General features: G+C 47.8%; 2 protein-coding genes across 7 annotated transcripts in view; one reads left to right on the top strand and one right to left on the bottom strand.

Moving 5' to 3' along the window:
* The window catches only part of tnfrsf21 (tumor necrosis factor receptor superfamily, member 21), a 31,458-nt gene extending 5,026 nt beyond the window's left edge, over window positions 1-26,432 (bottom strand). Inside the window, exons 1-4 of the mRNA XM_040160548.2 lie at window positions 26,003-26,432; window positions 18,336-19,029; window positions 12,757-13,320; window positions 4,385-4,650 (exon numbers count right to left, since the gene is read on the bottom strand). Of these exons, the coding sequence (XP_040016482.2) occupies window positions 4,385-4,650; window positions 12,757-13,320; window positions 18,336-19,029; window positions 26,003-26,029 (1,551 nt within the window). The 5' untranslated portion in view covers window positions 26,030-26,432. The remainder of the gene's footprint in view (window positions 1-4,384; window positions 4,651-12,756; window positions 13,321-18,335; window positions 19,030-26,002) is intronic.
* Window positions 26,433-30,692: 4,260 nt separating this feature from the next.
* On the top strand, window positions 30,693-59,593 carry cd2ap (CD2-associated protein). Of its 6 annotated transcripts, none has more exons than XM_078093892.1 (19): window positions 30,693-31,060; window positions 37,990-38,147; window positions 39,658-39,826; window positions 40,581-40,681; window positions 41,307-41,433; window positions 42,465-42,646; window positions 44,082-44,169; window positions 44,395-44,489; window positions 44,899-44,997; window positions 45,758-45,811; window positions 46,380-46,416; window positions 48,159-48,221; window positions 52,833-52,983; window positions 53,061-53,164; window positions 54,465-54,586; window positions 55,275-55,361; window positions 56,218-56,399; window positions 56,839-56,902; window positions 57,719-59,593. In XM_078093892.1, exons 2-19 carry the CDS (start codon window positions 38,094-38,096, stop codon window positions 57,758-57,760), a joined length of 1,821 nt encoding a protein of 606 aa, XP_077950018.1. In that variant the 5' UTR covers window positions 30,693-31,060; window positions 37,990-38,093; the 3' UTR covers window positions 57,761-59,593. The 6 variants fall into 6 exon arrangements, with proteins under 6 accessions (XP_077950018.1, XP_077950013.1, XP_077950012.1 ...); XM_078093887.1 differs by lacking the exon at window positions 30,693-31,060 and adding an exon at window positions 33,360-33,816; XM_078093886.1 differs by lacking the exon at window positions 30,693-31,060 and adding an exon at window positions 33,360-33,816 and having other exon boundaries at window positions 46,377-46,416.
* Window positions 59,594-72,089: the final 12,496 nt, after the last annotated feature.

Raw genomic sequence — 72,089 nt, 5'->3', positions numbered from 1 at the left:
TATTTGTTGATAACAGGAAAAAAGCATATGTGAGATATAGAGATTAAATCTATAAGGACCCCTAAACGAGAGATGGAGCAGGGACCCCCTATTCTTGTCAGGTGTGGAGGCAGAGGCAGGACCCAAACGCAGACCTGACAACAAAAAGACTAATAGTCAAAATCAAAAAATGCCAAAAACGCAGACGGGGACCAGGAACTCACTCGACCTCCAGGGACGACACGCAAACATTCAATGACGCGACAAAAGACACACACTGGGACGGTGCAGGTGATTGGACACACGTGGAACCTATGCGAGACACAGCAGACAATCACAGGGGACGACAGGACAAGGCGGGAAGTGAAGTGTCACAAGGACACAAGACGCATGAAACTACAAAATAAAACAGGAAACAAACCCAAACCGTGACAATTCTACGGAGTTTGGTCCGCCATCTTTTACTTTTGAGCTTGGCGCTCTTTAGACGTGAGCATGGACGGATCTGATTGGCTGGTGCCGGTGACGTCGTATCAGCGTGATGAGTGAACCGGTGTCCAGCTTGAGACAACGTCTCCTCAATTTATCCGTTTGCTACAACATATTGGATGCATGTTAATGTGTATTTAAAGACAATAAATACAATTCTGATTCTGAAGACATTTCAATTTGTGGGAGAAAATTGGTTGAAAAAATAAATACCCCAAAAAATGTTTGCAACCCCCCCTGCAGTACCTCCGCGGACCCCCTATTGAAGACCTCTGCTAAAGATGATTAGAAAACCCCAAAAAGGAACAATTAATAGCCATATTGATCCCAGACAGTGTGCTTACACCTTTTTAGCTGCACTTTTCACACTCGAATAACTCTGGTGTCTCTTGACTAAACCACAGCTGACCTCCACCAGTGGCTGTATCAAACCAAAAGACCAGTTTAGACGAAGTGGACATTAAATTGATGGGTTGACTGAGCTAAAAGCAAACATCTTGTCATGTGAAGGTCTCATATTGTTTGGTGCTGGGATCATTTCTTTCTAACCCGTAACAATAAAGTCTCTGTTGGCGTGTGAATGACACAATGTGTAATTGATTCAGCCGGCAATAACAGCGGCGTTCTTACACACTAGAAGGGAGGACGGAGGTAGAGCGCAGGAGGGTCTGTTCCAGAAAGATCCAGAGAGCTGCCTGCCCCCCCGTGTGGCAAAGAAAAAAGGATCAGGATGAGCAGCTGACTGCTGCTGTCAGTGCAACACAACAGACACACAAGGCGTAGAACACAACACTTATACGGACGGAGCCAGCACACACACACACACACACACACACACACACACACAGATATGTGTTGATTAATGACAATCCCCCCAGAAAGAATCGCACTCAGTTGTAATTACGCTGAACACAGGAGCTATTAAGTAGACGTAGTGTAGCAGGAACGTGTCCCAACACAGCATCAACCCCACTGGTAGAGAAGCTATGACGTCGTGCTGCACACAGCGTTTACCACTTCATTTATCTGAGACAGTTTAAGTACATGTTCACACAAACGCTCCCTGTAAGGGACTGAAAGACATCTAACAGGACCTGAGTCACAAACCCCCAATAATGTGAGAGAGACATAGAAGGAGGAGGACACAGGTACAGGTGTTCCTGTGTACCTGTGTGGCCTGCGACTAATGTGCTGATTAAAAACCAAACTCACCTGTTAGCTTCACCGTCTCGCATCACTTTACACTTTAAACGGTTACAATTAACATTCACAAACTTAAAACACAATGTAAAAGTTCTAAAACTCAACTCACTGTCCATATAACGGCGTGGTAGTAACCTGTCTGTCACACTGTAGCCCCGCCCTAAACAATACCTGCTTTATGGTCTATTTGAGTCTAAATGGAGACTGAGACCATAAACTTTTACTGAAGTAATAAGAAATAATAAAGAATTAGAATTGATGTCAGAAAAGCAACTAGGCAGCAATCAAACACCAGTAGTGAACGTCCGCAGAGGCCTCGGTTCCCTGTGAGGGGAAAAGACACGAGAGCGAAGAGAAACGGAGCCACATTTCTTGCTCTGCAGCAGTTGAGATAAAAATAGAAACATCAACCAGCTGATGCTTGTTGTTCCAAAGGGAATCACCAAACATACAGTGAATGCTTCTTTTCACTGTTACCAAAGACGAGTTAGCATACCAGGCTAACGTTGACGAGGAGCTGCTGCTTGGCGTTCAAACAAACGATGGCAGCGAGTATTACCCAATCAGAGGCAGAAGAGTCTTCACAGAATCCAGGTGGGATCATTTGCATGGGATGCTGCATTGACCCCGAACCCCGATTCAAACCGGGACGGGCTACTTTATTCTCAAATACGGGACGATTCCGTATGTTAAGGGATGGGTGGCAACCGTAGGTGGGGGTTTTGGAACTGGTTCGCCGACTACTTCCTGTTTGGTTATTCCGGGGATCCCTGCATACAGTCACACGCATAACCTCCTCATAACGCCACGTTAGCCTCACGTGGGTTTTCTGATGACTCCTGTGTCCAAGGTGTTTCCCTCTGTCATTAAAAACCATCAGATCTTATCACAGCCACAGACTTTTCCATCAGATGCTTGGTGACGCTCTCAGTCCCGGTTACAGTTTATTCCAACTGTGTTCGATGGGGTTGAGGTCAACAGGGAAAACCATTTCCTTAATGGAGTTTGTTTGCTGCTTGAGGTCATTGTGACAAACACAAGCTTATGAAAACAACCCTAGATCCCACAAGACGGTGCACTCGGGACACCATGATGTCAGGTTCGTTAAGCATGAACATTGTTGCAACGCAACTCCTCCAACTTCCTGTCTGCCTTTTTTAACAAACTGGATTCTGTGGCTCCCTCACAAACATGTTCATGATCTGCTACCTCGTCCAAAGACCAAACTCTGCTCCTTATTGAGCTGTGATGAAAGGACAAATCACACGGTTTTCTTAAAACAAGGCTGTGACTGTCGCTGACCTCGGACATGCAGGCAAGGGCACCATGATACCAATCGCTGGAAAGTTAATGGTGATGAAGGACGCGGTGCACGTTTATGGCTTTCTATGTCTGTGTGTGTGAATGTGTGTGTTTGTCCTGAGGACATTACAGTGCAAAGCTCATGACTTGGAAATGGGAGTTATTTAATCAATAGCAGTCATCCTGCTACACGCATGCACCACGGAAACCTGTGTGTGCGCGCGTGTGTGTGTGTGTGTGTGTGTGTGTGTGTGTGTGTGTGTGTGTGTGTGTGTGTGTGTGTGTGTGTGTGCATGTGTGTGTGCGTGTGCGCAGGTTTAAGAGGAATCAGATTTGTGAAACTAGCCTTTTGAAACAATTCAAACTGGATTAAACTGGAAGCGGAGGAACTACTGTAATCAGAGGAGCAAAGTCAGTGTTCAGTTTGTAGGAGTAACTGGAGATAAATGAAGGATTTCTTTGAGTGGTAAACTATTACTGATTAACCTTTACTTTTTATTTTAGATGGATATAAAATGAAAGTAAAACAGCTGTCAGAGCTACGGCGGCATTACGTGTGCTACTGCAAAGAAGTGTGTGTGTAAACTGACTTCAGGTGATGGCGGTTGGTTTGGTGCACGATCTGCGTTGTCTGAACACTGAGATGTCAGTCAAATACAAAGCAATGCATTCCAATTGGAATCAAGCGCTCCCACCGTGGAAACAGAGGAGCATTCGATCGTTTGTGTGTATGTGTGCGTGTGTGTTTGTGTCTGTGAATGTCCGTAGAATGTGTGAAAAAAAAACCCCGATAAAAATATTAAGCAATTTGACGCCGAGATGAGAAAAGAAAGAAAGGATAATATTTCGGGTGGCCAGTTAAGGCTGAATCCTCACGATGCTTTCGTGGTTGCAGCAAATCGCATTTCCTAGTTGCTGACTCGTCACTCGTTACACTTAACGGTGGAGGCCGCTTGTGATAGAACAGCAGATTGCAGATGCCGATCCCCACCTGTAGTTCTGGTGGGTTTGGGCAGTACACATGTTCTGGAGAACCGGACGGACGCACGGCCAGAAAATGTAATACAAAGTAGTACAAATCTAACTGTGATTCAATAGACAAACTAATAACAGAAAACATTTAGTTCCTCACTCCAACAAGCCTTTTCCAACAAGATGTGCAGAGAGTCGCTGCAACACTCGTGCAATCAATCATTGTCCCAAAGTGAACCGTGACGAATGCTGCCAAACCACCGGCTCCAGCGGAACGCGCTGCTCCGAACGCGGCTCGGTTTCCATGGCGGGGAGATGCGAAACCACAGTGCGTGCTGCACCTTCCGCCAGCGGTGGATGTCCACGGAGAAGATGTGAACCCAAGAAAAGGTCCAAGATCTTAAAGAAAGAAGAAACCGCACACGTCCACCCGGCCTACCTGTGGGTTGTCCTCCATGACACAGCGGATCTTCTCCACCACGTCGATGCGCCGCTGTCTGTGCAGGCCGTTGATCAGCTTGGCCAGGTTGGCGTCGCCGTCTCGGATGGTCCAGTGCTGCAGCGCGGCGTACGCCCGCTCGTGGTCCGACGAGTAGCCGTTGGAGAAGGCGGCCACCTCCCTCTCCGTGGCGTTGGCCAGCGACTGATAGATGTCGACCCACTGGGTGCCCACGTGGGCCGCCACCACCTTCAGGATATCCACCCCTGAGCAGGGAAAGAACACGTAGAGATTCTGATAGAGGTCGACTACATCCCGGTTCTCTTCCAGGGTTTTCACAGAAACGCAATGAAGCAGGTTATCAAGTACAGTGAGCTGGTCCTTAAGTCTACCAAGGATGTGCTAGCACTGGCTAAGACAATGTTAGCTGTGCTAAGTATCGAAATGAGGGTTTGATAGGAACGGAGTCTGTGATATCTGCTCCCTTCAAAGTCACAGTTGCCTCAGTCGCTTAGTTTATTTTGGGCTTTTTGTGACTTTACAAATGTACAATGTGGCGTCCACTGCACAGTTTGCTTACCGAAATATACTAAGGATGGATATATATTCTATATGTAGCGGTGCTTCCTTGCGTAAGCGGCGGGTCACGTGACAAAGGTTCTCTGAAGGATGAAGCAAAACGGTATTTTGACAATATAACAGACGAACATCCAAAAATGTTTGGGAATTTGGATAAATAAGGAATTCATAAAACCTCCTTAAATAATAAACTTCCAAGTTGAAAGAAGAAGGACTTCTATTCAGTTTAAAGAGATGAGACTTGCTGGATCTCCTGGTAATTGAGGACTGTAGCTGTAAGCTGTGCTGACTCACAGGATACAGCAGCAAACAATTGCCTCATTTCTAACTAATGAAGCCCTCATGCAATGCGCAGCACAATACCCCATTGTTCTCTATCGGTCATCCACACTGAACATCCATGGGCTGTGAAGAAGAGTCTGAAAATGAGACAACCTTACATGTGTAACATGAACAGCTCTGTGCTCTGACTTTTCATCATTTACTTCACAACCAAGAGCTTTAGTCTTGTTAACTCAATACCAGGAAACATGCTGTTCAAACAGGGGACACAGAGCATGAAACACACTGGAAGAGTTGCATCTTGGAAATAGGGGAGAATGATCATTTCCAAAGCATGTGGATGATGCTCAAAGGAGGCGTAACAATGACTTTGTGTTATTTGGAGTCAATATTTTGTAAACTATTGGATGGATTGCCATTATATATGATTAAGAATCACCACCAACATCCTGGTGTTTGGATGAAATGTCTGGAACAATCCCTTTGATCCAACTGGTTGTATGCATATTTTTCAAATCATGCAAAACCACAAAACCACAAAAACGTTTGTTGCAGGAACACCTGGTAGATCAGAGTGCACCTTTCTTTTATTAATACAAGAGTTCTATATGATGGAACAAAATTTGTGCAGCACATGAGTCCAAGACCAGTTCTCTATGGAAATAACAGTAATAAATATTAATAGTAAAGTCTATCTTATACTATCCGCTAATGATTAGCATAGTCAACAGGAGCATTTTTAGGTGAAAGCACTCACAGAGCTGTTAGCATATTTGTGCTAGTAGAAGGCTACATGGTTGCTGGCTTGGCTGATACTAAAACACTGCACACCACCGAATGCCCGTACTATCATACACAAACCGGCCACTTCCAGTGGATTTTTATTCTTTAACTTCTCCAAGACAGGGAGGCAGTCCGCTGAACCGATAACAGGATCCGTACATGTCAAAGATATCACTTCAGTTTAAGGTGTAATCGCTATGACGATTATCCTGGAATGCCAACTTGCTTTAAGGGATTCTACATAAAGAGGTTGTACCGATCTGAACAATGCAGGTGAAATTGGGCATAACTGTGGTCTCGTTAATGAGATGGAAAGAAAATGCCTCTCCATAGAGAACAAGTTCTCCACAAGAGACTTCTGTTGGGAAGAGTGGTTCCTCTTCAGGGTGTCCAGCTTGGTCACTCGAGGAGCTCAAAGGACGAGTCAGTGCAACCGATCCTCCTCAGCACAAGTTCATGCAACAAGCATCAGGATCAGCTGGGGCAGTCGCTTAGTTTACGATGTAGACGCACACCGGCCGCGTGGTTGGAAGGAGCACAGTCATTCTCGAGCTGTGGAGCTTTTCTACCGTATCAACTGCATGTTTCCTTCCTGTCATATTTGGCTCATTCAGTAGCGAATGCCACTGTCTTCTGAAGAAAACCAGGCCCTCTGAACATGGACTCACATGGACTCACAAGTGTTTTTGTTGTATAACCAGTCCAGGACATTCAGTGCAGCACCGGTCGCAAACAAATACCAGACCTGTCAACACTTGCTGCTATTTATCTGGTGCTCGTACCGGTTCAGGTTACGTGAAGAAATAATAGAACATGGGGAACAACCAGGGACGACTGCCTTTGGCCACATCATGACACAGGTTTTAAGAACTAAATTGCGATATTCTGAACCTGTGGCTTGAAGGGGAGATATTTCCAGGGTTCCTACGTACACAGAACCATGTTTGGGCCCAGACTCACTTTTCCGTACGTTGCTCGATTAGTTATGAATAAAGATAAAACATATTTATGGGCTTTGGTTGAACAAAGAACACAACACCATCTATAAAAGATCAGATAGATAAAAGCTTTGTGTCAATCAGAGCTGACGGGTTGTCGTTTGTAACATCCAGCATCAGCATATCATTGATTAATGAAATCATATAACAATTACAAAATACCTTAATTACAATGGCTTTCTTTTCCTTTTTCTCCTCTGGTTATTAGCGTAGCTTATGCTCACTAACTAACTTAGCAAACTCATGAGGTGGAAATATAAATGCTGACGTGTGTGTCTGTCATGCAAACAGATACAGCGCCTTGGTTGTGTTGCGTGGCAAAGAGAAAGGCCATGGCCATACGTGTGTATCCATAATCCGAGGTTGGCCATCTTGGTTCGGGATCAGCGAGCCTTTAATCCTCCTGAATTACTGTAGCAAATGTTTTATGAATATTCCACACAACATGATTGGTTGGTGCTTTTATCCGCAGTAGCGAAAGCGCAGACAAAATCAAGTTGTTGATTTCTTTCTAGTTTGGTGAATTTACCAAAGTCTCCTGTAGCCTTCTGCATGGACCTTCCAGAGCATTGAGGGAGAATTACTGCCAAGTATCACAAGGATCCCTGATTAATGTGTTCTGGGGCAAAACATGGCTAGTGCACAAATCCAGGATGATTCAGAGAGATTAAATGGATGTTAGCCAGTGGTGGTAATTCATTGCTCGACAAACACATATCCTCATTGCCTGTACACACACAGGAACGCACACACACACACACACACACACAGGCTGAGAGAAAAGTATACATGTGAAGCCTTAACACCTGCTCAGAAGGACCAGGAGCAAGTTCTGGACAGTTACAGTCAGTTGGGGGCTAAGAAAACCCTGGAGCACCATTATAGGGGCCTAGTGTAGTGACCTGATCGTAGACTCTCTATAAGAAGTGATGCACTCTGGCATTCAGGTTGAAGGCGCAATGCATAAGACGTGGAATGTCACTGCGGACCGATGGTGTTAATGGGACCAGCCCTATTTCTTTAGGGTGGTTGGGGAACCCATTTAGAAAAGACACCAACATTCCACACAGACTACAACTTTACCACCACACATATTCACTTCCTAAAGACCCACGATCCCGCAGGAGAAATACCCCCTCACTCTGCATAACCAGGTAAGTCTCGTGATGACTTCACAGGTTATGCATAGGTTATGTCCGTCGACCTGCACATGTATTCATGTGTTTTCATGGGAATGTATCAGGGTGTATTATTGCGTCTGAAATGTCAAACTGTGTTTTATTACATTGTCACGTGAAGCTTGATACAGCTGTCTAGAGGGAAGAATCGCAAGCTGTCCCGACTTGTTGCGTTTTTGCACAAATCCCTTAAAGAACATTTATTGTGTTCGGGATCTCCAGGACAGAGCCGTGCCCTCATGAGTTGAAAATGACTCATCTTGTTTGGCAACGAAGGTGATATGGATTTGCTCAAAAGAAGGTCTGTACGGATACATAATAATAAGTCTAAAGAACTCTGATATAAAATGAAAGGCAACCAGAACGGTATAATGACACTTCATTGTACTGAAGCGGCACCTTCTGACTATGAAAGCTGCAGGTCTGCTGAGTCCCTCAGCTCCTTTAAATCCAGATTAAATACTTATATTCTATTCTAAAGTAGTGTTTCTCTTATGTTTCAACCAATGTTCCTAACCTCCTTACTTGATGTTAGGAATGGGGCTCTGCCAGTGTTCACACAGATCACAGAAGCACTTGTTTTCTTGTCTGACGTTGCAGGTACAGGCATATATCTCGTGTAGGCCTACAGTCTAAAGACATATACAGGGATGACCGGACACGGGCCGAGTGAAGAATGCAATTCACAGTTAGTTAGTTCAAATAAGATCGGGCGTCTGAGGACGGGTAGGACCAGGGGCGGACTGGCCACAGGGGATACTGGGGAAATACCCAGTGGGCCGACAGGGTCGGGCTCGTCCAATACCGGCACGCTTCCATCACCAACCGGCCCTCCCTCTTGTCCCCCCCATGTTCTTTGATTCACAGGAGATGTTGAATTAACGTCTGAAGCCTGGCAGTTATACTACTCCACATTCTGTCACGGTTTGGGTTCATGTCTGGTTTTATTTCGGAGTTTCCTTCCTCTGTTCTCCCTGGTCACGTCACTTCCTGCCTTGTCCTGTCGTCCCCTGTGATTGTCTGTCATGTCATGATTGTTCCCAGCTGTGTCCAATCACCTGCTCCTCCCCAGTGTATTTAAGCCGTGTGTGTCTGTTGTCACTTGTCGCGTCATTGTTCATTGTATGGAGGTCCAAGTCCCTGTCCCTGTCCCTGTCCACGTCCACGATCTTCTTCTCGTTACTGGTTCCTGTCTTCGTTTTTTGCCCCTTGGCCTTTTGCTTTTGAAAACCTTTTTGACAATTAAAGTCCATTTTCTTTTTGAAAACTCTGCGTCTGATCGCCATGCAGCTTCCTGACACACTCACACTCGTATATCCAGCCTGCGACTGAATATGACTGATGACATGATCACAGCGGGCCTGCTGGTCACACGCAACGCTTTGAGTGGGCAAGGCGCCGAGCGTTGCGTGGCCCGGTCTGACAGTAACTTCTGGGCCAGTTTCCTCCCCAGTCCGCCGCTCGGTAGGAGACATTGATGAGTTTCGGAAAGTCCTATCTTTGAAAATTGAGATTTCCTTTATGAGGCAACTACACCGCATTCTGAGCACTTTTTTGTAGAAGCAGCAGTGACTTATGGGTCCCGCAGCAAAGAAAAACATGATATATATGGGATTGTGGGATCATACAGTAGATGATACCTGCCACTGATGGCCACGTTATACTGAGGTTGCCAGGTCCCAACAACCAAATTAAAAAATGTAACATGAATAAAAAGCTATAGATCCAACAAGTGGTCTTGTTAGGTGTGTGTAACTTGATGTGAAGCAGGGTGCCTCGTGCGTCAGCATCCTCACAAATACCTTTCTGTTTATCACATCACATACGTTCCTTACACTTTCGGAACACACAATGTTAAATTGGTGAAATTGGCTCTGTGGGATCAAAACAAGTGCGGTATACCTCCAAGCAGGCAACACACTCACACCAAGCTGCGCTCCTCCCAATCAAACCCAGGCTGAACTCCCTCGGCCCACCCTGGTACTGCCCAACGCAGTAGATTCTAACAAGTGGCTCCCTGCTGGGCTTGGATGTGGGACATGGGATTATTAACAGGGTGGTTGTTTAACGAGGGAGGATGGTGGGCAGGTAGAATGTTGTTTTCCTCCACAGTTGGAATCGAGTTTGGCAATTTATGTTGTGAATAGTATTCCTGGAGACCACACCGAGCAACCGGCCTCCCCCTGATGTTCTCCCCAAAGGGCCTTATGGTTTTGACATGTGTACGGGTCAAACTGCAGACGCTATACGTAGCCTTAACATTTTCAGATTTTCTGTTGTATCAAAAAATGGCTACATAATAATACCGTGTGTGATAAGTGATTAATTAAATGACTGTGATGTGATTAATTAAATGTAACCGCAAGCTACAAACTTTTTGTGATCTTCTTTAATTTGACTCCTGCGACCTTTTTTGCAGATAAAACCAATAGTGTGATCAGATCCTGCAGCAGACATGTCTGGCCCGTGATCCTGGAAAAGCCCATTCGCTAAAGCAGTAGCAGTTTTCACTACTTCCTGACCTGACTCACAGCAAGCGCCAAGTATTGTATGTGTGTGATCTGTGCTTTGAAATTTCCCTTTCTTTTTCTTTTATTGCTATAGAGTTTTAACTGTTCTAATAAAGGGGCATTGCACCTTGAAGGGGAGCCAGCTACGCACCTTGGAAGGATTAAGAAGAATGTTTTGTTCTCTGCCCCAAGGAGTAAACAGGGGTGTAAAATGGCTATTTGGTTTGCATGTGCATATGCACATGCTTAAGTAAATGCATTCACATGGATCCACTCATCCGATCAGAAAAAAAGACATGAGCCCAACACACACACACACACACACATTCTAAAAGTCAGTTTAAAAACCTAAGCAGCAATGACAATTATTCTATTAGCAATACTTGAACACAATTCAGATTATTCGGTCGATCTGGCCAATCATCCCACTTCTGGTTTGCAAACTCTGATTAAATTGAATTAAATTAAATTAAACTGAATTGCATTTTCATTCAGAAGATTGGGTCCATTTCTGAGCAGCGACAACATTAAAGGAGCTATCTTGCTATGCTACCTTGTGATTTACCACCTTGTTGTCTGTGTTTTCACAGTGTCCTTGTAGATCATGAATGCAAACTGTTACTTGTATTTTGTCACGTGTAAAAAACAAGAACTTATGGCTCCAAACAGCAGGTGAGTTCATGATGAATTCCTCTTCTCTGTGGGTTAAACCATTTCAGATTGTCCTCTAGTCCACTTTTAGGAAAAAGGAAGAATAATCGCTGCAGCTTTAAGGAAAAATAGTTCTTCCTGATGAATCATTTCATTACTTATGGGGTCAAAGAGGACCAGTTACTCGTGTCTTCTTAGATCTTCAGTATGTGGGATAACAAGGGCTTTGAGGTAACGGCTGAGAAACCTCATCAAACTCACAACTCCCACTTCCAACCTAAACGCACACCACTGTTACATCATGTTTCTCGTGCTCTGCTCATTTCCGTCTGTCTCTGTGTCTCTTTGTTGTCCTGCAAGAGTCTCGCTTGACCCACTAATGGGCCTCGCCAGACAACAACCCCGATGCAGCTAAAACCAGATTATTCCTGTTCTCTGTGGCCAGGCAGCGAGGGAGCGCACACACACACACACACACACACAGTTTCACAGTGGAGAGTCGAGTGTCTCGGGCAGGAGGTGTCCCCTGGGTTTGGGTCTTTGTCTCTGATCGAAATCAGAAGCTGAGCTGAGATGAAATGTTGATAGCACGTGTGAACTGATGGGCACTGAGGAGGAGTGAAACCCAACAGCTCACACGGGGGAAGTTAAACGAGGCAAGTGGAAAATGTAAGACAGACAGAGACAGGAAGAGGTGAAAAGAAAGCTGAGTAGTGAAAAATAAGAGGAAGAAATAAAAAACTTTGAAATAAAGATCAAAACGGGAAAAAATCTGCTTGAAAATGGACAAAGGAAGACAGAAGCAACTAAGAACAAGGACTTAAAACACAAGGGGAGGAAACAGAAGACAAGACAAAATTGGAAAACTGAGAGCAGTGATGTAACCCGAGTGTGTGTGTGTGTGTGTCTGTGTGTGTGTGTGTGTCGGGGTTGGATGGTAGTGACCTCAGAGAGGCCCTACAACAGGGTCACGTCCTGATTGGTTAACTACTGCCCTCCATTTGAGACCATGTGTATGCATAATAACGGGGACACCACTGTGTTATTGACACTAGTATAAGTTCATGTGCGGGGAACAATCTTCGGCGCAGGGTTACAGGACTGTTGACATTTTTTTAATAAATTAATTCTTTATCCAGTGTTGAAAGGTGTAGAGCTGAGATATCGTATGCATGGTCTGTGGCCCTAAACGCCACACGTGATGCTCCATGTTCCGCTCTGGAAGTCATTTTTGACGAGCAGGTCTTTTCAAAATACAATTTTAAAGTTTAGCTTAGTCGGTATCAGACTCCCGGGGGCACTGACCAACCATCGGTATATGGACTGGAAGTCCAGGTGGATGGATGCAGTGTTTCCCTTACGTTCACAGGTTTACGGGGGGGGGGGCTTACCCTGTCCGTTGGAGTAGTAGATCCACTTCTCTTTGAGCTGCGTTGGAGGCGCAGCTGCTTTCTTCTGAATGGCCTTCTCGATGATGCTGCTGGGGTCCTGCACGGGGCCCTTCTTCAGCACGCGGGAGCTCCGCTTCACGCTGCAGATGACGATTACCACCAGCACCAGCAGCAGCAGCAGCACTATCATCCACGGGAGGTGCTCGTTGATGTCAAAGTGGTCGTGGGTGCTGGGCCTCGGGGATCCCCTGCGAGTGGGCCTGTAGTAGCCAGACACACCAGTCCCCCCACCGCCGCTCCCCTGGCCGGCGACCTTACTGACACCGACTCTGACTATCTCTGCTCCCTCCATACTATCTGCCGCCTTTTTGTTGGAGCCTGGCACAGGGTCAAAGATGGGTTGCCCGAGTCTGTGTTCGAGGTCCGTGTTTTGCTGTGGAACCCGCGGGGAATCGTGATTGGTTGGGGTGGGAGTGCTTAACCTGCTGAGTGGCCCCTCTGCGGGGTGGTCTCCCCCACCAAGGCTTCCCCTCAGTTGAATGGCTGCTGACTGGCTGTAGGTGCCTACGATGAGAGACAGAGGGATCGATGACAACGTGCAGAGGTAAGAGATGAGATACAAGAGACAGAAGCCGAGGAAATTGAATGCACTCACATCACAGATGTGCTCAACCAAAACAATGAAAACTGACACAAAAAATCCAAACACTTTAAAACATGCAAACAATCTCAACATTTTTAGGCCGAAATGTAAATGATGTTTACTGACAGATTGTGGTGAATTAGAAGGCAAATAAGCCCTTTTGATGGGTGGAGTAGTACTAGGAAGGTGACGCTATAGATGAGCATTAGTGACTTGAAAATGACGGGCTATGTGCACGCTAGCAGCCCTGCTGCCAAATGGATGTTACAGCGGTCCAGGCAACATGCGAGCAATGCATGTCAATGGAGTTCAGTTGCATACAGAACAGGTAACTGATGACATGCTCATTACAAGTTGGTTGGTTGTTAATAGCCAGGTCAACTGTGTCTCAGTGGAGGGTCAATCAAAGGGTTGGCGGTCCGTGTCATGTGTGTGGTGTGGTGGTTTGCACTGTCACCTCACAGCAAGAAGCTTGCATGTTCTCCCCGTGTCTGGGTTCTCGCCGGGTACCCCCGCCCCCCATAGTCCACAGACATGCCCTGGCGGTTAGGTTAATTGGTCCTGTAGCTGTGTCTACATTGTGTGAATGTTACTGCTGATGGACAGGTGGTCGTGTGTATGGTGGCTCCTGCCATCAGTGTATGAATGGGGGAAGTGGTTAGTGGTCAGAAGACTGAGGAAGCTATTTACCGTTTTACCAAACCTGGTTGTATTCTCCAGTCAGGTGCAATTTAACCACTGCAGAAGATGGTACCACACTTCCCTTAACAGTACAATGCCCCTGTACTCCTTCTAGTTAGCTTCAGCACAACTGTGCTCCACCTTGTGATCACACAGTACACAATCTCTCATTTAGCTCACCCCACAGCATGACCCTATGATGGGAATAGTTTTGTATTAAATCATAAATACGCTGCCGACTGTTTTTAGGAATATCACTTTGATGGCTGGTAATCCCTCTCATGATTTGATCAGAAAACCGGTAGAGAACCATTGTTAATCCCAAAATTAGGGCTGGCAGCAATAAATCAAATTTCTATATTTCTACATTAAGGAATTAACTGTTGGTTAACAGCTGTAATCGCTATTTAAGAGCAGCCGTGAGCGTGCTAGCTGGACACTTACAATGGCACAAGAATTGATTCTGTGAAAATATGACAGTACTCCTCATTGACAGTGCACCAGGTACAGTGAACCAGGACTTGAGAATTTTCCTTCCCTTCCCTTTTCCTTTCCTTTCCTTCCCCGATAAGGAAGTCTGCTCCGTGGTATAACCCTCAAACACGGAACCTAAAGCAAACTGTGCGGAAACTTGAACCATTATGGCGTTCCACCAAATCAGAAGGATCTAGGCTAGTTTGGCAAGACAGCCTTAAAACATATAAGAAGGCTCTCCGTAACGCAAGAGCATCTTATTACTCATCATTAATAGAGAAAAATAAAAACAACTCCAGGTTTCTCTTCAGCACTGTAGCCCGACTGACAGAGAGTCACAGCTCTGTCGAGCCGTGTATTCCTTTGGACCTCACTAGTAACGACTTCATGAACTTCTTCAATGATAAGATTCTGACTATCAAAGAGAAAATTGATGGTCTCCTGCCTTCAACCAGTGCCGACCTGTCCTCCGATGTAGGAACCTTGGATGCGGCAGTGGGCCCTGATGCCTGTTTGGATGCCTTCTCTTCCATCAAACTTGATCAACCTTCTTTAATTTCGAAGTCTAAATCTTCTAATTGTCTTATAATTATTATAATTATGTGACTTTCTACGAAACAATGCTTTGTTCGAGGATTTCCAGTCAGAATTTTGAGCGCATCACAGTACAGAAACAGCACTGGTGAAAATTAAGAATGATCTTCTACCTGCATCAGACCAAGGACTCGTCTATTTTCTTGTCTTGCTGGACCTCAGTGCCGCATTTTACACCATAGACCATTGTATCCTGTTGCAGAGACTAGAACATTTGATTGGTATCAAAGGAACTGCACTCAGCTGGTTTAAGTCCAAATTATTGGATCGATCCCAGTTTGTGTGTGAATCCTCGAAGACCACCAATTTTGGTCTCGGAGTCCCACAAGGTTCTGTACTTGGACTGATTTTATTTACCCTCTATATGCTTCCTTTGGGAGATCTTATCAGGAAACACCGCATAAACTTCCATTGTTATGCAGACGATAGAATAGAATAGAAGTACTTTATTGATCCCCGGGGGGAAATTCAAGATCCAGGTATCTCCTGACAATATACAAACATAATATACACATGCAGTTAAACTGTTAAAAAGGGTTTCTTTGACCCTTTTTAATAGTTTAACTGCATGTGTATATTATGTTTGATACTCAACTGTATCTGTCGATCAGCTTGTTGGACTTCAAGAATGTCTTGGAGACATCAAAACTTGGATGACCTGCCACTTCCTGATGCTAAACTCAGCAGTTATCTTGAAAGGCCCAGAGCGCCTTCAAAGTCAGCTGTCACGTGATACAGTTTTTATGGAGTTCTCTTCGACCAGGATATGACCTTCAACTCGCATATAAAGAAGACTTCAAGGACCGCCTATTTTCATCTACGTAACATATCAAAAATCAGGAACTTCCTGTCTAAAAGTGATGCAGAAAGATTAATTCATGCGTTTGTCACTTCCAGACTGGACTACTGTAATTCTTTGTTATCAGGCTGCTCTTGTAAATCTCTTAAGCCTCTTAAGCCTCTCCAGCTGATTCAGAATGCTGCAGCACGTGTATTAACAAGAACTAAGAAAAGGGATCATATCACTCCTGTATTAACTTCTCTGCACTGGCTCCCTGTTAAATCAAGAATAGATTTTAAGGTACTTCTCCTCACCTACAAGGCACTTGCTGGTGAGGCACCGTTGTATCTTCAAGAGCTTGTAACACCTTATTGCCCTACAAGGCAACTGCGCTCCATAGATGCTGGTTACTTGTTGTTCCTATGGTTTTAAAAAGTAGGCTGGGGGCCAGAGCCTTCAGTTATCAAGCTCCTCTTTTGTGGAACCAGGTTCCACTTTCAGTCCGGGGGGCGGATTCGGTCAGCTCTTTTAAAGTAAAACTTAAAACGTTCCTCTTTGATTGTGCCTGTAGTTAGGGCTGGCTCAGGTCAGCCCGGACCAGCCCTTAGTTAAGCTGCTATAGGCTTAGACTGCTGGGGGACTTCTTAGGACACACCGAGCTCCTCTCTCACGCTCTCGTTCTACCATAATTCACGTTTTATTAATGCACATGACTAATTCAGCTTCTCTCCGGGAGTTAGTTTGTGCTTTCTCCCCTATCAGGTCTCCGTAGATCGTGGTTCCTTCTGGACCCTGGTCCTGACACCTGCCGTGGCCCTGCTGACGCCTGCTGCTGCCATCATCATCATCATCATCATTATTATTTTAGCTCTCCTAAAGTCTTTGTGCTCTCCCTCCCCACAGGCTTCTGTGGATGGTGGTTCTACCTGATGGTGGTTCTCTCTGATGGTGGTTCTACCTGATGGTGGTTCTCTCTGATGGTGGTTCTACCTGATGGTGGTTCTCTCTGATGGTGGTTCTATGTGATGGTGGTGGTCCCTGCAGTGGTCCTGTCGTACACCTGCTTACTACTCACAATATTTGAATTATTTCTGTCGTATGAATTGAATGTGTTGTTCATCTTCTACATTGTTCATTCTGTCCTCATGACGTCATTGTAGTCGGTCCATCAGGAGACGGATCCTCTGACGTTCTCACTGAGGTTTCTTTTTTCCACATGGAAGGGGTTAATTTTTATTTTTTCCTGTGCCGATGGTGGGTTTCAGGACAGAGGATGTTGCATGTGGACAGACTTTAAAGCCCTCTGAGGCAAATTTGTAATTTGCGATTTTAGGCTGTACAAAATAAAATGAATTTTGTTTTATTGAATAAATTGAAATAGTCCATCCGTGCTGAAATCGAACCTAGCTAGAGGACAGCTAGTAACGTTAGCTGTTAGCGCTTTTTGTGATGGGCTCAAAAGTGATCTTGTGAAATAATTTTTTATGTGAGAAACTATAACAAATAGTTCTTTGCTATAATAATGCTCTAAATATCTTATATAGAGTTTACCTAAAGTCTTAAAATTATATATATTTACTGCATGTATATATTTCTGCACTTTTCATTTGACATTAAATGTATTAACATTAGAGGTGCAAAGGATCACGGATCAGAACGGATCAAGTCTTTATTTAAAGAAGATATGAACCATGAGTGTGATTACAGATCGAAGAACTCGGAGTAAAAATCTCCGTCAGTGATTACTTGCTTTAGCATCTTCTGTGAAGCACAGCGTTTAGTCGGGTCCGGCGATGGCGGGCCGGTATTCGGTCTGGGCTGCTCCAATACCATTTATTTCATTTTGTTGCAAATTGGATACGATATTTTTATGTAAAAATATGACCAACAGTTCTTTGCTTTAAGCGTTTTGAACTTCTGTACTTAATGAATAAAAAGCATGGCTATATTTAAGTCATGGTTTTCCAGGTACCAGTGCCTCCTATTACGTCCTATTCTTGGACCCAGTTGAAATATATTTAAACATTCACAGCAATGTCTCTAGAATCCACAGTTCATAGAATATTTGTGATGCAACTCTAAAACCCCTTCACATGAAGTTAATTATTTAAAGTGACATTTGCTGAATGTAGTTTGTCACTGAATGAATTTCACTTCTTCTAGGGTTCAACTCTTTGCCCCTTTTTCAACCTCTCCATTCACAGAAGACGATAGGGGGGAAATAACAGTCATGATTTAAAAGTAGCTCTTGAGCCTGAAGGGTTTGGGCACCCCGGGCTTAAGCAGACTTCCAGACACTTTTTGATGATGTATGTTGAAGCCATATCAAACGTAGTCAAAAATACACTGTTTATTCTTTGCCATTTCTAAAGAAGACCGCTTTTTGCAATTAGTAAGGTCTCTCACCTTTATGGGCAGGTCCATTCAGGGATGACGAAGGAGCGGATAAGGAAGTCATGGGTTCATGTACAAGAACAGCCTGTTCCGGCCCCAGTAGCATGGTTGTAGAGGCAGGCAAAGATGAAGAGGAAGGGGCTCCGCAGACATTATCAGTCTCTTTGGTCCCCGGGGTTATCGGCACCAGACCCTGAGCTTTGCAGTCCGTGTGAGTGCGACACTTCGTCATGCTCGACTCCACATCTGAGAAAGTCCCTTTGGGGCACGGCTTGCAGAGCGCATCCTCGGTTTCACTGCCCCGTCTTTTCACCCTGGTCCCTGGCGGGCACAGCGAGTGGGCTTTACACGCATCCCCCGACAGAAAGCTGTTGGGGGGACACGCGCAGACTCTGTCCTGGATGGGCCTGCAGATGGCTTTCTCGATGAAGCCTGCAGGGCACGCAGCTCGACAAGGATGGCATTTCTGCATCCCGTTCTCGCCACGCGTGAAGGTGCCTTCGGGGCAGCGGCTGCACTCCCTCACGGCCGCCGGGGTGCAGTGGGCCGACACGTGGGTGCCTGCCGGGCACTTGTCACAGACCAGCTGGGTGCCCGAGTCAGGGTCGGTGTGCTGATAGTGGCGGGGTGAGAGGGTCGAATGGTCAGCTGGGCCGATGGTGGTCAAAACCCGAGCTGAGATGTCGACCATCAATGAACATAAGAGCTGAGAAGAGAAGGAGTGTGGGAAAGAAAGAAAAATGCCAATGGTATTTAAATAGCACAACATCTCTATTGTTTTTATTTTAGGACACCAGCATCCTTAAAGTGACGCCAATACCAATACTCATCATGGTCAAATGCTACTTCCACATTTATTTTTACCAGTTGTCACACACGTGTAGTAAAGCCAACCTGTCAGTCTTCATGGTGGCGTGTTTGCGAGCCAAACTACAAACTCTGTCAAAAACAAAACACTTGAGTGTCACATATATCTTGTTGTTGTAGATGCCAGTGGGCCAATCACGTGTCAGATTACAACAGTTCAAACCTCACAGATGCAGCGTGCAGCCTTATGTGGGTAAAAGTGATCAAATGCAGGTGTTGTTTTATTGGGCAGGTTTCCGTAACACTTGGTACTGGGTTATTGTACGGTAGTCAATACCTTAGCGGTATTACGTACCGATACCAGCCGTGCCAAAAGGCCCAAATACAAGCAGACTAGAGAAGATGAGAATGCATCAAATATCAAGAAATGTCTCTCGGTTATCTGTGTAACATGTTACAATTCTAGCATCATTGGGGATACTCACAATAAATCATTAGCAGTAATACTTATTCATGATAACAAGCTGTGTGACGTTGGGTATTGATGCTGAGGTCACAGATTATTTTCCACAGAAGCCAATCAAACAACTATTTCCAGACTAGTGGCGAGGAGCCTTATCTACAGACGTATCATTCATGCGTTTGCTTCGAAATATCAAGGACCACACAGTCACAGTCAGACGGCGTGTTTTGGGTTACATGGATTCTGGATCATTCAAATCCCACTGCTGCCATTTAGGTTCCCAATGACTGTCTGCTTTGATGAGACAGGTAGATGAAAAAGCTGCTCAACCAGCATCACTCATGACTTCCCCCTCACCCCCCCGACATTCACTTTACAACCACAACTGAGAATAGGAACACACACACATACATGTGTGTGTGTGTGTGTGTGTGTGTGTTTCAGACTCCCCTCTCACCTCTGCTGGGAAGAGGATAATCCTCACATGTCTCAAATGAACACACACGTTCACAGACACACACACACACACACACACACACACACACTCACAGACACAAAGGTGTGAGTCATGTCAGAGCTTCAGGCGGCCTCATTTCCAATAACAGAGCTGCTTCTCTGACTCTCTGAGTCTGAGTGAACATCTGACTTCACTCCATCGGCCCAATGGTGGCCGACCCAACACATATCGGGATATATTACAACGAACGTGTCTGAAGATGAAAACACGGACGCCACAGAGGTAGTGGACCAACTGACGCCTCAGTCACACGGATGGGAAGAATCTATCAACTCAACTCATCTCCCAATAAGACGTTGTGTAGAGGACGGAACACAGGCACCCTGCTGTTACGTACCAGGAAATCCTTCACTGAAGTCAGTGTAAGCCGACAGGAAGTCGAATGTTCACCGTTTAACTTTGTTATTGTCATGGTGTCAATTTGCATTAGATATAATCTTGGCATCAGTAGTATTAATGATGCATTATAAAATGCTTTGCGCTTGTGTTGAAGTTCAACAGGTCATGACTGCCTCTCTGATTGATTTTATATTGATAGGAAAATAAATATCTGTTAAGAAGGGAATTTCACAAGATTCCATTTGAGCACATTAATAACCATTTACCTCCAGCCTCACTGATACCGAGCTGGACTGTGTCATAATGTACCTCAAGCCGACTGTCCGAAAGCATCAGAAGAGTCACATGGACCGTAACCAGGACTGGTGTCCAGGTCACCGGGAGAAGGTAGGAGTCTCTAACTGATCTGACTCAGAACCAACAGTCCTGCTGGGCCTGAAGTGATGAGGGGAAAACTCAGCTGATCAGTGGTCACGAGCACTGAACTAAAGCGTTTGCTTTGGGTCATGCCAGTAACATTGTGTTCCTTCAGAGCAGATGGGAGGCTCATAAACTGGCCACACATCAGAGGACGACAAGATAACAAGACTTTCCCCACAAACGTCATTGAGTAATACCAGGAAGACCAGCTTATTATACGGTTGCCGCTAATATGAATAAAGGGTCCATTCTCTCGCCTCCCCGGTTGCCCTTTGGCTCTTTGTGCGTGTTCCCATAGGGGTCAGAGGAGCACGTTCCCGCCACGCTGCTCATAACTCTGCAGGCCGCCGTCAATGAACACATTGATGTCAGAGACGCGACATCGGCGCGATGCTGCTGGAGACGGGGGCCGTTCTGGACCCCCGACGGGGCCCTCATTTGCACATGGGCTTTTCCTGCTGCGGCACATGGAACCTCTCGGGTGGGGCCGGGGAGGAGGATCAGCAGCCTCTACAACCTCAAGTTCAAGTCTTGTGTGATTTGTCAGACATCACTTGTCGCATATATTTCCCAGTGAACCATGAACCACGTCGTCAGCTGGGCTTTGTTTCACGCGTCACGTGTGTCCTGATTGAAATATGTTACAGTTAGAAGATTACATCACTAACGCTTAGCTTAACCCTGAGACAGGAAGCCTGCCTACGTTCAATGGGAAAAACATAAATCGGCCCCTGAAGAAGTCGGCCATTATTCTCCCTGCCAGGAGATTACAGTCTGTCCACATCTCATCTGTACCAAACAGCCGTGCAGCGTGTCTCGCCGTGGCGGATCGCTGCGGGGACCCCTCCCTTCAATCAGACACGTGTGTGTAAATACTGTTTTGTCCCTTCTGCAACACACACACACACACACACACACACACAACCGGCAGGGCCTCTACGCAGCCTCCTCCGCGTCTCTGCAGAGCACGAATCAGTCCCAGTCATTGCTGCCTGCCTCCCTCCTATTATGCCAACTTTGTCTCTGTGTCTTGCCGCACTGCCCATAAACTACATCATCTGCCCGGTGCACAGTCCCACCAGCCAATGAGAGAGCCAGACGGCAGGCGGGGGGAGGACCGGGCTGCTGTGGTGAGTCCCTGATGCGCTGCAGTCACGTAGCTGCTAACGCAGCCGCCGTCCTTCTCCGTCCCATCTTATGTGAACGTGGCAGAAGAGTCTGCATGTCTCCGCCTTTTTGACCATTACTTATTTGATATCTGCCTCTTTTCCGCGTCATGGAAGCGCATAACTGAATTTGCAGCAGTGCCCCTTAAAAGATTCAAGCCCACCCACAGATTTTTCCATTAAGTTGAATTATGATAAACAGCATTTTGAATTTAAATGTTTTGTAGTCAAATGTGCCAATCTGCTCTCACTCACTTCTGTGGTTAAACAAAAAGTCTTTTGGTGACACTAAAACTTCATATCATTCAATATATCATTTAAAATGATTTAACCCTGAACTGAAAGTGATCAGGTGCAGTATTTGGAACAAAGCAGTTACCAAGACGTCACACAATCAGTCCGGTATTTGGGCCGTCGCCATCTTGCCTGTTCGGAACCAGAAATGACACAAGAGTAAAGTCACAATCCCAAATGAGGTCCATGCGCGTGTCAATCAGACAGTGGCGAGCAAAAGTCGCTTGCAAAACCTGCTCTGTTCCTCATTCGCGCTCTCGGGTTTACCTTGAAGGTGATTCAGCGTCAAAATCCGAGAGCGTGTTTACAACGTTTACTAGGGAACAAATCAAGAGAGAAGAAGCAGAATGATTGTTCTCATAGAAGTTCTATACAACCAGAGGAGTCGCCCCCTGCTGGCCGGCAGTGAGAATGCAGCTCTGAGGCCCTTTTGCATTGGCTTCACTCTTCAGGCCCCCGAGCAACAAACCGATGACATCACTTCTGGTTAGAGGGGAACTAGACGTTTTAAATCGTTTGTGAGGATCTATGTCTCACTGTAAAAGGACGGCTGCAAATCAAAGGCCATGGTTTTGCTGCATGCCGGGGGGCCGGGGGGGTCGGGGGTTCGGGGGGTTCGGGGGACTTTGCATTCGATGCCTGTGACTCACTGACGGAGTAAAGGACAGAGATTCCAGGGTGGAGCTCTTGTTTACATCATAGAGGCACCACTGCGGAGCGGGACCCTGCACGTTAGGCACACACCCCCACAATATACACACAGACATACACAGACATTAAGAAACACCTCAACCCCCCACACACTTCTTGTGGAAAACACCCTGTAATTGTCGCCCCCCCCCACGCTGCAGCGAGAGGCCACCCAGACACACACCCGGTTTGCTGGTGGGCATCGCAGCCGGAGAACAGATCTTTGCGTCTGCACGTTGGGCCACAGCGGCACGCAGAGCTCAACCCCACTGAAGTTACTTTTATGGAGGAGTGAATTTCACAACACCAAATCTGATACCAGAGTATCAGAGTGCCGGTCTCTCGTGACAGCGGAGTGTTTCCGTGTTGAAAACATAAGCGCCGTCCCTCTGGATATCTTTCTGGGAGCTGGAGGATGACATTTTGTTGGAGCTTCATCAACAGTAGGAACAAAGAATCTGCATTTCCTTCCAGTTGGCGATTCTTTCTCTTCATCCGACTCTTGGCAAGTCTTTGTGGAAGTGCAACACTAAATGGCGGAGTAGCCAGTTGTTGGTTGGGTGCAGTCAGGCCTGGTTGATTCCCTAAAACCACATTTCCCACAAAAGCACCTCTTCTATTGCAGCAACTGATACTGACAGCAACTGTTCACTTCAACTCTTCTTGGAAAAACAACCCCAGAAGGGTTCTATCAGTCGACGCTTTTGTGATCAAAACTGCTGACTCATGACTTTTTCCTCTCTACCGTGTGCCGCTGTGTGACACTGACACCAGCAGCCAGTGGCGGCTGGCCAATAGATGGACGTGAGCCACAAAAAGAAATTACACAAATTGTCACTACGGATGTTTTTGTAACATGGAAGACACCCAGTAGAACTTATAGAACTTGATACCTGTGTGAAATACGTGCTTTTCCTGGAGGTTTCTGCCTGTCTCCACAGCGCTGGGGCCACGGAGAAGTGGCCCACAGGGGGCGGGTCTATGAAGCACTTTAGCCAATTGCTGATTCAACCCAATCCCAAACAAGACAACACAATAGAAATGGATTTCGCTCGGGTTTGGTCCTCGTCAGGGCGAGACCTTGGGAGTGCGAGCACTAGCAGCACTCCCTCGGGAACCAGTCCAACTGCTCCTAGAGCTGTTTGAGAGGAGAACTCTGTTGGAGAAACTCCAGGTAGTTGTCTTCAATGCATCATCCGGTGCAAATAATCCCACCAACCCTGTGAAGACTCGTCCTCTTCATGATGGGAATGTTGTATCTGAACACACCGAATTGCCAAATACGATTGTCAAAGTGTCAAATCCTACTGGGACGTTGTCAGAGACTGATTGGATGGTTCTACCGTCGGATAGACCGCCCGCCCCCCGAGGCGGAGCCCTCTGCCAGCGAGGCTCGCCGGGACCGGCAGCTAAACGCAATCCCTGTGACGCCAAGTGGACGCCAAGTGGACGCCAAGTGGACGCGGCTCAGCGGCGAGCTTCTTTCAGAACCGCTGCAGGACTCACTGTACACGATCGACAACAATCCAGCCCCTGTTGAGTAGCGTGTGTGTGTCCCACATGTGTTACATAAGGAGGCGTGTGCGTGTGGGTGGGATGTGAGCGTGTGTGCGTGTGCTAAAGGAACACGCCGCACACGGCATGCAGCACCTGTTGCGGCCTCGCTGTCCTCGGGCCGCTGACTCGCAGACAGACAGACAGACATCGCTGACGTGGCCGGCGGCGATTGTTTGCGTGCGGAATAGATATTTGGAGTCAGCTGCTGGGGCCCCGGAGCAGGTGGGGGGGAGGAAGTGAGCCGTGAAAGAGGAAGTCGCCGGACGTCTTGGTTTGTCCGTCTCTGACTAAAGCAAAGCCAGCTGCTCCCAGGTGGGAACTTGTTCCATGGAGGAAACGAACGAGACGTCACAGAAGTTACCTTCACGCCGTGTTACTAAAAACGTGTTACTTTGGGCGCCAGCTTTCAATTTGAAGTGAATTTTACACAATTGCCTCAAAGAATTGTGGCTTATTCACAGCAGAAACTTTGACCGTCGCTGTGGAGATGATGGCGTCGCTGCTGCATGAGCATCGGGTCTGTCAGAACCGGAGAGGATTCACTCATCCATTTATTTTCATTCATTTATAAAGCATTTTGTAAATGGTTTCACCATTAAACCACCAGGTTTCCACTCGACAAAACACACTTCCAGCACATAGTTTACTGTGATTTGAGGTTTCTTGTTGAGGACAAGCATGTGTTGGACAAACAGTCCCCCAGGCGGGTTTGGGTCGCAGATATTGTCCAAGATACAGTTACACTTGTACCACATTGGGTGTATTTTTACTCACGCCGACTCATGATATTCATCTTAAAATGTTCTTCTGTATTTTCTTTCAAGGGTTTCTTAATAAATTAAATTTGAATCTGGTAAAAAATGAAATCATCAAAAAATGATTGTCTCTCTCTCTAATTAAAAAAGTTTTTTTTGCTCCCGTTGACTGTCCCGTTCGTCTCCCGTTACCAGAACAAAAGTCCATAAGAGTTAAAGGTTCATTTGACATGTAAGAGACGAGACGAAGGCTGTGTGAGGATGAGGAGGGCTCAGTGTCCAGAACCAACCACTGTCAACACCTGGAGGACACGAGACCACAGACTCCCCCATCATCCCCTCACAGCGTCCTCACGCCCAGGTGATCTATTAAATGTCCCGCCTGCTCCAGATCGTCCCTCGTCTTCGTCGGGGGACTGACATCACCAGTTGTTAGTCCGACCCAGCGCGCTCACTGGGTGAACAATGGGCCGCTGGCTCGCTCCATCCTTCCACTGGGGGCCCTCAGTGTGGCTCAGCCACAGGGGGATGTAGACCCCCTGCTGGGAGGGACGCCTCCCTTGGAGTTTATTTAACACTGTGGACACTTTGAAGTGAGGGACATGAAACAGGCACTGCTCCTTTAATTGGAGGACCTCGGGATAAAGGCGCATAAGCAGGCACGTACTCACCACCGCGGACACACGCGGGGGCCACATGGTCCCGGGAGCTAAACACAGAGGAGGGTCGCGCAGAGGTCCAAGTTGTCTGCTGGAGAAGCACTTCTCATCCCTAGATGGTCCTCCTCCTCTTCATCATCATCGTCGTCGTCGTCGTCGTCATCGTCCTGCTGGGCTCGCGGGAGGAGAGGAGCTGTGGCGCAGCCGCCGCCTCAGCCGCGCTGCTTTATAGTCCGCGCGTCCCGGCGCAGCGGCTCCCGGCGGCGCGGGGCCGCGGCGCTGCGGCTGCTTCCCATGGCGGTGATGGAGGAGGGTCACGCGGGGGGGGGGTCGGGGGGTGTAGCCGCCTCGCCCCGTCCAGGTTCGTCAGTGTGCACAGCGCGTCTCTCTCTCCCTCCCTCTCTCCCTCCCTCTCTCTCTCCCTCAGACAGCGCTGCCGGGATGACGTAAGCACAGAGGGGCGGGGTTGGCGACGCTCCTCGGCCAATGGCGGCTGCGCATGAGCCGGGCGCGTTTGTGGTTTAACCCCGTCCTGTCGGGGAGGGGCGCTGGGACGTAGTTTGTGCAGGTGACCCCCCCTGGTTCAGTCCCAAGACATCTTGTCCTCGCTGTGGGACGTTGTTCTTTCAAGGTGTATTGTGTTGTTGTTATTGTTGTTGTTGTTTTTGTTATTGTTGCTGTCTACACACTATGTTAAAAACGTGTGCGTCACGTGACGAACGCCACCAATTTGTCACTTCACTAAAGACTCGTGAGGCGAAATGTCAACATGGACAAAAGTTGAGTGAGTGGTGACTGGCCCACTAATGATGAAGCACAGTTGTGCGAGGGACAAACAACACGGCATTAGTGGCTCAAGTGACACACACACATTTTTCACATGAGCTCTAAGGCTTCCCATGATGTGACTGCGGTGAGCTGCAGTGTGGGTTTACGTTGGCGGCCCCCCACCCGGCGCACCGCGGGGCCGATCCTCGGCTCCACCCGCTGCCTCTGGGAGGGCAAATAAGAATCGAAGGGGGGTTCATTTAAGACCCCCTCCCGTTTTACCACAGTGGGGGTCAGACCGTCTGCCCGGTCCTGGTTCTCCCTCCACCTGCCTCGCCCCCCAGCGAAGCAGTATCTGGGGATCCGGGGGCCGCTTGGGGGCCGCTTGGGGCCCGGCGTGTGAAGGAGTTCCCCTGTGAACCTGTTGATTTCATTCAATCGAGCATTCGGAGTAAATACAGACAACGTGAAACGGCTTCACAAGCGTTTCCAAGGGACTGTTCGCTTCAGCCGGTCGACGGGGGGGGGGGGCGGAGTGGAAGTGGGTCAGGGAGGCAGTGGAAGGAGGGAGGGGGGGGGGGGGGGGGGGGGCACGCCGCTGCTGCTTCCTCGCGGCGCAGAGCCGGTCACTGGGGGGCGACCAGGTCCTCAGGCCGCAGCAGTGGGGGGTCTACTGATCGAATGAACCGGCCATGGGGGGGTCTGTGTTCAGGGAGGAGAGAGACAGAGAGTGTGTGAGCACTTTTGTCTTTAATCCAGTGGTTCTCAAATGATGGGGCGCGGCCCTCTGGTGGAGCGTGGAGGTATTACAGGTGGGGCGCAAGGGGAAATGTAGCTAATAATCTTTTTTTTTAATGTAATTTATTTAATTTCAAGTCCTTTATTAATCCCACGTGGGGAAGTGATTGTGGTTTCACCCTCAGTGAGTAAGGAGCAGTGTGCCGCTGTGAAGCACTGGGCTTCAGTGCCTTGCTCAAGGACACTGAGACACAAACTGTGGAGAGAAGACGATGGAGCCGCATGTAAAACATCACAGCTCCGTTTGGTTACGTCCACTTACTTCTTCTCTTTGACTCAAAGAACTTTTAGATCTGAACGTAACTGTTCAAGTTAAAACGTACAGTGCTGCTTTGTGTTGACGTATTCTATTATTAATAGAAGCAAACATGGAGTCACAAACATTTGAATGACTTTTTCTTCCAACAACATTCCCTGACATCAGAGCTCAACGAACAAATCACACGTTGCAAATAATAGTACAATAATTACAACCCAAGCTGAACCTATTGGACGGCAGCGTTAAACCTCCGGTGCACAGACACACAAATAGGGGATCGCTTCCTTCAAACCTGATTCTGAATTAAGAGTATTTCCATATAATTAGATTCAGTGTTTTGGTGACAGGGAGAAACATCCCCACTTCATTACTCACATTGGAACCATTATGTTTTGTTTCATAGGTTTTAAATGAAGACGTTATCTTATTAAATACTTTCTGATTTTCATACATTTCAGTAATGAGCACTGGATGAAGCTTTTACTACTCGCTCCAAACGTGTTTGATGATTCAACGTGGATCTTGGCGAGTTCAGTGTTCTTCTTTTATATCTTCATTTTTATGTCTTTTGTTCCATTGAAGCAAATTTAGTGTTTACTGTTGAATTTGTCTGAATGAGAATCGCGTTTCTTTAGCGGTTGAATTGTTTATACTTTTGTTAGAAAACGTTTGATACAGATCAGGTTCCTTTGACTGAGCTGCCACCTCGTGGCCTGTAGTGCTCTCACACACACTATATATATATATATATATATATATATATATATATATATATACATACATATAGCATGATATTTTAGGATTTAATGCTTTAACCCAAATAAATAACCAGTTGCTATTGAACTGTGAACCACAACGACCTGTGATACTAATCGAATATCGCATTAAAGATGTGATGAATAAACAGCACAGCTGCATTTGATAAGCGGGGTCTCCTACTTTCACACGTCACGTTCGCTACCAGACGCACAGATTTAGTTCTTTGAGAAGAAACAAATAAATGTTTTTTGTTGTCTTGACAACAAATACCACCCCCTTATCTGTGATGACTGTTCACCTTTCTAACTACCTGTGATGGTCTGTGTGCAGCACGCTTCATTTCGTCGACAAAAACTATGACGACCTTAAAAAATAAAAAATAAATCTTAACTTTCGTTAACGAGACGAACATGTTGGTGGTTGACGAAGTCACGATACTTTTCCCCCTAAATCCGCACGCAGCTGACTGACGACAGACAGGCAAAGTACGGCGGATTAACGCGTCAGGATGACGTCATCCACCAACCCACACCGCTTACAGCGGCGGTTCTTGTGCACTACGGACCAGTGATGGGAAGTTCGGATCATTGTACCGACTCGGTTCTTTGAATCTCGTTCAGTAAAATGAACGGGGATTAAGATAAATTCCTGCATTTTAATAATGTATCATGACAGTCTGGATGATTTGAAGTGATCATTTATTTTCACACTAGCGTTCAATTATCACGGCATAACTATTATACATATACACTGAACTCTAAGTGAAGAACAAGAAAGTTAAAATAACGAAACCTGTAATTATTACTTGTGAAGGAATATCATCCACGTCTTACCAAACCGAGCCACGCGAGTGAACGAGGTAAACAAATCCTTTCTGTCTCCTCTGAGCGTGAAAAACGATCCTAAGATCCGTATCCGAAGACCCCGTCAAAATGAACGAATCGTGTCTGTTTTCTCTTTTCGTTCATGGTTCATTTTCCACGTGACCTGCATTCAACGAATCGTGTCTGTTTGCTGGGCTGAGGCGACGCAGGTCCCGATGCGCGGCCACGACCAAACGAACGAATCTTCTTTTGAGAGGACTCGTTTCTCTCGAGTCCTCGTAAGGATTCGTTCAGAATGAACGACACATTACCACTACAGGCCGAGACGACTATTTTACGCTTCGGCGAGTTTGAACGTGGCTTCGTTAGTTCAGCTCAGCGGTCTCGGTTTAGTTATAAAGTCGTTGCAGGTTCTGAAGCCTCGCGCATTTCAACCGTAGTTCACGCGCCACATCGTGAGAAGACGTTAAACCGCCTCGGCCACCGTACGCTCGTTACTAAGCAACATAGAGGCGCCGCACACGTGACAGGTGGAGAAGTGATCAGTGCAGGTGGAGGACGTGGCGGCGCAGAGCAGGTGGAGGAAAGCAATCGCTGCACGGTGGAAAGAGCCTCATCACGCGCGGGGGCCCACATGGAAAAGCCCCCCTGGGATGAGGGGGTTTATTGTCATCAGTCAGATCAGCAGCAGCAGAGTAAAAGGACATTTTGCATCTAAAACAAGACATTATATAGATATATTATTGTGATTCTTCACACAGGCTCTGCTGAAGAATTTATTCATGAGCAGTTTCGTTTCCTTCCCGGCAGTCACGTACTTTGGGGTTTGGCGTGAATATTTCAAATAGCATGTTGAGTTGTTTTTTGCCTTCGTGACGCTGCCAAAAGAATGAGGAAACTCTGCATCTTTCTCAGTCAGCTGGCGTATAACCGCCGTTCTCTTCTTTCCATTGTGCTTTTATATTACTGAACTATAAACTCTGTTACAGCGTCTCTTCCACTATTGCAAGTGATATTACAGTTGTGCTGAACTATGGATAACGTCATTGTGTTTCTGTTACGTGTATAAAGTTATGTATTAACTATCTAAAGTGTTAAGATCAACACCTACAAATGCATGACGGATAATAATTAACATAGTAGAGTCATAACAATGTAATTAAGTCAATGACAACAGGAAACTCACAGGTCACATTTATTTACACACAATCCATCCGAACTGATGCACAACGACAAGAGCAGCGCCTTTCAAATGTTATTTACATCAGAGGAAATGATGTTTACTCTCTGACAGCTGACAGAAGCCTGTGAGGCCACTGAGGGGCCACTGAGGGACCACTGAGGGACCACTGAGGGGCCACTGAGGGACCACTGAGGGGCCACTGAGGGACCACTGAGGGGCCACTGAGGGACCACTGAGGAACCACTGAGGGACCACTGAGGGGCTACTGAGGGACCACTGAGGAACCACTGAGGGGCCACTGAGGGGCCACTGAGGGGCTACTGAGGGACCACTGAGGGACCACTGAGGGGCCACTGAGGGGCCACTGAGGGGCCACTGAGGGGCCACTGAGGGACCACTGAGGAACCACTGAGGGACCACTGAGGGGCTACTGAGGGACCACTGAGGGCCCACTGAGGGGCCACTGAGGGGCCACTGAGGTAAATGGACTGTACTTGTATAGCACTTGTCTTCTGACCACTCAAAGCGCTTTCACACTACATGACATCATTGACCCCCTGATGACAGGAGAACCACACACAGTGACACCTGTCCATCAGTCACTACCATCCACACGCTGTAGTCACAGCTACAGGAGCATGTTGGGTGTGGATGGTTGTTTGTGACCCGGTGTTGTCTGGGTCTCACTGCAGGGCTGCTGTGTTTGTAGCTTTGTGAGTCCGTTACCACCACTGAGCTTCATTCAGGTCACCCTTTAACTACATCCACACTTTAACTACATCCACACTTTAACTACATCCACACTTTAACTACATCCACCCTTTAACTACATCCACCCTTTAACTACATCCACCCTTTAACTACATCCACACTTTAACTACATCCACACTTTAACTACATCCACACTTTAACTACATCCACCCTTTAACTACATCCACACTTTAACTACATCCACACTTTAACTACATCCACACTTTAACTACATCCACCCTTTAACTACATCCACACTTTAACTACATCCACACTTTAACTACATCCACACTTTAACTACATCCACCCTTTAACTACATCCACACTTTAACTACATCCACACTTTAACTACATCCACCCTTTAACTACATCCACCCTTTAACTACATCCACACTTTAACTACATCCACACTTTAACTACATCCACCCTTTAACTACATCCACACTTTAACTACATCCACACTTTAACTACATCCACCCTTTAACTACATCCACCCTTTAACTACATCCACACTTTAACTACATCCACCCTTTAACTACATCCACACTTTAACTACATCCACCCTTTAACTACATCCACACTTTAACTACATCCACACTTTAACTACATCCACCCTTTAACTACATCCACACTTTAACTACATCCACACTTTAACTACATCCACCCTTTAACTACATCCACCCTTTAACTACATCCACACTTTAACTACATCCACACTTTAACTACATCCACCCTTTAACTACATCCACCCTTTAACTACATCCACCCTTTAACTACATCCACCCTTTAACTACATCCACACTTTAACTACATCCACACTTTAACTACATCCACCCTTTAACTACATCCACACTTTAACTACATCCACACTTTAACTACATCCACCCTTTAACTACATCCACACTTTAACTACATCCACACTTTAACTACATCCACCCTTTAACTACATCCACCCTTTAACTACATCCACCCTTTAACTACATCCACACTTTAACTACATCCACACTTTAACTACATCCACCCTTTAACTACATCCACACTTTAACTACATCCACACTTTAACTACATCCACCCTTTAACTACATCCACCCTTTAACTACATCCACACTTTAACTACATCCACACTTTAACTACATCCACCCTTTAACTACATCCACACTTTAACTACATCCACACTTTAACTACATCCACCCTTTAACTACATCCACCCTTTAACTACATCCACCCTTTAACTACATCCACACTTTAACTACATCCACACTTTAACTACATCCACCCTTTAACTACATCCACACTTTAACTACATCCACACTTTAACTACATCCACCCTTTAACTACATCCACCCTTTAACTACATCCACACTTTAACTACATCCACCCTTTAACTACATCCACACTTTAACTACATCCACCCTTTAACTACATCCACACTTTAACTACATCCACCCTTTAACTACATCCACACTTTAACTACATCCACACTTTAACTACATCCACCCTTTAACTACATCCACCCTTTAACTACATCCACACTTTAACTACATCCACCCTTTAACTACATCCACCCTTTAACTACATCCACACTTTAACTACATCCACACTTTAACTACATCCACCCTTTAACTACATCCACACTTTAACTACATCCACACTTTAACTACATCCACCCTTTAACTACATCCACACTTTAACTACATCCACCCTTTAACTACATCCACCCTTTAACTACATCCACACTTTAACTACATCCACACTTTAACTACATCCACCCTTTAACTACATCCACACTTTAACTACATCCACACTTTAACTACATCCACCCTTTAACTACATCCATACTTTCGTATGAGTACAGATTGTTCTGGTACGAATCAACACCTGGAACATGTGACGCTCGACTTAAATGAACCTGGATGAATAAATGAACATTAAAAAACGTTTGGGGGACGTGTGTCCCGCATATTGGTGGGGACGTGATTCTGTCCCAGTAAGAAGGACAACGACCACAAGCGGCCCGGTGACGCGCGCGCACAGGAGCTGCTGTACTTGCTGAGTGGGTCAATAACCCGATGGGGGGAGGAGGGGGAGAGAGAGAGGGGGGAGGAGAGAGATGAGGGGAGGAGGAGGAGGACACAACATTCCAGTGAACAGTTTCCTGCTGTTTCCTGTGCATCGTGACGGCAGCGGGGCCGCAGCAGCCAGCGGCGGCTACAACCCGCGGGTACGAGCCCCAGAAAAGGTGGAGACTCCTCGGTGAACCTCCCGCGCTGTAGTCCCGCAGCACCACCGCGAGCCCCGGTGGACACAACGCCACGTCTCGGTCCACGCCTCTTTCGGCTGTCGTAGACCCGCGGACGAAGAAGAAGAAGAAGAAGAAGAGAAGCCCTCTTCGCGGTCCGCCGCCTCTCACCTTTCACCTGGCTAGCGGCTAGCGGCTAGCCGACGGGTAGCCGCTCCCAGCGTTCGACAGCGACGGGCGGAATGGGTGAGTGTCTCCGTGATGTGGCGCCCGGGTCGCGTCCCAGCGCCGCAACCGCGCCTCCGGCCCGCGGGCCGAGCGAGCCGGCCGCACGTCCGGTACCGAACCCGCTGTCAGTGACGTTGAAGCGCGGTGCCCACCGCGTTTTTCCTTTTCCCAGCAGGGAGGTAAAAGTTAGCGAGCCAGTTAAGCTAGCTGGTAGCTTAGCCCGCTAGCCGTACCCCCGGGTGACGCCGCCTCCACCCGCCAACCGACGCCTGGCCAACGATGTGAACACGGCACCGCGAATAGCTGCTCTCTCGACCCCCCCGCGGGTCCCTGTCCCGGCCGGACAGGAGGACGAGCGGCGTGTCTGTCTTAAGGACACACAAGAGACTCCAAGGCGTCGAGTTAGCTTCTTCGGGTGTGTTAGCTTCCCCTTTTTGACATTGGCTTCATGTTCGAGGAGTGAGTGCGCGTCGCCGGGCTCGCTGTGTGTGGGACATGTCCACGGCAGGGACAGAGTGGGTCATGTGCGGGCTGGGGTTTGGACCCAGCAGTTCACAGTCGAGCTCTTCCAGAGACAAACGGTCCTGTCCGTCTCTAATCAGTGGGATCAATCATCATCACGCTTCACGGCGCGTCGGTCAGTGTGTGTGTGGATGTTGTTCTTTCCACCAAACCCTGCAAATGTTTCCTCTGTTTGCGTGTCATACAGCCCACCCCGTCCTGTGCTACTCCGTGACATCACCCAGTTTGTTTACCCCTAAACATCTGCTCTGCCCCTTCAGGGGGAGCAGCTGGTGGTCCTGACGTTCAACACGTGAGCTGAAGCTGAGAAACGAAACCGCGTTAGAGCCGTTTGTCTTCACGCTGATGGTCTGAACCCTTTAAACAAATCCGAGCTGTGACACTGAGGCCAAGTGAACTGCCGTTGTGCAAGTGTAGAGGAGTGAATCTGATCTGTGATCAGCCTGCGAACAGGAAAGCACCGGCGTCTTGGTAGACGCGTCGGCGGTTATGTGTTAAAAGGCGTAGAAAGGCTTTAGACCTGCTGCTTCTCACGTTGCGGCCGCTTCAACACAAGCGTGAACTTGGTTGCTTCTACTTTTCAGCACTACGCTGATGCGCTCGGGATGCAGGAGGCCTGTGAAACCAGGGAAATAACAAAAACACCGCAGGAGGAGGGCCAAGCTCGGAATACTACTGATGTCTATCTTGGACTCATTAGAGTATGTCATCACTGCCAAGAGAATCCAGGAGAGCAGGCTCGTTAGCTCGCGTCCGCTTCTGGAACATTTGGCGTGCGTTCCTGGTTGGCGTGCGTTCCCTCGGGCGGCGCTCATCTCTGCGGATACCTCTGCTGTGTTTCAACATGTCTGAGCCCCTCGCATTCTGTGTTTGCTCCATCTGAGCGGAGCGCATGCTGTCGGCCTCCTGACTACTGACTCACGTCCACCGTGGCCAGTATCTGTCTCCACCAGTAGTCGACTTATCAACCACAACATCCCACCGACGGCTGTCGTCGCTCGCTGCGCTTCCTGCTTCCCAGCGAGCAGAAAGAGGCCGGCTGCGAAAGCTGCCTGCGGCTCCGGCCGGGTCAGTTCTACAGCACACGGGGTAAAGAGCATTCTGTGATCATTTGAAAGAGTTCCGTTAATGACGTACAGATGAAATACGAGGCTCTTTGTTTCAGCACCAGGTCCTGTTTGAGACCAGGTCCTGGTAGCATCCCTACGCAGACTTCCTCATATGCACCAAATCACTGCATTTCACTGTCAAACTATTCCATGGGACACACTGCGGTTTGGACAAACTCTGTGTTCTGAGCTGTGATTTAGTTTGGTCCGGATCAACGTCGTGAACCTTCAGGCCCACAGTTACTCTACTGTTTGGTTCCACAGCGGCAGTGAAGAAACGAGCGGGCCGGCCAGGTGTCTGCTTGAACATTGACCTCTACCTTTATTTACCAGCGTGTGCTTGCCGTTGATTTCCCACCACGGTGCATCTGACCAGTGAAGGTCGGTTGTCTCGGCCTGCTTGCTTTGCTGCTCGGAGACCTTTTTAGCACGGAAACGTCAAAAAGACGTGAGACGACCAAACATTTCTGCCGTCGTCTTCTAAAATCATTTGTTTACATATTCATTAAATGGCAATGCTGATTCTTTTATAATCTTATATTTCCCTCACAAAATAACTGATAAGAGTATTGATAAGGAGCCAAACCAGTAAGCAGTGGAGATAACGGTACTATTGTCAGTAAAATATACCGTGCCCGTCTCTAGAGTTCATGCTGCTGATCGAGGCCCGTTTATTGATCACATGAACCAGTGGTCGGTTGAGAACATTCCCATTTGTCTTCATGGCGAGAAGAGCTTTTCTTCCTCCATCCCGTTCTGTCTCAGGACGTCGTCAGAGGGAACCTCCCGTAGCGTTACTGCCCTCTGGGTCGAAAAAGTGCGTTAATGTGCGATGGAATAATTGTCAGCATTAATTAATGCGCTAACGTGCTCAGCCCTAATTTGAAAAGTGCCTAATAAACAGTTGACAACCTCATGGACCCCCCAGGTCACCAAACGTATTGTAGCCGCCCCTGGTACGCAGCAATCGGTGTCCTGAGGAGACCGTGTTACTGATCCGGCTGGCTCGGCGGCGCTCAGGCAGGCTGCTGGTTCTGTGTGGTTGCCGAGGCGACGTAAAGCGCTGGTCTGGAAGATGCCCCATTAGCGTAGCAGAGCGTGGCTCCTGTCCGTCACTGTCTACTCTCTCCCCGTGGTCCCTGACGGGCCCAGACGATGCTTTGTCCTTAGCGGCTATTGTTGACAAATGTATATGTGTATACATGAATGGTAATAATTGAATGAATAAGGTTTAAGTGAACTGTGTGTGTGTGTGTGTGTCTGTCTGTCTGAGTGAGCATCTTTAAGTGTAGAGACCAAATTCTGACGTTCAAACAAATGTATTTTTCTTTATTTCATGAGCCTGCTATGGAAAGACGGATGGACGCATGTGCATATCAAGAGTGCTTAAGACTAGTTTATGCTTCTGCGTTTTCAGAGAAACACAAGGACGCGTACACGCAAGAGCTCCTTGGGTGTCTTTTCACACCTCCTTGCGTGCGTCGACCCATTTTTCTCGACTAGCGTGTGAAGCTTTGCAGCCTCCTGCAGCAGCAGGCTGTGATTGGTCCGCTGACTACGTCCTTTACGGAGTCTCACGTCTCCGTTTTCACAGCACAATACGGCCGTTATTAAAAGGAAGAACGTTCACCTCTTGTACCACTACAACCCTGTAACCCCTCGTTGGCCCACTTGCCCCTTAACGGCAGACAGCCTGTCTGGTGGTCTGCAGCCCCCCAGTCCCAGGGGAAAGCTGGTCTGAGATCATTGACCGGGGCCATTTTCCCGCTGGATGCCGGCCGCTGTAGCGGCCCGAGGTCAGTGACGTCACGGGGGAGCGAGCGCGTCCGGTAATCTCGTACGGCCTGCACAGAGGGATTCTGCCCAGGTGTTCCATTGTGCGCACGCGCGCACACCCTTCTTGTATTTGTCTTGGCTGATTCGTGTGGAGTCGGCCGTGCCTCCGCCATGAGTCACGTGTCTTTTAGGGGCCGCGCGGCGTTGGCAAACACCTGACTACCAGTCAGTCCTCTGGAGCGCTGCGTTTACTTCTAGCGGCTGCTCAACCTGCTGCTCTGGAATCAGTCCGGAGTTCTGCTCAAAATCCCCCACCGCTCTCTGGCTTTCTTCATCTGCTGGTCCCAATATCACCGTATACACGGATACGTAGAATATACATAAGTAATCCTTTTGGGATGTTCCTTCAAGTCCTTCCAACAAGTTTCCAGCGGTCATCCAGGAAACCCAAACAGACCATAGGAATGCATGAGCGACTATAACAGCACTATGGAAGATACTCACGTGTACGCTGAAAGGCCGGACTGAGGGTGGACACTCCGTGTCCCTGGCCGAGACATCCTGGGTTCGTCCGATCCGATAAGTGCTTATAGTGACAGCCGGACACATTGCTGAGTAGAGATTTATCATTGATTTTGTTCCCACTTTTGTTGTTCACAATTCTGCCAGAGTTCTTCCCACATTGTGTGTGATCACTGGATGTGACCATAAGATGTCACTTTTAATATTCAGACAATGACCCGGTCTTCTCTTACCTCCTTTTACTTCACCCTGTCTGGAGCAGAGGTTGTGGCGGAGTACGATTACGACGCCCTCCATGAGGACGAGCTGACCCTGCGGCCGGGCGACGTCATCAAGGACGTGCACTACGTAGAGGAGGACGGCTGGATGGAGGGGGACCTGAACGGGAGACGGGGCCTCTTCCCCGACAACTTTGTGAAGGTGAGAGGAAGGGCACCACGCCGCAGGGCTGTGACCAGAACCACCTCTTGTTGTGATGAATGATATTATTGTAATTGTTCTGGTGGCAACACGAGCAGCCGCAGCAGCTAACGCGCTAACAGGCCAACCCGCCGGCCAGTAGCGACCGGTGGACAGCTGCTCAGGTGCTCCTGTTTTGGTGTGAATGAAAAAAGAAATACTGCAATACACCGTGATGGAGCGGCAGACACTGTTCTTCAGGCTTGAGGAGCTTGTTGTGAGTTATTACAGCGTTTTCACAACCGTTCTATTAGTTTGCTTCTTCTACATCTACAATTCTCCACAAGACACACATAGAAACGTGGGTCGACCTCGTGCTACCTCTTGTGTGGTTTCTGTCTCTACATGGCCGCGTGTTCCCACAGCGTCCAGTAACCGCTGGTCAGCTGGAGACAGAAACACGCCATCCCAGTCCGCACAGTCCATTAGTCAGTACAGGGCGCTTGGATTATCTTCTCACCTCGCTTACCTTTTATTCTAAAACCGGCCGGACTAATCCTTCGTAGTGAGATAGGTAATCTGCTGAACGGCCTGGCTCAGATAGTTAATCCTCTAACCAGCCTGCTGCTGCCTGACCTTTGCCCCGGGTAACGCAGCCGGCGCCCGAGACGTCTTGTCGCTTCCTGCTTCCTTTTTGAATGGCGACGTAGCTGTAGGTTTGTTAATATTTGATCTCGCTGCGTAGATATGAGGACCATGTCGATGAATCGTGCTTAACCTTCCTGCTCTTTAACAAGCCGTTACAGTGCAGCGCAGGAAAGCATTACGATGCTGGTTTACTTTGTAGTCTGTCTGCTTTTGTTTGGAAGTTCTCCCGTTACAAACAAACAAACAACATGGCGACGGCAGAATCCCAGAACCTGAGGCTTCACAGCGGTAGAACGTCTACCTGCAAAGATCCTTCTGTCACGCCTCGTAGCTCGCTACCTTTTTATCTTTGTATGAGTTCAGTGTCTCCTGGAATCTCTACTGCGGAGACTTTCCGACTTTCTCTACTTTCCGCTTCCTGCATTAATGCTCGCTCCAATTTCCCCCCCGGGTGTGTGTAAGTGGTGTGCGTGCGATGTGTGACTCAGCAGGGAGGCCTTCACACTCTACTGTGTGTCTCTCTTTGGTGTGACTGATGCGTATTGTGAGACGTATGTCTCACTGCGATGCTCTCTGATGCAGCAGCCCATCAGGAAGTCACAGGGTTTCACCAGACAGAAAGACGACTAGACTTCCCACGTCAGGGTTTTGGATTAATGCAGAAAATGGGCTTTGTGGCAAACAAACGTTTTGTTTAGCGTCTTAATCTTCACAGGTGAGCGGCCCGTTCAGAGCTCTGAGGGGTGAATCAAACCACGACGCTAAGCTATGAACCGATGCTTAATTGAATGCAATACTTGTTTTCTCACTTTTCTAACTCATTCAACATGTCTGTTTCATGGTGACGGACTCATGTCTGCTGTATGTCCTGATGTTTTTGTAGGTGGTGAAGAAGGAATCCAAAGAGGTGAAGGAGACCAAGAGTGAGCCAAAAGAGGAGGCGCAGAGGAAGGACAAGGCCGCGGGGAACGTGGCCCACCTGGTCCAGAGGATGAGCACCATCGGCATCCCAACCGGAGGCTTCCTGCCCCCGCCGCCAGCCGCCCCCAAGAGTAAGACGCTCTGCTTCCCGTCCGCACGCACACACACACACACACACACACACACACACACACACACACACACACACACACACACACACACACCCAGTAGATCAAACCCTCACAGCTGATTATCTGGAACATGACCAAGCTGAGCGCTGTTTCCCTTCCAGTCACAGACGGACACCACCATACCCCGACCTGCACACTGCTGGAGTGCGCTCACCTGTTTGTGTGTTTCTGTTGTGATCTGTCGCTACTGTGAAGAAACAACAACCTTTGAGACTTTCTTGGGGGGGGAAGAGAGTCTGTGGGCAGCAGGAGATGAATCGGGTTGATCAGGAGAACGAGGCGATTCTCAAAGTTAGTTGTCCAAAGGTTTCCTGGAACTACGTGACGGCAAAGCGCTGCATCGGTGATCGATGAGCAAGCAGCCCCCCCCTTTACAACACTGGATATGGATTAGGTACATATTCAGTGTAAATATGCAATCAGAAGATCATTGCATTCTAGCCACCAATCCAACAACCAACACTGAAGCTGAGGTTCCCCTCCTTCACATTGTGATGCATTTTTGCTCTCTGAAGTGTTGGGTGAAGGTGTCCTGATCGACCCCGGTGCTGTGCAGAAGGAAATGCCCCCCCCCCCCCCACATGCACATCACACACACTCCGTATTGGTTTAAAGACATGGTTATTTCCCAGCCCGCTCCGCACTACAATGGAACTGTACTGAAACTGAAACTGGTGTGTTTCCTGTCCCACAGAGCCCAAGAGGAGACAGTGCAAGGTCCTGTTTGACTACCAGCCGCAGAACGAGGACGAGCTGGAGCTGAAAATCGGGGACATCGTCGACATCGTCGAAGAGGTACTTTTTAAATCCTAAATGTATTATTATTATTATTATTTCTGATTCAAAAGGCTGAGTGAAGCTTGTTGGAAGTTCAACTCATTTTATTTGGTAAAGCCCAAATTACAAATCTGCCTCAGAGGGTTTTACAGTCTGTACACGTGTGACGTCCTCTGTCCTGAAACCTTCACATGAGGAAACAAATAAACCCTTCAGGGGGAGAAAAGGGAAGAAACCTCAGTGAGGACGTCAGAGGATCCGTCTCCTGATGGACAGACTACAAAGGATGTTTAGGGTAAACAAGGTGGCTGCTGTGTTGACATTTGAGGCGCTGTGGGTGTGATCTTCCAGACACTCAATGCATTTATTTGACCGGTGCTGATACAGCAGCTGCTAACTGCTAGTTTGGGGAACGGGTGAGAGGCGGAGAGAAGCTCCCACGCGTAGTTAGATGTGTGCAACAAATGCACATTTCATTCTTCTCAATGTTGTATTACAGTGTTTCCACTACATTATAGCACATGTCCCACCGCACCTGGAAGCCCCTAATGACCTGATTCCCTCTTGGTCGAGGGGGCCAAGACATGTTTATTTTTTCAATTTTAATGTTCGGAAAACTTAACTTAAATGGTCCCCTGTGCAGGTGGAGGAGGGCTGGTGGAACGGCAACTTCAACGGCAAGTCAGGGCTGTTTCCCTCCAACTTTGTCAAAGAGCTGGACGCCACAGGAGAGGACGGAGACACCAGCGAAGGGGCCGCAGACGAGACCGGTGAGACGAGCAAACATAGTTTTACAAGCATGGGAGGGGTTGCTTTTTGAAAACGTGTTTGTCTTTGGACAAAAACAGCTCAAGGCGAGAGTCTCAGCCGTGTTTGTTCTTTGTCTTTAACTGCGGCTGTTATCAGATCGCTGTCCTCTCTGAAACCTGTCTCACTCGAACAAACCCGTCAGGTGTCTCTTGCATTCCAGGCTGCAGGTCCTGCACTCCGTACACATAAATGGTGCAGTAATTGTCGCTGGACCGGGATGCATGCATCCACTACCCAGTGGAAAGGGCGACTATAATTGATATAATTGATTGTAATGGAAAACACCCAGAAGGAAGACGCAGGCAGAAGTCGCGTGAATACAGTTTGATCTGCGCCGGGTGAGTCCAACAGGAATAACAAGATCTTCAGTACTCCTCCCTCCTGTTACTCCTCCAGTGAGCAGCACAACAACAGGCCGTGTGAGCACAGAGACATCACCTGGTCTCAGTACGCCGTGCAGTCGCTGTGCAGTCAGTGTGACAAGCCTTTCGTCTGAATAACTAAACAGAGGCAAGCTGTGACACGGCACAGAGGCGTTTTAGGGTCCACAGCTTGAGGTTAGACTTTAAGTCGGCGCTCACAATGTGTCGAGTCCAAAGCTGCTCGACTCTTGTTTCATTGTGTCGGTGTTCTGTAGACATTAGGCTTTCATGAATGAATATTTCCATATTTATGTGATCTGCGCGCACTTCATAGCACCACCTGGTGGCTGAATTAGGAATAAAATGTGTACTTTCTAAGATCGAGATGTTTCCAATCCTAAAACCATTAAAGTTGGCAGAACCTTCCAACGTTGCATCTTAAAACCTGCATGACCCCCGAGCACAGTCATCCCGTCGCGTGGTGGTGAAGCCCACGCAGACGCCACACACCGGACCTCCCCTCCAGAGCTCTCTGGCTTATCGCCACGCTTGCGTACGCCGTCGTGGTTATGGAGCTAAACGGCTGTAGGGTGTGAGGTTTGACCAGCGCCGTGTCTCTCCTCCCGCAGATGCCGGTGGGATGGAAAGCGCCGGCGCCCCCCCCGCCTCCCCGCAGCCCGCCACAGGCAACGGCGTCATCGCTCAGCCCAAGAAGATCCGAGGCGTGGGCTACGGAGATATTTTCAAGGGGGAGTTGGTGAAGCTAAAGCCCCGGCTGCCGAGCACCGACTCAGAGGAGAAGAAGGAGAAAGTAAGTGAGACGCAGCATGAAATGCGTAGCAGGGCAGCACGTGGCCCCCCACCGGGGTCACTGGAGGTCTCAGCACTGGGCAACAGACGTTTCCATCGTAGTTGGACAGTCTTCAGGTGTATTTCATCCTGCAGTAGTTCACTGCCTGCAACCCTTTATCGACATGTATGCTGCTTTACCTGCATCTCCATGAAACAGAGCAATCTGAACACCCAGTTTCTTTGTTTGTGGTCTGGATGATCGTGTATTTTATAAACATTAGTTGGGAGTTCAGAAGGTGAACTGGCTGCCATCCGTCATTAGTAGTGTGTGTTCCCCGAGGTGCAGAGCTTCACCGCGGGGGGGCAACGGGCCTGATCGCTCTGCCGGCGTTATGTAATCACTTTATGCAGCTTAATTCGTCCGTCGTATGGGACGTATGCACGGACCACCACGATCTTCTCTCCCACTGCTGTTTGCAGGAAGAATCAAGTCAAAGGCTCTGGGAAATCCTTAAGTTGCACTGACAACACCTGCAGCTTTTCTTTTTCAAATCACATGTAGAGGAAACGTATGCAAACGAAACGCTCATTTTCATCTGTGCTTTATGGAAATAAAATCCAGCCAAAGTGCCACAAACAGGAACATGTTACGCTCTCTGAACTACATCCGTCCCGCACGCCAAAGCTGTGAGGAAGTATTTGCCCCCCTGCTGGTTTCTTATGGTGACACAAGAAGCACCTGATGCTTCGTAGCGGCGTAGCCTCGCTACAGCAGCGTGCTACTCGGCCCCGGAGCTCTTCCCTTCTTGTCCTTGTCCATCTCACCGCTACCACGGCTGCCTTCGCTCTCCTCTCTCTCTCGCTCGTCCTCCTCGCCGCAGCGCCGCTGTGTGTGGACGGCGTCCGTGAGTTTGGGCCTGGCTGCTTTTAGCAGGTTGATTGACGCTTTCATTCCTGTTCCTACAGCATGACCGTGCTCCCGGTTTCTATTTCTTTATTTACGTGTAGTCTTTGTTTAATCCTGCGACTGACTACAAGCTGTGACATCACTTCCGCCTTCTGTGTCTCACAGTTTACTGTCATAATTCTTTCCAATATTGGATTCCAATCCAATAAAGGCCGGCCCATTAATACATTATTTTATTTGATATCATTCTGTGGCTTATTGTAATGAACACAGGGATGTTTTTGCATTGTGCCTGGTTGCTGCACGCCGTGTATTCACGTGCTGGTGTTCAGGGTGGAGCGTGGTGCAGAAGCCACGCGGTGAAGCCGTGTTTTGGGGGGTTCTGGTTTCCAGCCTTTTAAAGTTCCCTCAACCAACAGGAGGAAGGAGCCGCATGCTTCCCACACATTTAAAGTGGACGGGGTTCAGACACCCACCCGTCTCACTGACGGGACATCCACCCATGTGAAATAAATCATTTCCATCTGTATGGTTTGCTTCATTTTAGCCAATCCCATCATTACCATCCGCTGCAAAGCCCGCCCATCCCAACATGACAGAGTCGCAGAGAGCCGACGGAGACGGCAAATCCAAAGGTAAAGCACCACAAAGTACAGCAGGGGGCGCTTTGACGCGTGGAGGAGTGTGTTCTGTCCCCACTGTGTGTCCAGCATGCTACCTCAGCTTTCCTACCATGTGTCCTGACCCGGAGCCACTGTGTGGCTTTGATACCACGAGACGTACTCGGGTCTTTAAGGAGACTTCATTGTGCGCTTTGTGTCTCTAAGTCCTGGTCACAGCCTCATTCTGTCTGTCCTCAGCTAAAGAGTACTGCAAGGTCACATTTGCCTTTGAGGCGACAAATGAGGACGAGCTGACCATCAAGGAGGGCGACGTCATCCACATCCTGAGCAAGGTGAGTGTTCTTCCCCCCCGTCTTCAGTCCCAATCGTCTGGGATTTGAATCCACTCGCTCTAAATGGCAGCGACGTCTGCGGTTCGAGCTACAAAAGTATAAGACACGTCCCCCCGAAGCCTCAGGGACCTAACTGACGTCCTCTGATTGATGGTCTGAGAGTTCATGACGGGCTCACACTCATGGGGGGCACGGGGCCCTCTGACCGCCTTCAGACTGCAGTGGAACGCTAGCGCCACCCAGTGGAGACCGAGGAGGAATGATCATCCGTGTCTTTCTGCGCGGCTCCTCGTGTTCCTTGGATTCAGGGTTCCTGTTGTTGTTGTTGTTGTTGTTGTTGTTATTATGGATTTGGAAATAATGGGCCAATGGGAGAGAAGTTACGTTTGTATTTGGGGGTGTGCGGCAGGACACTGGAGAGCCCGGCTGGTGGCGAGGGGAGATCGGGGGCCGGGACGGCGTCTTCCCAGACAACTTCGTGGTCCTGGTGTCGGAAGCTGAGAAAGAGGTGGGATCACAGAAAAACCCATTCAATTAAGCTACAATGGGCCTCCAGCCCAATTTAATTAGCTCAGTCTAATTCATTTTCACAATTTGACCCTTGATTTGACAAAACAATTTGTTTTAATTGAAAAATATTAATTATTTTTTCTGCAATGATTAGGTGATTTCTTTATTTCATTTTTCATTCAGCGGTATTTTATTTTGATTAGCAACCACATTCTTTATTAGTGTTTTATTATGTCGTGTGAAACAGCCAGTTTGGCTTCAATGGGACACGTTGGTCTGTTTGTTATAGACTTAAGAAGCTGAACTTTCTCATCAACCTTTTACTAAATCACTTTTACCTCTGCAGTGCTCCTGCGTGCGTCATTTATTCACGGGGGTCTCGCTCCGTGTTTCCTCATGTGTGACTGCGGGGGGGTGATTACCACCGTTTGGGATATTGGTCCACTGTCGGGGCAGAATACCGAATCACGGGAGCTTGATTTTCCCTTTTTATTCCACATTCTGATTGTCTGAAATAAGAAATAAGACCTTTTCTTTTTACCTCACTGAATCAAACGAGAGCTTTTAGTGGACTTAGTGGGGGGATGGGGGGTGGGGGGGTGGATCTCCACTCTTGACGCGCAGCGTTGTCCTCCACGATGAACTTGGTGTCACGGCACAGTGAAGCACAGGGCTTCTGCCGTAACGAAGCCACGTCTCTGCTGGTCTGAGCGCTTCTACGTTTCTTACTTCACGTCATTCTTGTGCTGGTGTTGCAGACGCCCCCGTCCAGAGCGTCGCTGAGGTTGCCTCCCAAGCAGGACGCCGAGGAGGTAAGCGTCCTCCCGCTCGCAGCACGTCACGGACCCCGGCTCAGACTTCATGTAATGAACCTGAAGGGAAGGGGGTCCAGGGCTTTGCCCCCCGGCTCCTGGACGAGTTAGTCACACGGGTTTTTGTTAGACTGAAGTTCTCTGTGCTTCAACCCGGAGTCCTCTGGGAGCCACACTGACAGTCGGGATCGACTACATTAGTCCGTAGTGAGTCTACTCGACTTATTCATATAAAGTAGCTTCTGCTCTTTAGCGCTTGAATGCACTCGTTGTGCATTGCAGGCATGTGACTGTGAGCTTCAGAACTAAGCTCCCAGCCGGTTCCCCAGTGATTGTATAATAATGCGTTTCATGGACACATCAGAGTGATCAAGTGCAGGCGGGGAAACGGCATGAGGTCTGTTTTATGATTTGATCTGTCGTGTTACTGAACGGCTCCCCGCCTTGTTACTTTGTAACGCTGTTCATGTTTAGATGTTCTGTGCCGTCTCCTTCCATCCGGCTTTTGCTTCCTGCAGATGTGAGTCACGATGACCGATTTCTCTCTCTCTCCTTCTCCTGCCAGCAGAAGCCGAAGAAGCCGCCTCCTCCGTCGAAAAGCCCCAGTAAGTAAGCCGTCCCGCCGTCGGTGCGAGCCAGTGCCAGCAGTCAGTGTAAGCGATCAGCCTCGCGAGCAAGTTAACGTTCCGCAAGCGAGCAAATATCTCGCGCACATCAACCTGATTTGTGCTCTCGAATTTTGACAGTGATTTGCTGCCATACATATCTTTCCAAAACAAATAAGATATCAACACGATTTTCATGGCTCAAATTGGCATAGACCCAATAATGATCTACAGCGAATTTCGTGACAATCGGACACAGCGTTTAGGAGAAGCAAGCAAAAACCTTTTCACCAAATTCAAAATGGCAGAAAATCTAGTTTGGGGCATTTGCATACCGTGATCGACTTTTATGTAGAGGATGTCCGAGAGACATGTAGAGGATGTCCGAGAGACATGTAGAGGATGTCCGAGAGACATGTAGAGGATGTCCGAGGAGACATGTAGAGGATGTCCGAGGAGACATGTAGAGGATGTCCGAGAGACATGTAGAGGATGTCCGAGGAGACATGTAGAGGATGTCCGAGGAGACATGTAGAGGATGTCCGAGGAGACATGTAGAGGATGTCCGAGGAGACATGTAGAGGATGTCCGAGGAGACATGTAGAGGATGTCCGAGGAGACGTGTAGAGGATGTCCGAGGAGACGTGTGTGCCAAATTTCAAGTCAATCGGGCATCGAGGGAGAAACTGGCCTTGTGTGGTACTTTTTAAATTTCAACAACTTTTGGAATATGATAAAGCCCCCAAAATGGCACAATTCCTTAGAGAAAATAAGAGGGAGAATAATTCCATGAAATATATATATATATATATATATATATATATATATATATATATGAAATAGGACCCTGATGATCCCAGCGCAGAAGATACCAGTTTGACAGGTCCTAGCCTTCACAGATCTGTGCCCTTCCACAAACACCCCGTCCCTAAACATCCCTCTACTCCCTCTACTAAGTCTGAGCATGTATGACAATCACATACTAGTGTCTCTGCTAAATGGTCAAGTCGCTTCTTCGGGTTCAACAATCCATTTTTCAGGTCAAATCAAAGTAAATTGACCTCAGCACAGAATTTGATCTGCAACAACAACTGAGGGGTTTCTTCGTCTCTCGGCTACCAAATGGATACAATTCACAGAAAGGAGAAAGCATCCCATTTACTTCTAATCTAATACATGGAACCCTCCCAGAAGAGCCCTGTTCCAGAAGTCTGCAGCAGTTTCCCTCGAAGGCATTTCATCAAACCGAGAAGCAGGCTGCAGCGTAGTTTCATCCTGCAGGGCCGGCGTCAATGAGCCACTGAACAGTACAAAGATTTCTCCTACAAAGTCAAAAGACTCTTCATCTAGATTGACACATCTTATAATCGATACAATAATCAGAAAGTAGGGTGGTGTGTTGGTCAGCATGTAACGTGTAATGGAGGGTAACTGGACTAGAACGATGCGTTGTTCTTTCGCTGTCTGCAAAATGCACGCATGCATCTTTCCTGTCTGCACAGGAAGTGTCTGCAGCTGTAAACCACTGCGTCGTGTCGCAGCGCGTCTCTCGGGGACACGTGCACAGTGCATCGGCGTGCACGCGACTGTCTCTCAGCGCCTGTTAGTGAGCGCGTGTGCGTCCTACAGAGACGGGTGGTTGTCTACTTGAATGTGTGTGTTTGGTCATTGTCTGCGGAGTCTCTGGTGTGGACAGACTGTGGACAGACTGTGGACAGACTGGACCATGTTTGCTTTTTCAGCTCTCAGGCCAGAGGTCCCCAGCGTCGACAAGAAGCCGCATCCCATCAGGCCGGAGGACAGAGGTAGGACTCGTTCACCCTCCATTCTCTCCTCAGCGTCCTTCACATTTAGCTCGCCGTCCTCCGTGTCCCCGCTGCCGACCTGACAGCAGCCATTCTGTTTCCTTATGAGTCAACTACCTGGCTTCCTTTGGGACTTCTCACCCAGGGGTCCTCATAGCAAAAGTAGTGGTTGCTCAGCAGCCCGTGACACACGGATGACATCGATGTGCTCAGCTGCGTGAGCTGCTGATGGCTCAAGTATTTTATGTAACTACCAGCTACAATGAGTAGATGACTAAACGATGATGTTGTTAACAAGCAGCTTATGGAAAAAACAATGATTATTTTGAAATGAATACAAACATCATATAAGATACTATCAGGGTGTTTGAGCTAAATACGGTGAGGTTACTCTTTAGCTCTTTGTCATTCCGTCGTTCAACCTTTATTCTTCAGTGGACACGTTTTGATTCACAGCAGAGAACAAAAGCATCTCCTCCTCCGCTGAGGTTCAACCGCCAGTCCTCATTTCCTGCTTGTGAAGCTTATTACCCACAATGTCTTTGGTGTCACCTCCAGCTTCTGCTCTTACACAACGCGCCCAACATCGGTCCTTCTGTCTTTTGTCCCCTCGCATTCAACAAGTACAGCCAGGTCCCACATCCACAGGCGTGATCAAGTGATCAAATATTACATTACATGTCATTTAGCTGACGCTTTTATCCAAAGCGACGTACAATAAGTGCATTCAACCATAGGGTACAAACTCAGGAGAACAAGAAACAAGAAAGTGCAATTTCCTCAAATAAGCCAATTTACAATTGGCTATAGATGAGTGACGTTACAAGTACAATTTAAGTGCTACAATTTGTTAGTCTTTAGTGGAGGTAGAGTCTGAAGAGGTGTGTCTTTAGTTTGCGGCGGAAGATGTGAAGGCTCTCTGCGGTCCTGATGTCTTCAGAGAGCTCGTTCCACCATTTCGGCGCAAGGACAGCGAAGAGTCGAGATCTAGTCGAGTGTTTTGCTCTCAGTGAGGGAGGGACGAGTAGTTTTGCAGATGCAGAGCGGAGAGTGCGGGTTGGGATGTAGGGTTTGACCATGTCCTGATGTAAGCTGGACCCGATCCATTCACAGCATGGTACGTGAGCACCAGTGTTTTGAACTGGATGCAGGCGGCCACCGGTAGCCAGTGAAGAGAGCGGAGGAGTGGAGTAGTGTGGGAGAATTTAGGAAGGTTAAAGACCAGTCGAGCTGCTGCATTCTGGATGAGCTGCAGAGGTGGAATGGTGGTAGCAGGGTGACCTGCCAGGAGGGAGTTGTTGTAGTCCAGGAGGGAGAAGAGCCTGAATCAGTACCTGCGCTGCCTTCTGAGTGAGAAGAGGACGTGTTCTCCTGATGTTGTAGAGCGTGTATCTACAGGATCGTAGTTGCCAAAGTTGACCGTCAGGTCCTGGGTCGGAGAGTCTTTTCCCAGAAAAGTAGTTCAGTCTTGTCGGGATTGATTTTCAGATGGTGGGCGGATCCACTGAGAGATGTCAGTCAGACAGGCAGAGATCCGAGTGAGGGAAGGAGAGAATTAGTTGGGTGTCATCGGCATAGCTGTGGTAAGAGAAGCCATGCGAGCGAATGACAGCGCCAAGAGAGTTGGTGTAAAGCAAAAACAGGTGGGGACCCAGAACGGAACCCTGAGGAACTCCAGTAGTAAGAGGACAAGGTTCCGACACAGATCCTCGCCAGGTTACCCGGTAGGTGCGGTCGTCGAGGTAGGACGAGAGAAGGGAGAGAGCAGAGCCTGTGACACCAAGTTCCTGAAGGGAGGAAATAAGGATCTGGTGGTTGACCGTGTCAAATGCAGCAGAGAGGTCCAGAAGGACGAGGACAGAGGAGAGAGAGGCGGCTCTAGCAGTGTGGAGATGCTCAGAGACAGCAAGGAGAGCAGTCTCTGTGGAACGGCCTTGAAGCCTGACTGGTGGGGGTCAAGGAGGTTGTTACAGTGGAGATAAGAGGAGAGTTGATTAAAGATAGCACGTTCAAGGGTTTTGGACAAGAAGGGAAGAAGAGAGACCGGTCTGTAGTTGTTTTCTTCAGAAGGGTTGAGGGTAGGTTTCACTCTTGCCTCCTTCAGAGAATTGGGAAAACAGCCAGATAACAGAGCGTTGTTGATGAGACAGGTGAGGAACGGAAGAAGGTCAGGTGCGATAGATTGTAGAAGATGTGATGGAGTCAAGAGGGCAGGTGGTCGGACGGGCAGAGGTTACTAGGGTAAGAATTTGGTTAGGAGACAGGGGGTGAAGGAGGAAAGTAAGGGGCGAAAGAGGTGAGGTCGGTGCGACGCGAGAAGTAGGAGGTGGGTTTGAGAAGGAGGAGCGTATGTCAGCTATTTTCTCGGTGAAGTAGTTGACAAAGAAGGGTGGACGGGGGAGGAGGGGTAGGGGGTTCGAGGAGATCCAGAAGAGTTTTTTGGGGTTAGAGAATGAGGATTCGATTTTGAATTGGTAGAAAGAGCTTTTGGCAGCAGAGATAGAAGCAGAAAACGAGGAGAGGAGAGATTGAAATTCAAGCAGGTCGTCAGGTCGTTTATATTTACGGCATCTCCTTTCCGACGCTCGCATGGTGGCTCTCATGGCACGGACCGGTTGAGACAGCCACGGAGCCGGAGGGGATTTGCCAGTCCGTCGTGTCGTAAGAGGGCAGAGAGAGTCTAGAGAGGAGGAAAGAGTTGAGAGGAGAGTCTCTGCAGCAGCGTTCGGATGCAAGAGTGAGAAGGAGTCAGTTGAAGGGAGAGCTGATAGAACAGAGGATGCCAGCGAGGAGGGAGAGAGGGAGCGAATATTGCGACGAGCCGGTACAGAGTTAGTCAATGAGGGAGGTTTGTTAGTTATAGAGTGGAAGGGAGTAAGAGATGAAGAAGTGATCAGACACATGAAGTGGAGTTACAGAGAGGTTAGTGGTGGAGCAGTTTCTAGTAAAGATGTAGTCAAGGTGATTGCCGGCTTTGTGAGTAGGAGGAGAGGGACTGAGTGACAGAGCGAAGGAAGAAAGTAGGTGTAAGAGGTCGTGACTTCTCTGTCTGGATGTTGAAGTCACCCAGGAGGATGAGCGGAGGTCCATTTTCGGGAAAATTAGACAGGAGAATGTCCAGTTCCTCCAAGAAATGACCTAAGGAGCCTGGCGGACGGTAGAGGACAATGATGGTTAATTGTACCGGGTTACAGCATGGAATTCAAAGGACAATGGGGTGGATGGTGGTAGAGGGAACAGAGAAAAGCTCCATTTGGGTGAAATGAGTAGACCTGTGCCACCACCCCTACCAGTGGGCCTGGGAGTGTGGCTGAAGGAGAAGGCGGAGGAGAGAGCGGCTGGGGTGGATGTGTTCTCAGGTGTGATCCAGGTCTCGGTGAGAGCGAGGAAGTCGAGTGACTGCTGGATAGCGAAGCCGGAGATGAAGTCAGCCTTGCGAGTCGCTGACTGGCAGTTCCAGAGACCTCCTGTGACGAGGTGCTGGACGTGTGTGGAGCGGGTGGGATAGGAGAGAGAGGAGAGGTTACGATAGAGAGCGGATCTCAGCCCGAGGCCTGTAGTATCTGCGGGAAGAGATTCGAACAGACACGGGTAAAGGGGTCAAACACATTATTAAGAATAGCAGAAGAAGGCGCCGCATTCAGCCGCCCCGAAGACTCCACGAAAGACTCCCTTGTCTTTGTCCTGCTCGTCTTGACTCCCACGAAAGACTCCCTTGTCTTTGTTCTGCTCGTCTTGACTCCCACGAAAGACTCCCTTGTCTTTGTCCTGCTCGTCTTGACTCCCACGAAAGACTCCCTTGTCTTTGTCCTGCTCGTCTTCGTGCTGCGAGGATAAGCTAACGCTTCCCACGATTTCTAGCTAAATACTCCCTCGTTAGTGGAAGTCGGCTGTGGCTGCGCTGGCCGCTCCCCCGTCGTTTAGGAGACAAAAGGTCGATTGGCCTCGACAGAAACTCCTCAAAATGCAAAGCACCAATAGCTTGACACCCTAATCAGTGAACAAACACCATGTGGTGTTTTGACAAAATGAGCGTTTAAGGATTCAAGTCTTATTTGCTTCAGAAGACAAGGCAAAACAGACTTGGATCAGGTCAAAACCTAGCAGAGTTAGGAGGGCACACTGGCAGTTAACTTAAACTAAACTAATTTAACTTAATAGTAGAATCAATGTAGATGCCGTCATCATAATTTCCCTGTGCTCGAGTCAAAGTGACCACGGGCTGTAAATACGAAGTGGCCGTAGCCTCTGGCTCGCCGCGGAGAAGCTTTGGTCAGTGTCCTCCTGGGACACGGCAGAGGGATGCCGTATGTGGCCCTGATAGAGGCACCCATCTGTCAATCACAGTGAGCCCGCCCTAAAGCATTCCCTGCTCTATGTTCTATGAGACTGAAGCGTCCTTTACTAAGTATATACCACCGTGCTGCATCGGGAAATACTCCAAACGACGACACGCTGCTGCAGATGAGCTGGTTTATTTATTGCCGTTTGTGGAGGATTTGCCCAGTTTCCTCGTGCACACTTCTGACGGTGAAATGACCTTTTCACCTCTGCGCCTCTTTCATCGTTCACGGTTTCATCGACGTCTCTTTCCACCTCTTGTGTTTTCAGTTGACAAGCCTGCGCCGGATCCCAAACCATCCAAACCTGCGGCGCCGCTGGTCCCGCCCAAGAAGCCGGCGCCCCCCCCCGGCAAAGGCCGGCCGGGAGGCTTCCCGCCCAAGAGGCCGGACAAGCCCCTCGCTCCCTCGCCCAGCCTGAAGTGAGTCCCCGATGGCCGTGCCAGTATTCGCCTCCTACCTGCACCAGCAGCATTTACCGCTGCTTCTCCTTCCACAGGCTCAATGGAGAGCTGCCTTCTACCGGACCAAAGCCCGACCCGGAGCCGCCCACTAGACCCATACCGCTGTCGGGGGAGTGGGAGGAGAAGTGCGCGGACACGGGTACGTATCAATACTGGACCATGTGTCCACTTCCTCGGGATCAGGTGATGCTTCTGGTTCTTCTCCATTATTTGAACTGCACATTTGGGGGGAAACGTAATGTTCCACGAGGGACGAGAGCGTTCTTCACGCTTCGCCGTCGCTTTCAATCAGATTTGTGGGCCAACAGCAGTTTATGTGCTTGCTGCAACGACACGGCAGGCTGATTCTGAGAAACTCTACTGGCACGAGCAACAGGAAATATGTCACGAATGCTGTGATCACAGCGAACAACAAGCAACTTCCTAATGATAAACCTAAGTAGCGTTCAGTGCAGCTAAGTTTGCTCATTTCAACCCCGCGACGCGCAGGCGTACCACAGCGTGGACCTGCTCCACCAGCGCCCAGCAGAAGCACTGCTCATTTCTTCATAGTTGACGGCAGAAATCGCTGTCTGACAGGATAACGGCGTCCGGCGCCACAGCCAGTAAAGTCCCGCGAGTTCCCCTTGTGGTCGAGAGTCACCGGCACACGGTCACGTACGATCATGTGACTGGCAGATGGTTTACGGATCGATTGATCAACATCCCTGAAGCTCTTTTTGCTTTCAATAAAGACGTACGAGTGAGCCTGAGGGAGGCCGGGGGAGGACGAGGGACCAGAGGTGTTGAGGAGCCGCTAAAACGCCATGATGCACGCACACACACACACACACACACACGCACACACACTCTCTCTCGCCACGTGTGATTCTTTTGCAGCTGCTGAGTGCTTTTACACAACAGCAGCTGCAGGGACACGAGAGGAGGACGGACGCATTCTGTCCTCTGCTTAACTTTGTCGTGCCCGCGCACTGGTAAACAAATTGTGTAGTTGAATTTAAATACTGTGATTTATCTAACAGATAAATCTCACTTCCTGTTTAGGTGTTTTGTATTTAATCAGGTAAAATCCATTGAACCATTTCTCATTTACACGGATGAGCTGTCCGAGAGGCAGCAGCACAGACGCACCGTATGACAAACACACGGCTAAAAACAAGAGCTAAATTAACAAACACTATTACAAAAAAAAGGCAGGTTACTAGAAGTACTTTGTAAAAAGTGCAGGAGTGAACGATGAGGCGTAGCAGCGTTTGAATGTGCTGAGCGAGGCCTGTTGGTTCGAGCGTGTTCTGTGATGATCTGTGTGATCCGATGGTCACGGTGCTGAGTGGAGTTCCTGAGGGTGGTCGAATAGAGGAGGGGTGGATTGCTCTCTGCAGGAGAATGTCATGTCATTTATGTACCAGTTTGTCTCCCCCCCCCCCCCCCCTATCTAGTCCCTACAGATCTGATGACTTTTGACGAGATGTCCTCCTCGGAGAAGCTCTCTCACCTTACTGCTCACAGACCAAAGAGGCCCGGCAGGAGGCTGCCGGGTCAGTTCGGCGGAGGACCTTCGGTGAGCGCACACGAGCACCGCGGCCCATCGAGACCACTGACCCTTCCTGATGCTCACATGATACATGGTGACGAACACCCGGGTTCATTCAAGTGAAGAAAGCTGCAGCAGTTCGGATGCTGGAGTTCTACGTCCTCTTCCTGAAGCTCTCGGTACCTTCAGCTCAGACTCCAGCAGAGATCCTTTCATCATCAACATCCATTCTATTGAATTCAATTGCAAACAGCTCCAATGAGCCTTTTCTTTATATTTTTACATTATTTAGTGACTACGTAGTAATTCAACAAGACCATCAACCTAATATTATTTGCATATCCACCCATTTAAGCAGCTTTCATGAGGCTAATTCTTTTGAAAGGAGCACTTTCTCTTTTAATTGGATAAACAGGTTATGAACGTTAATCGAGCCTCTTAAAAACGGATGAGTTTTTCTCATGTTCCTGCTCGGTCCCGTAATGTGCGGCGGACTGGAGGGACGCGGCGTCCGTTTTCTGTCCCGTCCGCTCTGCGAGCAGCTAACAAGTAGCACTCCATGGATGTTGCTTTCACTCCCTTTTGTCACACGTCACACCGCTTCACGCACACAGGAGAGTAGCTGCCGGGGGTCACCGGGTCGCGGATCACGGTGCCGTCGGGCCGCTCGGCCTCTCAGGGAGTCAAATGTGTGACTCCAACTCTCCCCCCGCAGCCCACCAAGGAGCTGAGCGTGGAGAAGTCCTTCAAGATGGAGGACGCGGATGCTGCTGCCAAACCGAAGCTGACAGAAAGCAGAAAGGTAACTGAGCGCCATCTGGGCGCCGCGTCCATTAAAAGTCAACACACCGCACAGCCACATTTAACTCGCCTGCTCGTGTGAGGAGGTAGAAACACTCGTAGCTCAGCTGAAGTCGACTCACAGAAACTCAGGTTTCAGCTCGATGGGCTCCATGTAACCGCTCTGACTTCAGCAGGGAGTCCCGACCTTTAACCTCTCGTGAGCCGACTGGATGAGATGTGGTTCTAATGAAACGCTGTGAAAGAAACCTTGATATCCACGGCGTTGTTAACGCGTTCTTACAGGCCATTAGTTCATTAGGTCCCAGTAGTCTGTTGTTAGCCAGCGTTGTGCGTGCAGGATCCATTGTGTATGGGGGGGGGGGGGACCAGATGCTGTCCAGTCAGGATTAGTCGTGTTAGGCTGAGACCAACTAGACCCACCTATTCAGTTAGAGGGGGGGGGGGGGTCCTGTTCAGCTGCACAATGAAACACTGGATGAAGACAAATGAAAGGACTCCCCCCTCCTCCCCACGCGGGTCCCAAGGGATCGCGTTCAGGACCAGCACGACGTTAACGGGCCAGAAGTCCTGCTTGTTCTTGTGTGAGTTATTCCCTCTACGCAGTGAGAAGTGTGTGTGACCTAATGGCAGCTGTAGTCAGAAGGCCGTCAGCCAGTGACATTCTCACACCGTCACAGGAACCACAACCGTTAACATGAAGGTCCATTATTCACCAGGACGGTGTTGGTTTCACCTCTGACCTTGTGGGCGAGAACAGACAGGGACTCGTTGTGTACCTGAGCAGGTGTGTGTGTCTCATGCGTCCTCAGCAGTTTAAAAGTCCGTCTGACCGACTCGTGTTTGCGCCCTCGCAGCCTTCCACCAACACCGTATCCCAGACGCCGCCACCCATTGGACCCGACGGCGGCGAGGCCAAGCCGAGCGCCGCGGCGGCCCCGAGCCCGGAGCGCGGCGAGGCCGGCGGCGAGCTGGGCGAGCTGAGGGGCCAGATGAAGCAGCTGCTGGCGTCCGTGGAGCTGCTGAAGGTCCAGCAAACGTAAGGCCGTCCTCTCAGTCCACAGAACACCGGACGTCCCAGCCGGTTCTGAGCGTTCAGGTTCTCGTTGGCAGATGATCAAAGGACTTCAGCTGGTGGTTTAAACAGCCGGCGTTGCTACGGCAACCACGCAGAGCGCGCTGCACTTTTTAATCACGGATCCATCGACCCGGCTGGTTTTCAGATGAAAACGGGCCGCTGAGTCTCTGAGAGTTTACTTCATATTTATTTATGTTGACATGCAGCTTCATGACACACTATTGTCTTATAATACAGAGACATTTAGTTTTGTCAGTTTGTGGCATTTCAACATTATTTAGATTTCAAATGAAAATATTATGTGGGGATTTCTTTGTTAATTAAATCTCCCTAAAACACACAGTAGTCATCATTTCCTACACGCAGACACTAATGAGTGTGTGTGTGTTTTATCCACCAGGAAAGAGATGGCGGCGCTCAGAGGAGAGCTGGACGAGGAGCGGCTGATGCGCGTGGCCCTGCAGGTAACGTCCATCGCCATAGCAACAGGCGCTGTGGACATCGTGGCTCCCGTTGGTTTAGCCGACTGGATTGAATGTTTAAACCCGACGCGGGACGTCAGAGGGCTGCAGTGACCAGGGTGATTGACAGGTGGCCACGGACAACCTTGTGTTCTCACCACGCCCCCCCCCCCCCCTTATCCACCCACCCCAGTTGAAATATTTCCCAAAACCCTGAAGACATTTCTGTAAAAAGTCATTTCCAGTAAAACTGTTTCACCTCAAATAACCGTGAAGCAAGAGAGCAGAAACACACACACACACACACACACACACACACAGCTTAGATTCGTTGGCAAGCAGCGAAAGATAATGAAGCGCTTCCCTCCGGGCTGCAGGAGGAGCTTCTACCCAGTTGAAGCAGAGCGTCTCCTGTGCACACGAGTAGATTTAAGGCTGCTTTGACTGTCAATCTGTGAAAAGGTGTTAATTCATTAATTGAAAATAGGAATACTAGTAGCTCTGATGTGAGTAGCTGCAACCAAAGCGATTGGCTGAGTTCCCATCATTCCTTGTGGTTTGGCCCAGACGGAGTCAGTCACTTCCTCCGACTCGTGGCTGCCTTGTCGTCCCCGGCAGGAAGAGTGGCGCTCCGCAGCGGGACGCCCCCTCACGGGACGCCCCCTCACGGGACGCCCCCTCACGGGACGCCCCCTCACGGGACGCCCCCTCACGGGACGCCCCCTCACGGGGGGCGGCTGGCAGGACCAAACAAGCCCCCTCTGGCCGACTTGTTCTCCTCCTTCCCTGATGAGCGCTTGTGTCCTTGTGTCCTCCCAGATGGAGATAGAGAAGCTGAAGCGCGTCGTCCACTCCACGTGAAGCCGGCGTCCTGATGAGCGGCGGCGTGACGGACCAACCAGGGAGCGGCGGCAGGGGGGGGCGTCGGCCGGCCGGGACGGGGGGGTGACCACGACAACCACCTCGAGCACAATCCCCCGTCTCCTGAGACCCAAGAACATAAACTCTTTGTATTTGTAAGATTTACACTTTTGCACATATAGAACATTATCGAAAGAAAGATGTAATTAATCTACAAATTCTTTTTTGCTCTTTTTTTGCCAACAAAAAAACAACAGAGGCCTTACTTCCTACTGCGCTCTCTCTCTCTCTCTCTCTCTCTCTGTACTACTGACTTTGTATAAAGGATGCGCTTGTTTTCCTCGTATATTTTTTAATGATGCACATTTTTTTGAAAAATGAACTGATTGATTCCAGTTAACGGTTCTGATTCTTAGCGAGTGGTTTCTTTTCTTGGGGAGAACTCTGCTTCCTTCAGTCTTTTTATCAGTTTTTTTTTGTGGCGTTGCCACACAGGGTGACACTACTGTGCCTGTTGAGAAAGCTAAAGCGAATTCTATTAAGTGTTTGTATGCTCACCCCGGGGTGTGTGCAAGGTGTGCAGTACATCCTATATCTCTATTTTCTAAGTGACACCAGGGCCTCTAATCCGGCTCTGCTTTTATATCGAGTCATCTCGCTCGCAGGAACTTCCTCAGAAGTTGTAACTCTACAGCGTAATGCCGACAATCGCGCACGCACACACACACACACACACACACACACACACACACACACACACACACACACAGCTCCTATCGGTGTTGCAGACCAACACAATGATCATCTCTGCCAATCCGGCCTCCTCCTCCCAGCCCGCTCTGATTGGCGGGTCTGGTGTTTCACATCACTCTTTGTTGGTGGGTGGAGTCGATGGAGTCGGTGCGTCTTTTAGCATCGTAGCTGCAGAGCTAGCAGTCGCTATCCGTCTGTCTACATCTTTGGACCCAAACTGGAACATATCTGACTATTGTATGTTCTGCAGAGAAACTTGGTGCATTCATGGTCGCCTGAGGATGAGTACTGATGAAGCTAAACTCCCTGATTTTAGATTCTTTTTGCTCTTGCGATGCCATCACATCAACAATATGTAACGTTGTGATCTCTACATCTGCATTGATGACTTTGCGTAATGACAGAGCAACTGAATCTGTCCAATAGGAAAGTCTCTTCAGCTGGACAGGAAATCCGCATCGCCACCTCACGGATATGAATAAATTAACTGATACAGCAGAAACTTTTATCAAATATCATCTATTCATGAGGAGCCTTCCGTTTCTGGCTCTGAGCTGCAGTGTTTGTTCACATCCGACACACGAGGGCCTCATTCACGTCTGTGGGGGGGGACCTGATGCAGGGCGCACTCCTGTGGGGGGGGGGACCTGATGCAGGGCGCACTCCTGTGGGGGGGACCTGATGCAGGGCGCACTCCTGAGGGGGGGGAACCGTAGCCGGAGGCTGCCAGCCGCCTCACGCGCGCCACAAGCAGCACTTCACACGGCTCCTCGTGTGCAACATCTCATCCGTCACTAATGTCTTAAACAAGTGTGACTTAAATCATCCTCAGGCTTCCTTCCGTGTGCATGTGTGCGTGTGCATGCGTGTGCGTGTGCTTTCACGCTGTGACCAAGTCGATGGTGCATATCTGACCTTCCTCAGTGTATCGTCCCTTAGCTTCCACATTCCACAGTTTGACATCAAGACGAAGACAAAGAAATCTGCACATTTATTACATGATTTTTTGTTTTTGTTTACAAGAGCTGTATCCGTGCATGAGCTGAGATTCTGGAATAAATACGTCTTTATTTACTGTCACGGCTTGTTTGCGTTTGAATTGTGCGCCACTAAAAGGTTTTCACTTGTAACACATTGTAAATGGATAAACCGCTAAAGGACGGGGGGATTATTGAGTGGCGGTACGGACTCCTCGGGGCGGGTCTTAGGTTTCCATGGCGATCCCTCCCCGCTGGGCAGTAACTGTTCAGAGGCCCTGAACGCTTCATTAAGTAAATCATCGTACATATTACCCAGCATTCATCACTGCATTTCTGTAAAGGGCCGAAAAAGCAAAGAAAATAAATGATAAATGTAATGTTTCATACATAGTGTAAATATATATATCTATATGTATAGATTCCATCTATCCCTTTGAGATGGAATATTTAGATCTTTCTTGATACATCCGACCTCCCTCCCCGAGGAGGACGGACTGCGATGGATGTCGTGTACAGAATGAACAACGTCAGCGATGCACGAGTTTAAATTCAAGTTCACGCGTCAGTAACGGATTAATGTGCTCAGTCGTAGTTAATCGAAGGAATCAAACCCGCTACCGTAGAGCCGTTGAGCCTCACTCTGGATGAACTTAGCGAGTTCGAGATGCAAAGTCAGCAAAAAAACTAATTTTAGACCCTTTCACCTCAGAACATCCAGAACCTGATGCTTTTTCTTTTTACACCCCTTAGTGCAGGAAACGCAGCGGAAGGGTCTGAGAGAGGTGAGAATTCAACTTCAGCACCTTTTAAAGAAATCAAAAAAGAAGAAAAGTAACTTCCTCTGTCCCCCGTTTTTATGGTGGTCGGATTTTAGAGAATCACAACTGGCTGAAACCAAATGTGCAGAACAGAAATGTCTCTCCAGTCTGTTGCCACTGACCTTTAATAAGGGTCACGAGGTCAGAAACAAGCAGAGTCCATCAGACTGTTACATACTTTATATATTTGTGAAACGAGTTTAAAAGGCTGATCGGAATAAAAAAGGCGATATTTCTCGCCCTTTGGGACCAACAGTGAATGTGGACACACGCTACCAACACGCTACCAACACGCTACAGCAGCGAGGTCACTTTCTGCTCCAGATGACATCGGTGACTGAGTCAATCTGGCAGCTTGTGGAGCCTTGAAGGGGGGGCCGGCGGGGCCGGGGGGCTGCGGATCAACAGTGTCCAGGCTTCACCTGAAGAAAGCGTCGTATTGATTGGGCGAAGCAGCGTTCGCTCCCCCACCTTCTCTTCTTTCTCCTTCCCTGTCAGATGAAAGTTCTACAAGTCGTAATGTGGTTACTGTAACTTTATACCACAAACATCTGTTTGTGTGTTTGAACTGTTCACGAACTCCCTTCTTAACCATTATTTATTCCTCACAGCTACAGGGGAGCTTCATACGTTTGTTTATTGAAAGACCTGCTCATCATTCACACGCCGACGACAGGAGCTCCCATACGAGGTGACACCGTCCCATCGGGACACTAACCAACATCCATTCCATTAAACATGTGGGGTTAAGTGTCTTGCCCAAGGGCACATCAACGTGAACTAGCAGACCTTTTTCTCTCCACTGAGTCTTTCACTGTATATTGACTTCAGGGAAAAAAAACGGCAGTTAAATTTGTAAAATATTTGTGCAAAATTCTCAACTTAATTTCCCTACGTTGTAAAACGTTGTCAGGTGTTTTTTGCTGATCCTTGATGTGAAAACAAGGTGGAATTCCCCTTTTTAGTGGAACGATTGATGGAGAAATCCTCACAGTTCATTGATCTCCACGGCATCCAGAAGAAGGCCGTCCCTCTGGGAAGCGCTGTGTGTGGAACCTGCTTCAGCCAGACTTGGGTGTCTCTTCCATGTGGATGTCCAATCAGCCCTGAAGGTAAATGTGTGAAGAAATCGATTACCAGTGTGAGACTGAGCAGATTTCTCCCGCTGCAGCTTCGCCAACATGTGAAAGAGTTTAACAAACGTCCGTTGTGACACAACCAAACGCCTGAAGGACGGATTCTTTGATAAATGGATGAAAACTATAAATACAAACTCTGTGAATGAAGAGTAAAAGAAAACGCTGAGTACAAAAAGTATAAAATATAGAAATATCTATTTAAAGTTTGTCTCTATGTAGGAAAATATTTGAAGAACTACTCATCCTGATTTTACAAATTTAGCACGGACGTGAAAAAGTAGGTTTTGAAATTGTGAATAAACGGAAACGTAAAATCATTTCTAATAAGCATAAACTGCCTTTGTCTCATTTTGTCTCCTGGGGCTGAACCAAGCGCTCCCTGGAACGGGACGGTCTGTCCTACGGGGGACGTCCAGTTTGCGTCATCAGCTTTTTCTCTGCAGCAACCGGCTGCGCTGGAGAGCAAAAGTCCATAAACTTGTCAAATGGAGATAAAGAAAGTAAACTTCATTTACGAATACTTGACCTCCAGAGCAAAGTGTGGTGGGGTGAGCGAGAGAGGATGAATGTGGTCTAACGGAGTATTTTAAAAATGTATACATTTCTTTAAGTGGATTTATTCACAAAATAGAGACAAAGATTATAAAAATACCCTTTTTACGATTACGATTTTAAATTAAAAAACGTACAATTTAATTAATAACTGCAATTCAGCTCCTTCTTTTACGTACACACTGGCTAACTTAGTTTGTGCAGCTAACTTCATTCAGCAACATTCATACAAATATGCTGTCAGGTGGAGATCTGAAGCTATTCGTTATGGGAGGAACAGAAACGGAGAGTTGACAGTCACCTCTCCGTGTGAAATCCTCCCTTTTTATTCAGAATGAATCTGACACAATGTTGCAGTTTGTTCGTTCTGTGTTCACACTGCGACATTTAACACACTAAATATGGCAAACAAACATCACGCGGGAGCAAACTGTTGTCATTTTCTTTTAGTGGCCGGGAGGATCAGGAGCCCAGTTGGGATGTTGAAGCGGTGCGTTTGGGAGCCGCTGGTCTGAGGCACTGGTGTCAAACTCGTGTCAGGTTTGGGCCGATAATGTCCACGAGGGATCTACCGGCACTGCGCTGGTGGACGAGTGCCGCCCTCAGTATATGCAGTAAATGCAATTTATGTCTTTCTGTAATTCTCACAATAGCAAAGTCATCCGGCGGCCGCACTGGACCCCCGGCGGGCCGGATTCTGGGCCGGATTCTGGGGGCATTGAGTTTGACACCTGTGGTCTAAGGTGACAAACATCTGTGTCCCCCTCCGCAGGGGAGATGTTTGTATATTCTTGCAAAAATACATTTTTGTCAGAAAAAAGATTGGTTCCCTGTCAGGTGACAACCATTGATAAACCAGAGAGCATCAACGGCTCAACTCCTCAAAGCTCGAGCCGGCGCGAAAAGTACAAATCCTGGCTAACGGTGTGCTTATTAGTTACACCAATAGCTGCTCCCATCCGTCCTAATGTGGACGTGTTTCCCTGCCAATCAATCAGCAGGTTTTTGATGAAATAAGAATGCAATAAAATAGCAACAGCCATCTTCCATCTTGTAAATGCATCACATAGTTAGTCAAGCCCTCCATCTGGTGGGTGGAATCAGTCTGGGTAACACTTGTCTCAAACTACAATTTCAAAAATACCCAATAGCTGTAGCATCATCATAGTTCACATGAATTAAAATGTTAGACTCTAATGTTTTGTGATGCACTAAAAAGGATTCATGGAATTATAGTGATACATTTAGGCTGCAAAGCAACACATTTCCAACTATACGGTTATGTAAATGTCATCCATCGTAGCAAAATGATTTGACTTGGTTCTCCTCAAAACATTATTAGTATTTAATAAATAAGTATTAGACTCATAAATGTCATCCAATTATTATAGTTTTGCATGATGTATGAAATAAAAACAGAAAGCTCAGGGGTAAATCTGTTTCTGCCCTACAATACACCGCTGCCTGAGTGCTTTTAATTAAGACCCGTGGCAAACGTTCTATCTGCAGCGTCCGTTCCATCTGATAAAACTGCTTTTGTGTTGGACGCCCCGGAGAGAAATCACACTAATTAAAAGAGAAACAGAAGTCATGAATAAAGCCATCAAAACTGGAATGAGAGACACCGGTGAGACCTGACAAAGGTTTGCGTGTGGCGTTACTGCGTTGGTCGTGTTAGTGTTGAACAGTGCAAACAACAAGAACAACAACTGGCATATCCCATCTTCTCCTGTGGTCCCATCCTCCATGTTATCATGGGATTGCTGCTGATAAGAAGAGAAATAATCAGCTCACTATGTTGGTTCCTGTGACCGGCCGTCTCAAACCCAGACACCATGAATCCCTGGAGAGATACGTCTTGGACCCGGAGCAGGCCTCAACCTGTTAGCCTGTCTATGTCTCACCTTCAGGTAACTTACTTCAGGACCATCATGTGAGTGCAGCAGCAGCCTTTACCTCATCCCATGATCACCAGATGCATTTTAAAAGGATGTCCATTCTGAAAGGGTTCTGATCAGGTGGAAAAGAAAAACATCCCCCTTGGAACTTTGCTCAAGTACACCAGAGGAATTTCCTTCCTTCAGAACATTTGGGTCAGTCACCCACGAAGGGATTACTCACGAGATCTCTGCTCTCCGGCCGCATGCCGCTTGGTTTGTGAACGCAGTCACATTCAAACGTGTTGAGAGGAGAGGTCCAGTTTAGGCTCCGTTGATGCTTATTAGAAAAGCATTCACAATGTAATCAGGAGACATCAACACCAATGTTCTGTTCAACGAGTTCCCCAATTTCTGTGCTGTTGATCAACACCTGTCCTCGCTCAGCAGGAGTGAAGGCTGTGCTTCATCAGCCGTCGGATTTTGAAAGAGGGATTGAGAGTAATTTGTTGATTGGATGAACTTTAATAACACACCACCCGCCCGGTACGCAAAAACCACCAGACACAAGAACAGTTCTGTCCCTCAGGATGTCTCTCTGATGAACCCTTCACCAGTCAGATGGAAGCTGCCCCTCCCATCTGCACTTTACTCTGCACTGTTGTACAGTTTATGTTTGTATATTTTTATATACGTTTGGACTCTATATTTATATTGTATTGTCGTAAAAATTAGTTTATTTGTAGGTGTGCGGAGAACAAAGTTAAAAACGGAGTTAAATTCCATGTACGCGTGAGTCCAAAAATGTTTTTTTCTTTACTGGTTTTCTTTACTTTTTTGGTATTTGGTCTCATTACATTCTATAATCAAGATATATGATGCATTACAATAAAATGCAGAATGCATGGAGATTCCTTGAGTTTAATTTTTGACCCTTGAGACAGAAATAGAACCGGTCCCAGACCACCTGAGAGGCGTGCGCACCTTTTGGTGTAATATATTCATTTCAACAGCACCAAAAGCCACCGTCATGTTCATCAATTGTGGGGGGGGTTGGTTTGGCCCTGACCATGTTTTACAAAAGCTCTAGTAGGGATGCTAAAAGAAAGCAGCTGATGTTAGCAGTGTGTGTATATGTATGTATATATTGTATATATTTTTTCTCAGTCCTGGCAGTCCTTGTTGATTTGTTCAATGCATTTACCCGGCCCCTGTATTGGATTGGTGATACAGTTATATAGATTTGTGTGTCACCTGCATAACTATGGTAACACACTTTGTTGTTTTCTATAATCTGAGTTAAGCCTAGTTTATGCTTCTGCGTTTTCAGAGCGACGCAGACGCAAGACCCCCTTGTGTGTCCCTTGGGTGTCTTTTCACACTTCCTTGCGTCCTTGCGTGTATCGACACAAAAGCAGCAGTGTGGATGCACGGGGCAAAAAAAGTCTATGATAAATAAAGCAACCAACGACTTCCACACACAAAGACGTGACTCTCTAGGTCGTCTTCAACAAAACACGTGACTCCACCTGTTGTTCTGGAGGTGAATCGCTCTGCAACACGCGCAAGACTTTTAGAACCAGGAAGTGAAACCAGTGCGTCGACGCAACAATGCAGAACAACCGATGCAGAAGCATGCGGCAGCCTATAGTGTAAGCGTGTCGATGTTTATTAGAAATGGCCCCAGTATTGAACCTTGGGGAACACCACATGACATTTTCTTAAGCTCTTATGTGTAATTTGCTATACAAAGTATTCTCAGCCTTTCAAGTAGGATTCAAACCAGTTAAGTTCTGTACTAAAGAGTCCCAGCCAGTTGATTAGTCTATCTAGTCGTATGTCATGGTCGACTGCGTTAAATGCTGCGCTGAGACTCAGTACTGTGGTGCTGTGGAAAGCCTGCCTGGAAGGCATCAACCGTTATTTGTGGCCAAGAAGTAGTTTAGCTGTTGAAAATCCACTTTTTCAATTATTTAACTTTAAAAAGCAGGTTTTGATATTGTTCATTGTTGAAAGTAGCCTTCTTCAGGAGTGGTCTAATAACAGCAGTTGTTGGGGCTTGTAGGAAGACACCTGAGAGGAGGGATGTGTTCACAGTTTCAAATGATCGTCATGCAGTTTGAAATGTTTTTCTAGTGTGTTGGAAGAATAACTGAGCGGCAGGAGGATGACCCCCGATGTAGTATAACGTCCTGTAAGCCTGTATGGTTGAAATAAATTGTGTCATGGTGTTTGGACCGATGTTATTCTGGGATCGGGACACAACATATCCTGTGTTTGGTGTGGAGACATTGACTGCTTGTCTAATTGTCTGAATTGAATCAGTAAAAAAGGAGGGAAATTGATTGCATGTCGAGGTGGAGCTCAGCAGCCACTGACAATGGAGACTTTACCCTGTCGACGGTAGCAAACAAGGCATGCGTATTTTGTTATCGTTTTTAGTTATTATGTCAGAGGAGAAGGCCTGTCTTGCATTTCTAAGTTCCAAATTATAATTATGGAGTCTGACTTTGTAGATGTAACAGTGGAGCATTTAAGTACATCGGGTTCTATTTTGGTATTTAGGTTACGGCTGGATTCAGTGGCATAACTCTGCTTTATGTGCACTTGGTCCTGCTATTCATTTAATGATGAAGCCTCACCTTTGTTAACAAAACAGCTTTTGGGGGCTGTTGAACAAAAGAGCGGGAGACAGACTTGGACAAAATAAGATTATAGACTCTATAAATGACGATGTTTTGGAGGAAACCAGGAACGGCAGAACCTTTCTGTGCACTTTGAAGCGTGTGTAATGCAACGTGCTCGACTCTTCAGCCCTCATCAAGATAGAGCTCGACTGAACAATTACAAACCAATTAACTGCAACCACATGGAGACGGCACAGGGCGCTTCGGTCATGGGTGCAGTAAACTACGTTGTTGTTGCCAAATAATGTTTCTATACTGTCAGGTTAATGGAATCCACACAGACCAATCAGAAGTTTACAGTCTACACACCCTGTGCATTTTATTTTGACTGAATCCCACATACTCCATCCTGCTGCCTGAAATACTCAGTTGTGGACTAATTGTGTATCCACTCACCGACCAAAAGTCCCCATCAACTGTAGTTCGGAGCTGTTTTAGAAAACTTTTAGTATTTTCTTTAAAATATATTTTTTACGATTTTGGATCCAATTTGCTACACAGGAAAGAAGGAAATTTATACACACACACACACATATATGAGGGTGGATGATGAGTTCTGGAGTCTCACAGCCAGACGAAAGAAGCTGCCTGGTGGTTTGGCAGCTGACACTTCAGTGTCTTCTTCCAGACGTACGCAGGGTCGCCAGGCAGCGGCTGGGTGGGTGGGTGATGTCTTTAACATCCCCTCTAGCTCCTCTTGTCACCAATATCGCTGCTGTTCAGTAGACACGTGCCAACAATGTTCTGGAAGCCTTTAATCACCCGCTGCAGAGCCCTGCTGGCCTGTGCGATGCACATCCGATGGCAGTTTGTCGTGTTTATAGTCACAATGCTTCCTATGGCTGTAAAATATGACTAGAACCTGGTTCTGGAAGTTTCCTTAAGAACTCGCAGCAGTTTGTGAGTTCATTTCACCGCGATCCTTTCGGGTCGTTCGGAATGCTAATTCCCAGGAACAAAGTGTTGACTTGCTAGTTCTTCCCCATCTCGTTGGTTAACTGGCGTTGGGCAGTAGGTTGTTCACTGAGCTTCACTTTCAATACAAAGTCACTTTTTTGTTTGTAATGTTGGCCGGCGATTTGGCTGCATCATCTGCAAACATCTCTTCGTGTTTAGAGGAGCAGTCGAGTAAAGCGTGAACAGGAGGCGGCCGAGCACACATGGGGGGTTTGTGATTTCAACACTAGAGGGGAGATGGTGTGGCTGCCAATCACAAAGGCCTGGGCTCCGTTTTTCAGCAAAATCACCAGTTGCAGTGAGGACTCCAGAGTTCCATGGGGGACGTTGTGTCAGGGATGCGTGGGGGAGGCAGGACTCAAACGCAGACTTCTCAAGAAACAAAAGACTTTAATAGTCACAAAGGTTTTCAAAAGCAAAAGGCCAACGGGCAAAAAACAAAGACAGGAACGAGACCGTGGACAGGGACGTGGACAGGGACGTGGACAGGGACGTGGACAGGGACGTGGACTAGCACTTCCATACAATGAACAATGACGCAACAAGTGACAACAGACACACACGGCTTAAATACACTGGGGAGGTGCAGGTGATTGGACACAGCTGGGAACAATCATGACATGACAGACAATCACAGGGGACGACAGGACAAGGCAGGAAGTGACGTGACCAGGGAGAACAGAGGAAGGAAACTCCGAAATAAAACCAGACATGAACCCAAACCGTGACACGTTGTGATGAACAACATTCTGATGTAGCTGCTTTTCTGCAGATGAGTGCGGTTGAGTGGAGAGCGGTGGGAAACGGTCCAGGCTGGGTGGGATGTGGTGTTTGATCAGTCGCTGGTCCTTTAGGCCTGTCGTGGAGATGGTGGGGACGATGTCAGAGATGATCGGTTAGCTGGTCGCCACATGTTGTTGGTACACAGCGTTATCAGGCCCAGCGACCCTTCCTCACACCCGCTGTGGATAGATGCCGTTCTGCTGGACAGCGAGAATAGATGTTAAACTCATCGGGCAATGTGGCACCAGAGATGTGGGCACACCTGGTTTGATATTCGGTGACCTTGAGAGTGGTTGTTGTTGAGGTCTCTGTTGACGGTTCCTCTTTGATAACAGCGTTCAGTTCATACGGAAGCGTTTTTGGCTTTGGATGGTGCCGTCCCATCTCCATTCATCAGGTTTTCTGGTAAGGACCTTATGTCCTCTTTGCGATCACCACATAATCAACATATTTGCTGATGAATGATGTCACCTGCAAGGTTACAGTGGTGCAAACATGGTCCACTGTATTATTTCTTCTGCAGATTTTTGTTTAATTCAAATCACCAGCTAAAATAAAAATTCTGTCTGGTGGATTTGTCATGACCTCATACTAATATTCCTGTAGTAATTTAAAATATATACTTGCATTGGGCAATATGAAACTTGATTTAGTTACTTCTTTTATCTACTGGGGGAAAAAAAATGGGTGCAAATGCCGTTAGATACGGTATCTTGGGACTTTCAGAAGAAGAAGTGCTGCGGGTTCAAATACAAGGAGAACATATGATGTTGTTTCCACCAGTTGAGTACAACATATAAATGAATTTTTTCATCCCCGGCCCCTTCTCCACACACATGAAGCTACTTGGTTCCTTACTCTCACTAGAACCTCTAGGACGTGCAGCGCAGTAGTTCACTCGTGACTGACAGCTGCCTTGTTTTCCGTCTTGAGGATGAATAAAGTTTCAGTAGTTTGGTTGAACCTCTGAGAAAAAAAGAAAATTAAAAACAGATCAGCCTTGATCCGACCCAATTTAACCCCCCACCTTTTAACTACAATCTCAGGTCAGATTGTAGATGTTATGTGAAAGCTTCTCCACCTGCTGACTGGGCTGTGAGATTCATTACAAGGGTGGATGGGGTTTGAGAAGGAGCTTATTATTGGTCCGCTGGGGGTTTCAGAATCGAGCGGCTCTCACATGGAGTTGGAGTCAGTCAAGACTGAACAGACAGAAGGTTCCATTAAAGGTGTTGAAACAGGCCGAGGCGACTAAGAGGGCTCTGAGGGGCGATGCGTGAAGCAGCAGATATCCAGGGACTTCATGGCGCACGACTTGCCTCAGCTGCTGCTGGCTGAACGCAAAGAGCGGATTATGAATGTGACATTGAGGAGGATACAAATGGACTCAACCTGCTTATTAAGCTTCTGCACAGGGGTTTCCATGTTGTTGTTAGCATCGCGCAGCAAGGGGGGGTTACACGGTTGATGAGAGATTTCTTTATGGGGGAAAACATTTTGATGTTTGGCAGAGAAAATACCTTGAATATCACATTCAGTGCCTGAGAGTTGTGATTAGGGAGCTACAGAAGGGGGGGGGGGGCAGCTAAGAATAAACGTTACCTGTTAAGGATAATTACCAAGTCCACTAAAGGTGGGTGGAATTTATTTAAACTTGTGGATAAACAAAACAATTTTATGTAAATACACATAATTTACACTAGAGTTTATATTTCCTCACACAAAAAATCTGAATATGAATAAATCTGCCTCTAGAATAAAAATGCATCATGTATAAAGACCTGAGAAACTACTTCTCCAACTTAAATGTGCTTTGGGCCAAACTGTCAAACTGTCCCTCCATCATCGTCCAAACAGGAGACGGGGGACCGGATGTCTGTTGCCCTCAGCGCACTTCAACCCAAACGCTCGTCACCCGTCACTGCTGGCAGCTCTGGGATCTGTGCTTCTGGTGTGAATCCGTACAAAGACTTTTGGGGCAGCACAAGAAAAACCAGAGAACCTTCCGCTTGTATCTCTGTAGCTGTGCGTCTTAACGCTTTTTGACAGATTACAAAAAACAAGTAGGGAGTCGATCCAGCTGTTCAGATCCTCTCCGGGCAAAGTCCTAATCTAATATTCACCAGATGACCTTCAAACCTTTGAACTTCATGCAAGTTCTCTGAGCAATAGAGGCACCAGAAGAAAAGTTTGGCATCTTATGTTTCTGAATCTGAAATGAGTTTCATAATTATCTTTCATTTAAGGCTTGTCAATCAAAACATAGCCCCACCCTAAAGCATCCCCAGGTGGTCCATCTGTCTGAATGGACCATCATGCTAAATGAACATCATGTAGTCCTTCGATCCGAATCACAAAGAATGCACGTTCAAAAGACCCCTGCAATGGTTTCCCTTTGCAGGGCGCAGAGTTCGCAGCAAGCTGCTCTGTCATGGAGGTCGTGTTTTAGCTGCGTTGCGTTCTGAATGGACACAGTTTGGGCTGTCAGACTGTGTCCAGAACAAGAACCTGTGCATAGTTTTTAAAAAGGTGTGGACATTTTAAAAGCAAGAAATACATGAGAATATTCACCATGGGAGGTTACCTGGAGGAGGCAATGAGACCCACACGAAGATGTAGATGGTTGGCCCGTGTGGCCCCAGGGAGGCCCCATGATCCAGCTCAAAGAAGCCGGGGGTTAAATAAGAGATGAAGGGCGTGATAGAGGGGGACACAAACAATATGGACTTATTGTTATGTTGTCCCTGTGGGCAAGACGACTACGCTGAAATGATCCATCCAGATCGCTGTAATAAAAGGATCACTAACTAACAAGTTTGGCCTTAAAGGGCTGAACAGAATCAGACTGTCTGGGGTCGATAGGGGGGTCCCTGCGGAGGGAGGGGGCACGGCTCCTCTGGTTGCTCTTATTCATGGCGTCCCTGCGCTGATGCACAGACAATAAAAAGGACTCACTTCAGCGTAGAAAGTGGACGTGGTCACTGTGACGTCACCATTGGCTTGTAGAAGGTTTCAGTTCAGCATTTGGGCCGACGCCATCTTGGATTTGGGGCATTGACTTTAACCACCAGTTAAATTAGTGACCACGTTTGGCCTGCGGACGTCTGAGGCAGCAGCCTGTCAACCATAACGTAGGCGCCGCCTGCTCTGTGCTCCAGCTGATCACTTCATCATGCTGTATTTAGGAAGACTAGAAACCAAGAACTCATGTTTACTGATGAAACTTCTGTTTTCCTCATGGACTCTTCTGCACGGCCTTTGTTCAGCTGGTCGCCGCCTGCTTACAAACAAAAGAGTGGTGCCAGACGGCGAGACGTCCTGCCGAGGACCAACTGAGCAGATACAGCTGAACATTTGTCCTCGTTTTATTCCTGCACAAAAACAAATGGACTCTTTCAGACCTGAGAAGGATTTGCTTGGTTTCCGCGTGCATCCTTGGCAAGTTGCTTGCAGAAGGTGAAAATTGCAGTTTCAATCTCCCGGATTGATATTTTCACATCCATTTCTGAGGAGGCAGCTTGAAGGCACGGCACCGTTTACTGCGTTTTCAGAAGCGGAAGTTGCTGTTTGGGCTGAACCTGGATCAGCCTGTTATTTTCACGGCCTCTGGTCTCATTCTAAGTGGATGCAGAAATCCTTCAACGGGTTCATGAGAAACGTTTTTACGGACGAGAGCAAACCGAAGCAATTTAATAAAACACTCGGCAGAGGAAGGGAAGCTTTGCATCACACACAGCGCCTGAATCTTCATCTGTCCCCACTCGTCTTTGAAACGCAGCCCTT

This window comes from Gasterosteus aculeatus, chromosome 18 (genome assembly GCF_964276395.1).
Source record: "Gasterosteus aculeatus chromosome 18, fGasAcu3.hap1.1, whole genome shotgun sequence".
In the NCBI taxonomy this organism is placed as follows: domain Eukaryota; kingdom Metazoa; phylum Chordata; class Actinopteri; order Perciformes; family Gasterosteidae; genus Gasterosteus; species Gasterosteus aculeatus.
This window is presented reverse-complemented; position numbering and strand designations above follow the sequence as displayed.

Excerpts from the sequence above, each read along its gene's own strand:
- cd2ap (XM_078093886.1), top strand. Across the intron at positions 44,490-44,898 it reads TCATCCACATCCTGAGCAAG|GACACTGGAGAGCCCGGCTG; the intron begins GTGAGTGTTCTT and ends GGTGTGCGGCAG. Across the intron at positions 45,812-46,376 it reads CCAAGCAGGACGCCGAGGAG|CAGAAGCCGAAGAAGCCGCC; the intron begins GTAAGCGTCCTC and ends TTCTCCTGCCAG.